This window comes from Silurus aristotelis (genome assembly GCF_946808225.1).
Source record: "Silurus aristotelis genome assembly, chromosome: 28".
Taxonomy (NCBI): domain Eukaryota; kingdom Metazoa; phylum Chordata; class Actinopteri; order Siluriformes; family Siluridae; genus Silurus; species Silurus aristotelis.
In genome coordinates this window covers 10,241,023-10,313,111 of record NC_139601.1, presented here as the reverse complement: position 1 = coordinate 10,313,111, position 72,089 = coordinate 10,241,023, and the positions used below count along the sequence as shown (strand labels likewise).

Here is a 72,089-nt window from a genome sequence, read left to right as displayed (position 1 = left end):
CAGAATTTAAATCAAATTTAAATCAAAATAATATAAAGGCATTCAATGAAGGCAGTCATTAAGCTTTCAAGTGCAACCTCGTTTTAAGAAGTGACTGGTTTATCAGTAAAGCAACTTTCTCTATCCTGTTCTGAAGTAAAATAAGAGAACATTATTGATCTGTGCTGTTGGTGGGGGGCCTTAAACTGTGTGTGTATTTATAAGCTACAGGGGAAGTTTTACTTGATCCTGGTGTTTTCCAAAGGTGCAAGCAGACATGGCCCACACCTGCAGAACATCAGCCTGTTTAGATTTGGTGCTGAGAAGCTGATAGGGCCAGATGGACCCTAGCTCCGTCCACAGCCGTAGACAATCCACAGCCTGATGCAGGCTGGAAAATGGATGGGCAAAGAGCTCATTTGTAACATCTGATGATGAAAGCCCTGTTGAAAATAAGATTCAAGCATTAGTTGAGGAAATTGATGCAGATCACTTACGGAACCTATTCACTGTCTAGCAAAAAGATACTTGTCTGCTGTAAATATTATTTCTGGGGCTTTTTTCAGCTTGTCAAAACAAAGATCTGCAATTGCTATTAGGGTCCTTAATCTTTTGTAGACTGTCTTAAACACATCAACACATTCTTGACTCCTACTCTTGGCAAACATCTGGTAAAATGCCTCTTCCATACCAGGTGCAGTTTTAACAGTACATATATTGTTTTTTTCTTTAAAATATTACTGAGTCCTCTGTTTCGTGTTAAAATTTTTGGTTTCTGACATCTATATTAAAACACCCGCACTGTTCGAATCTTACACTATGGTTGGTACACTTCCTTTTCTAATAATGTGTCCAATTTATCTTACTTTTCCACTGCATTTTGGATTTATGTTTTAGGTGCTATAGCACTTGCCACCATAAAATGTACTATTTCTGTTTATTCAGTTAAGTCTTGCACATTTAAACCACATATTAGCATTTAGCAGGCAGATGGAAAAGGTTTGTTCCATTTTAAATGAGTTGCCATATCATGTTCAACCCCTGCTCATGGTGTGGCCCTGGGGAAAGAGAGTGAATATGAAAGTTGAGGCTTTCCTTATTTGTGACTATACTGTGAAACTGTGCATGTCTCTTCTGCTAAATGAAAGGTTAGGAGGGAAAGACCCCCATCTGGCACTCATGCATTTGACTGGCACATAGTTAAACAATGATGCAGTTTGACAAATTTCAAGCAGGGCTTATGAAAAGCTAACATAAACACAATAGTGGCTTAGAGCAGTGCATCCACCTGTGTGCACGGCGACAAAGTGTGAGGTAAAGACTGCAGCTAATGAGGAAAGCCCTGGCTACACTCTTGGATGAAGGCCTTTGTAATGTAAATTGCTGTCAGATAAAGGGCCTGTGTTTACATGTACCATTAATATTTTGATCAGCTTGTTTAAGAGAGTCAGCTCCTTAATGCACATGCTCTCGTGCTTCAGCAGCAAAGCTTTGGCGTGTCCTGCTCTATCGTCAAATGTGTTAACATGCCATAAATCTCTTGCCAGGTGTTCTCGACAATTCCGGAGACATACTTCTTTATGATGCTTTTGGCACATTTTATGTTATTTCTTTAAGCTTATTCTGGCATATTAATGCTTAATTAGTGATCCCTGAATGAATGGTAATAACTTAATGAGGCACTATATTGTAGACTGGGTGGGCTTTGTAAAAAGCCTTTTAAATGTTTTCCCTTTTCGTCTTGCATGTTTTAGGTGATTTGATATTTGCCTTGTTTTTTTCTACATTCAATAGTGGTTACTTCAAAACATGGAACTTGCTGTAGAGCTCATTTTAATGTGGAGTTGAATATGTAATCTCATTAATTGAAAGAGACTTCTTTTCTGGCAGGTGATAAAATGTTCACTGATTGGGGTCAGTTAAGTACCCCCTTTAGTGGGCTCTGGTTAGCCAAGGACTTTCAGTGAGTGATGCAAAACATGTGTTTATGGGTAAAACAGTTCTTGCTCCCTGCATTTTGTTGTATCAGATAAACTCTTGAGGACACTCTAATGTACACAATGATTGGCTCAAGCACTTAGCCAGGTTTCATATGTCTGTATGAAGTAATGTTTATCATGCTATACAGAATATTTTATAGGTGTCTGAGTGAGAGTGTATATAATAATTTGATCTTAATTTTGCTAATAATTGTGTGACCATAATTGTATATGATATTTTAATGATAAGGATTTTTTTTTTATACATATTTAAAGAAGAAATACCAGGCAAAAATATTAACTTTAGTGCAATGTGTAAAGGTGGTTGGATACTGTGTACAGCTTTGTTAGTTTTATGATTGTTTTTAAATATAAGTTAAGTAAGTTGGTAAATAATGAAGTAATGCTAAAATGATATGCTACATGATAATTTCATGTTTTTTATCACAACTTCAGGAGAATTTTTTTTATCCTATGTCACTAGATCACTGCATTTGTAGTTAAGAACCTTGCTCTTCCTGATGAGTCAAGTTCATTGAATTTGATGACGCAATTTCCCTGATGCATTTGGTCCATATGTGGTACATCTGGATGCTAACTGAGAATGTCTTTCTGCTGCCACAAAATTCTTGCAGTTTTGATCCTGCAATTTTGTTCATTTTCTTCCCTTTGTTTCTATTACATGGCTGAACTTCACTAGCAGTGGTGCAGTGCAAGACTTGAAGCATAAAAAACTCTTAATCAGGCTCTTAAATAATGAAGAACAGTGGTGATACCAGAGAGGTTATAGAATAAAAATACATTTACTGCTATTTTCCAGACCATTACAGTCTAAGCATTGACTGCATAAAAATGTGCGGAAGTTTTGAAGCCATTCCAGGATGTGAGATTGCATCTCAGCAAACAAACAGTGTAGAGACAGAAACAATAGCACATTATTTCACTGCTCAACCTCTAATGACTGGCATTCTGTAGAGTGAAGCCACAGAGACATAAGCTTGACGCAAAGCATCATCATGATCCTGCTGTCTCAACAGGCTGCCACGATCCCATGTATTTTATTTAGAATAAAGCCTGAAAAAACACTTTGCCCTATTACTATTTCTTACTGCATAATGTTTATGTGGTTTTGAGAACCACTAAAGGAACTGGGCTAAAGTAGTATGTTATTTGATCCAGGTCTTTAAAGCCAGCTAGAGGAATAAATCAGGGCTGAGGTTATTGAGGGTATAAACTGAAGAGAGTGAGAAGTGGTGGTGTGGGGATGAGGAATTGTGCCACATTGCATGTTTAGTACATAGAACTTCATTGTTTTGGTTTAGACAGAGCAAATAAATTTCTATGCCGTTTACTTACACTGGTCTAGACTATAAAGCCTACTTGTGGTCGTGGGAATTGTTTACAAAAAATGATCTATAATTGACCATATAAACGTTGTGATAAATGACTTTTCTTATCCTTGAACTTTATTTAGCTGACCACAAATTGCATATGTAACAATTTGGGGTAGATTAAATTAAGTGAAAAGTGCTTTTTGCAGAAATATTATTACACAACATTAAGAGCATCATTGCAGAAAGCAACCATATCATTTTTTTAAATAAAGAACAAGCATATATATTTTTTTAATTATTTGTTTTAATTAGGATTCGTTTGCACCACAGAACTGAAAGGTATATACCAACTTGCTTAAATAAAATGTAAATGCAAACACACATAATTTGACTCAAATACATAAAGGCTGTATTATTTTCTGGCAAAAAAAAGCTTTTACACCAAAATTACTGAGAAAAAATGTTTTTTTTTTTTTTTTACTAGCACTCACTTTCATTAAACGATTGAATCAATCATGAATGAGTTTGTGAACTTAAGGTAACCTTTAGCAAAACTCTTTGAACCCTTGATAAAAATATTTTCAATTCAATTCAATTTATTTTCATTTGTATAGCACTTTAAACAATGAGCATTGTCTAAAAGCAGCTTTACACAGATAATGTGATGGTAAAGAATGAATAAGATGGTTCTTTAGGTGTAAGTTTGTCCCTGATGAGCGAGCCGGTGGCGACTGTGGCAAAGAAAATGGCATAAGGAAGAAACCTTGAGAGGAACCAGACTCAAGAGGGAACCCATCCTCATCTGGGTGGCACCCAATGTCCATTTATTACAGTTAAACGATGTTGAGGTGTGCAGTGATGGTGATCAGATGCAAACTGTAGTCCTGAGTCAGTGTAGCAGACTGTTGACGATTTCACATCATATTTCACATCAAACAAATTGGAATTTAATTACCACAATATTACTACATAAGTACATTATCAAATGTTTCCTATACACAACACTCCCTTTACAAATGTTTCTGTTAATTAAAATGTTTTTCATGTAGTCATCTGTATCACAAGTGACAAGACCTTACCTTGCTTTATTGACCTTCATGCAAATTTACCCACACAGTTTAGTCAGAAGTCTTCCTCATCTTCTTCGTTTCTATTATTTAAATATATAGAACTAATAACTTTGCTCATTTTGCTCATCGAAGGGGATTTTCATCTAGACAATAAACACTACTCAGTATTAGAGTAAATTCCGTATCAAAGCGAAGGTGGCTTGCTTGTTGTTGATGGAAGTTTTATCAGGGAATTACATCATTACATCATTTAATGTTTGACAATAAAGATATAAGACAATTTAAGATTCACTATAGTGAAGACTAAAGAGAAGATTTTTTTCAGATTGAACATAAACCTAAACCTCAAATAATCAATGATTCTTGGACCTGCTAACTCGGGAAATGGAGTGGCCTTCACTATAATTGTGGTGGCTATTGTTCTTGCGGTTGATCCTGCTTTATTTTCATATAGTTTTCTCCCCCACAGTTCTCATCTCTGTTATTCCTACTTGTCATACAAAATTTCAAGAGTAAATTCACACTGAATGGCTTACGTATCAATATTTATAATATGTCTTTCAATTGTGCAAACATTTATTTTATGATAAATTCTATTAGTTTAAGCTTATTTCATGCCACTTTAGCTTAAAGTTATATACATTGTTCATGATGCCATTTAGCTCGACACTGATAAAAGCCAGTAGGATTAATCCTGCATTTGACTTTTGCAAGTGGTAATTTGTAGATTGTAACAATATGTATTTTTTTTCACATTTAACAAGCAAAACGTAAAAACACAGACAATTCTATGTTCATCTGTTGTTAGCAACAAGCTAAAAAGCTGAGTGGTGTGGACAGTATTTACCTTCTCATGTTGATTGAATTAAAGCAAATACAGCATACCTCTAGAGAAGAAGTGCTGTCTTGTTTACTTCGGATGTTGTGCACAGCCATGTTGATTTCATGTCACTCTGGGGAGGAACTTGCAGTTAGTAGAATCATGTTGACGAGTAGGAATTTAAAGTCAAGGAAGCATTCTTTTCGGTTTTTCCTGGTAGGCATTTGGGAATTATGACCTTGAGTTGAACACTGCATTAGCTCTTATCTCTACCTACGTAATGAGAGTAGCAGCTCTGTAGTCCTGTCCTTTATAAAATGTAATGCCATTTTATCCCTTTAAGATCAGCATGGCACACAGCAAAATACACACAAGAAGTTCTTGCAGAAAACAACAACAACACTAATAACAAAATATTAACATTAGAATGAATAAACACATCAGCAATATTTCCCTATAAACATTTTGTTGTACTTTAATGTCACATCATTTTAGCCACAATGTTTCTGTCATGGTGCATGACATTTAAAATCATGACATTTCAAATTACTACAATACATTGTGTAGTGTCATTGTGCAGCAAATGTACCACAAGTAATAGGAAAAATGAATGATGAGCATGATATGCATGTTCAGTGGATACTTGGAAGATGTAGATGTAGAAATCAGTGTGGGCTTAAATGTCTTCAAGTTTTATACTGGAAATTTGCTTTCAATAATGTTCAATGATTTATAAAAATTAGCTCAGCAAGTATTCAGAGCACATCCCAAATGTCTGTATGAGCAACAAAGTAGTTTCTGTTTTTCATCACAGTTGTTGGAGGATACTATGATTCTGCATTTTCATGTCAATTTTTATAACATCTCTTTGTGCCTTTTGTGTGAAAAAGAAATTATCCAATTGTCCTTTAACCTGGACAAAGTTTAAGGGAATTTTCACTTGTTTCCTCCCACCACTTGGAAGAAAGGAAGGGGTTGTGCACCAAAAGTATGGCTGAAATTTGTTAATAAACATACAGAGAAAAACATACAGCATGTTTAATGACTGGACTGTAATTTTATAGGAAAGAAGGATGTCAGGTCTTTTTATGCAGTAGATATTTCTGAAGTGAACTGCATGAGTGTTGCAGTGCCTCCTCACACACACAACACACAAGAAAATTGAAACAAATAACTTGTATTATTTATTTATTAGTTTTTTCACTTTACTCATCTTGTACACCAGTATCTTAGTAAAGTGTTGAACCCTTCCAGTCTATGAATTTAAACTAGAGAAAATGATTTCTCATAACAGCTGCATTGTTTGATTTAAGCATTAAGTAAGGGAAAGATAGACATTTCCTGCAAACTGCGTGCGATAAGATACATGAGATGACAGGAGGTGACTTGCAGTGCAGTGGTTCCCACTCTACTGGCCTATTTTAATCACAATGGAAATTTTTTTTGCCTGATAGATAATTTATTATATGTAATGGGGGGAGGAGGGGTGATTTAAATTGAACTGTACATACAGAGTTTTTAACCGTGACTGAGTTACAAACAGTCTAATCAGGCATCCCTGGAGGTCAGGCCTAAAATAGGAACAGCACATTGACCGCCTAACAGCTGGAATGATGCTCCTGTTTATGTGGTCTAATGCCTTTCCTCCATTAGTTTCGATGCTTTGGAGAAGCCATCTGTTGCACTTTCGGAAAAGACCTTAGAGGCACTTAGATTAGGAACTAAAAAGGAATTATTTATAGGTGAAGAATAAAGCGCATTAAAAATACTGTGGTGAAACCTTTTAATGTTTATTTTTCTTCAAATGATTTCTATTCTGTTCTATTTGATTTCACCTGAAGAGTGTATCTCTTTTGCTTTCATAGGTGGTAACATTTGGAATTAGGATTTCTGAACAAGGGATAACATCTTTTCTTTCACTGAAAAAATAACCATGTTAGCATTTTCATACACTTAGAAATAATGGGCTGAAATGTTACTGCACACACACAGAAGAGAGGCTTTGACTTCACACTAATGCTCTGTTATCTATGAAAGCACATTTTCAACAGCTCTCCGACACAGAATACAAACGCATGTGCTGCCTTAATAAATGAAGTGTGTGCTTTAGCGATCTGACGCAAAAAAAAAAGGTAAATAAATAAATAAATAAAGAACAGGACAACACCTCCGTCATTTCCTAATTCTACATTTCTTTCGTGTAAGATCTGCATACAGTCATAATATTTCACTTGTGATATTGATCAGTAGGAACGTTGTTTTTTTTATTGTTTTATTTTTGTGGTACTCAGATTCAAACAGCCCTGAGATTTAGACAAATTTATCTACAATCGTTTTTATATTATTATGTGAAATTATTATTTTATATAAGCATATACTTATGTACTATATATATATATATATATAAGTATACACACTTGTATACTTTATTTATAAGCATATATTTAAAAAAAACTGATACTGCACACATATACTGCTGTAATTTATTTATTAGAGAGATTTTATTTTGTATTTTAATATCGTTACCATTTAGTGAAAAAGAAGAAAATGTATCCGTGACTTGCATACATTCTTTATCAAGCCATAATTTGTATATGGTTATGGTATGAACATATTTCCATAGTACCATTACATTTACAAAACAAAACAAGAACATTTGCATAGCAAACTGTCTAAACTAGACAGCTTTGTAATATTATAGACTGAAACTCAAACCTTTTTTTTTATTCTGAATGCTAACAATCTCAATGTCAATAACAAAAGAATGAAGTAAGTTTACATTTTCCTTTATTCTATAAGTCTGCAGACATTTTTGGAAATACCCGCATCATGACACTGACATGCCCAAGTGTGTTTGTTGATACCCAGTCCACACCCCCTGCCTGGCATCCAAAAGACTGATGACCACCTGTTTTTAATACAAAATATGAAACAATATTTGATAGGTAAGGGCTGGTTAAAAATTATCTTTATGAGTTAACCTTTTTATAAATCTTTTTAAAAATCTACACAAAATACTATTCATTATCAACGATAAATAAATATCGTATTGCAAATCTTTTTTATTTATATATTAAACCCAGAGACTCTCAAGTTTGTAAGAATCGGCTTTAACGCATGCGCATTTCCACGCAAAATAATAGCCAAGCAAAATAATGATAAATACCATACTATTACCTTCACATGTACATAAATTTAACATTAAGAACAATGCGAGAAAAAAAAATCACAAAAATGTGGTTATATTTCATGGACTGCGCTCATTTATTTTATTGTGCGTCTAAACTTTGAAACTCAAAGTTTGTATTTTTTGTGCGTCGGAGAGCGAAAACAAGCATTTAGAACAGCAGTACTGACGAGCAGATTAACAGACTGACGGCTTTATTTCATATCTTGTAAGACAGTGCGCTTAAACCCTGCGCCCTTATAAAAATATCAACAAGTTGTCAAAAAAAAGGATCTCATGAGACATGTGAAGTTGCCTGATATGACAGTGTAAAATAAAGCATTGTAAAAGTTATTATCATTATTGTCAACGTCCTCTACTCTAACATGTTTATGAATGAACAGGACTTCTATTAGGAAAAACGCATCCATGCTGCAAACCATTAGCGCGAAATGCAGCCGTAATAGCCGCCGCATCCTCCTTTTTAAAGCGTGTGCCATACGTTTGACATTATCACTTGTAATTTATTTCTGAACCCAGTGACTAAAAAGCGTGTTATCAAAGACAGGCCAATGAAAACAAGAGAGGAACGCATGGCCGGATGAATGTGGAGCAGCGCTTTGGCCGAATTGAGTTTCAGTCTAATTGGGATCATACGCCGCATGTGCAGTCTTGGCACATTCGTTATATTAATCAGAGCTCCTTTAATCGTGTCCAGTTCCCTCCACTGTGTGCGTGTGTGTGTGTGTGTGCGCGTGTGTGTGGGGCTGGACATTATGGCTGAGGCCTCCCAAAAGTCGAGCTCAATTTAACGACCGCTCTTCTTGATTCCACAAATACACAAGGTAAATTAGTAGGAAATCATACAAACCAGCCCGTAATGGAGATGGGTGAAATTGATTTTTTTGTAACTTTTCTTACCACATAATTCATTTAAAAGAAAAAAAGACCCTATTTCTCATTGGAAAAATGAAAAAAAAAAAGAAAAAAAAAAAAAAAAAAAAAAAAAATATATATATATATATATTTAAATAAAACATGGCACCAATGTGTTTGGACCGATTGGCACCAAATCTTTCACATCGTAAATTTTATGAACATTATCCACAAGAATGTTCACGTTTATAGTTTTCTCGAATTATATAAAAAAATGTAAAAACCGTGTAAACAGTGAACTAGGAAATTAATTGGTCCCTGGCCATGACTACAAAACAATTTCCAATTCTCAAAAAACTACAATAAAGAGGAACTTCGTCATGTTTTGGGAAGATATTCTAAACCTTATTTAAGTCGAACGGAATCCGGTCACACAGCCCTTGCGCGTTCTTTTGCGCAAACTTTTTTATTAAATGAGTCTTTCTTTGGGATGCTTTTTGGGAACTGGGCCCATACTAAAAGACTTTTATGGACTATGATATTCGTCAGTAGCTTGTGTCTGCAACACGGAATCTGTCATGGCCTTTGCTTTCCACTAGGGAAGTGTCTCTGCACCTGTCTTTAATCTGCATAATGATCACGAGCGAACACTGACGAATGGCTCAGACGTTGCATTGAGACATAGGAAGGCGGTGAAGAGAGCAGATGTTCATGCTACCCCAATCCCCCCCCCCCCTTCCTCATTCCACAAACACACACCTTCAACCCTCCCTTGACACTGCTGCAAAAGACCACCAAGAGAAAAACTGCACTGGCAGTATGTATGCATGTGTCCATTTCTCTCTACAAAATGCGCAATAGTTCAAGCAGAAACTGTCTCTGTATAAGTCCAACTACACTGCGGTAAAGCAATGCAAAAATGAATGACCTGCGTGTTAGCTTTAGCTTTTCAAAAAAGATTTTATTTACATTTGTAGAGTTTTCCCTCAATATTGAAATCTTGAACGTTGTTTTTTCCAGCTCCGGATTCATTTATGCGCATGCATTAACGCGTTCCTGTCCATTAGGCTTCTATTTCATCCCTGATGATTTTTCCTTCAATGAAACGGCCAACGTGTTCGTTGATTTTCTGCAAACCCTTTATCGAGTTCAGAGATGAACATTTCACCACCTGCACTGTCAGCTCATCTCTTTTGTGCGGCAGGGATCTGCGCTGTTGACGCTGGACGGACTACAAAAATATAATGTGCCATTAGCTGAGCAGCGCTAATTCACTGGGATGAAAAAGCAAACGAAACTGGCGCTATTTCGGGGATCTTAAACCGCTGTTATTGTGCACTCAGGGTATTAAGTGTCTTCAAGAACAAACACTTTGACTGAAAGGAGCACATCGTGCCCTATAAACTCTTAAAGCTCCCAGTCTGCTCTTTAACACAGATATCAGCAAGAGCTCAGTGCAGCTGGACTGGGACTTTTCATAGTCACTCTATTAAGAGATAATAACATCTCTGAACAAACACTCCACACAATCTGTTCACAGTGAATCTGTGATTGCATTTCTCTGAGTAGGACATTTACACAGTGAACGGAACCATAACTGCATAAACAGGCCTCACTAAAAGATTCTTACAGGTGCAAACATGTCATTTATTTATATACATGCATGTGCATAATTTATAAAACATTGAATGTTTGGTTATGAATGTATGTATTTAATTCATAATCAAATTATTATGATTATTCCCTTTTCTTTCTGCAGAGAATTAAGGTGGCCTCAGAAATACTCGGAAGAAGTCATTATGGACTGCTACAGTGAGAGAGACTGGATCACTGGCCAGGTGGAAAAGCACCAAATTACCACAGCAATTAACACAGCACTACATGATAACATTGGTACCTGGCCAATTATAAATACTGGCACGATTATAAATATGTAAACTATTATATATTATGTGCAAAATGAGTGCACACAATTCCCTTCATATTAATTTTTTATTTCGATAATAACTTGGGATCGTAGCGAGTGACTGCCAGCGTAGTGTTTTTATGGTTTATTTTGGATTGTAAAAATATGTGTGTGTGTGTGTGTGTGTGTGTGTGTGTGTGTGTGTGTGTGTATGTGTGTGTGTGTGTGTGTGTGTGTGTGTGTGTGTGTGTGTTCGATCTATATTATGTTTTTATGTGTGAATACTGTGTGAATAAGTGAATACTCATTTTCTCCCAAATGAAATCTCAGTGTAATTATTTAATACAACCTCCAGCAGGTCGATTTAGTTGAATCTTTAAAGCCAGAATCCCCAATCTAACTATAGCTATCTATGTATAACAATACTAAAATAAACCTAAAACATTTTTTCTATTATAATTTATTTTAATATTTAGTTCCAGTAAGGCAGTTTATATTGTGATGCACAGTTTATTTGTTTAGAATATTTGTATTTACATTTTTATTTATTAAATAATGCTGCCGAAATGTATGCTCTTATTACTTTTAATTTATAATCATACCTATTTTTTCAAAGACTTGTTTTTCTTCCCTCTTTTTCTCCTTCTCTTCGGCCTGCTTTTTCCTCTGCTTCTTTTTCTTTTACTTCTTCTTCTTACACATGGCTAAGCTTTCTGAGCAAAACTGCTTCTGGTGAAAACTTTGGTGAGGCTTCATGCAGAGGCTGCATAGCTGAACATAATTTAGGACATAAAGCGATCAGTGCAACAGCCACAGCATTAATAACCTACACAAGTAAGTCTCTAGCACATATTGTCTTCAAATAATATATCTTTCTTAATTGCTGTAACTTTATTACCTTTACTAATCAGTTTCAAATCAGTTCTTAGTCTTAGTTAATACATCTTTAAAAGCCACTGGTCGTTTTCTTTAGCACAAATCTATTTAACTTTAGATCAAATTTGTAGATAATATCTGGTAATGATTTGACTGTGTTTTTCTGTATTTGGCTGTATTAGCTATATTTGTTTCACAAAGTGTTAAGTAAGTCTTAACAGTTTAACATTAACATACATAACACATCAATGCTGTTCTATATTATCGGAAATCTATCTTTATGTGCAGGTAGACCATGCGCCACACAATTTTCTTTTCTCCAGAAGTGTCCCATTATAATAAAATTATAAGTTTATTTTATGCAGGTGCTGTAAAACGCATAATCGTTTTTCCTCTGCAACATTGAAACGTGCAGTAAGGTATGAGAAAGTGAGTTAAAGTAAACTGTTTTAGTCCTGTATACGTGAACCCCAACTACATTTCAGGTTAATCCATTATCCTGGAAACACGCGCATATGCATAGAAAGTAAATAAAAAAATATATATAAATCCACTTGGCTACAGCTCAACTTTGCCTCCTTATCTTCGACAGGGAAGTTTCAAGTGAACAATATCGAGCGCTCGGTGTTTATAAAACTTTATGTTGGTCTACCACAGAGCCCGAACACAATTATTTCCACATGTAGTCAATTCTTTTAAAAAGAAAATAAAGCAGCGTAAATGAAAATGCGGTGCGTAAACATTTCAAGGCCAGAGGCAGCGTTTAAACTTGGGCGATAAACAATACTGCAGTAAATTACAGAGCGCGTTTTTTTCTTGGATGTGATGCGAGATACATAAACGCCTTTCAACTCTCCTGCACTCATAAACAGCTTACAGTCAAATGAAATGCGTGGAGCCTGCCATCTCCAGTGCCATCCCCAATTTCATCTACTAGCAAAGATCTGTTCAATTGTCCTTAAACTCTAATTCTTGACCAGACTGGTGCGGCATAGCAAAAAAAAATTTAAATCACTTTTGTAGCTATTTAGATGCATTCAGAATACATAAAAACAGAGACCAAATTAATATGAGACACGATCAAAACGATATTCCAATCGTTTTGAGGCCTATATGTATATGGTATACTTACTATATTATATGACTGTTGTATAGTATCATTATTTAAGCAAATATTGAAATAAATATCCATTGTATTTGTACGAAATCAAAACGCACTCTCAGTGCATGTGAAGAATTCACTGCAAAATATTATGCAGAACTTCGCAATAATTGGTTGCTAATTCATTAAATAAGAAAATATCATAATCATCTGTCTCTGTAAAAAGAACATTTAATGTTGTTTGATCATATTCATACATAGTTAAACCACGGAGCACAGGAAAAAAAAACGTCCCTGCGACTTCTCCAACTTAAAGTGTTTACAAAAAGGTGAAAAACCCATTTCAGCTCAGCTCTGCTCAGAATTTTTTATAAAGAGAAAAAAAATAGCAGCAGTCCATAATTTTTTGAGCAAAATGGAAACATCACATCGGTCCACTTTATTTGACTTGTCTGGGTCAGTTTTTAAGTGCCAACACGTCGATTACGACAAAAAAAAATAGAGGACAATCCATGAAACGCTGGTAGCCTGCGCATCCTTAAAGCGTAAACTGGATTCACATGGCCGAAGGGTGGGCACGTTTATTCCTCTTGACTGGGTTCAGACTGGCCTGAACAGGATGACGCGGATGACGATGATGAGGAAGATGACGACGATGAAGATGCGCTCTCGGTCTCCCGCGTTCTCTCTCTCTCCTGCTCAGAAAGCTGCTCACCGGAAGGTATGGAGTTCTTTTTTGGGCGTCCTTTCGGTTTGGTGGGGGACTCCAGTCCTCCCCCCTGTAATACCTTAAAAAAAATATATATAAAAATATTAACCTAGTTTTCATATACAGTATACACTTAGGAACTTATGATCAGGTGTAAAACTGCAAACTAGAATAAAATGCGACACTTACGATTTTTTTCCATTTCATTCTTCTGTTTTGATACCACGTTTTGACCTGCAGCTGACTCAGGCCTAAAGATTCAGCCAGATCTATTCTGTAAAAAAAGAATGTAATAACCGTGTTAATAATAATAATAATAATAATAATAATAATAATAATAATAATAATTTATATACACACACATATATATATATATATATATATATATATATATATATATATATATATATATATATATATATATATATATATATATATATATATATGTGTGTAAAACTACATAATTAATCGTGGATCGCATAGTTTGTAAGCGACAAAAAGTGCAGTTATATGTGCAAAACCAATGTCGAACATTAACTTGCAAACGTGAAAACATAATACTATTTTTTTTTTATAAATCTTTTTGGAAACTGTATAATCTCTCATTACCTGTCCGGGGTCGAGAGGTATTTCTGTTTCTCGAATCTTTTCTCCAGGCCCATAAGTTGAAGCTCTGTGAACACAGTTCTGCTCCTTCTGCCTTTCTTAGTCTTGCTGAGCGCCTCGGCTCCGGGTTCGAGTTTCCCGCGCAGGTGCAGGTCGAGCGGGAGATGGTGCGAAGCTGAGACCACGCCGAGCCCCGGGGGCCCGGGGAGCAGAGCAGAGCCGAGCGGCGGTCCGAGGGAACAAGACAGCGGGGACACGGGGAACTTCAGCAGGCCGCTCTGCTCTGCCTTCAGCACTGAGGAAGAAAACAAACAAAGGCAGCTATCAGGACGAGGCTGTTCTTTGTTGACAAAATAGTCGAAACGTATATTATTACATATTTTTATTTTATTGAGAGGTGTCTTCGTGTTCAACGCTTCAGTCTGCACAAATTTATTACTGACAAAAAAATCGGTTCATAGTCTACCTTGTTGCTAGTTTAATTACAGGAATAAAGAAGACGTGTTCAGAGAATCATTTCAGTTCCACAAGAATTTATTTGGCAAAGAGGACTTCTGTAAGTCGCTGTGGTCCACTTTCAACACTGAACAACTCATACATTTAGTAGATTCCCCACAGATATCAACTGTGACAAAAAATGCAGGTCTTTTCAAAGAAAACTTCCTAACCTGCAGTTTTCAAGATTGTTCAGTGTAGAGTTACACATACTCTTTATCTCTAATGATATGTCTAAATAATACTGATACTCAGAACTTCAGAAGGTCCTTCTTGTCTGTCTTCTGCAAAGCATTGACAAAGCAACAGTACATCTGAAAATTAGCTGGGATAATAAAAACAATAAATAACAATAATATTATTAATAGTTATAATAATAATAATAATAATAATAATAATAATAATAATAATAATAATAACTATTATTATTATTATTATTATTATTATTATTATTATTATTATTATTATTATTATTATTATGACTTCTGTGTATTGATTATTGCTTTATAAGTGGCACCTCAGTACTGCATTGTGTGTAGTTAAAACATAGTAGTAGTAAAACATATCTATAGACATTTTATTTCCAAATTAATTATATCTTTTATTAAGTTTCACCAACAAGTTTGTGTTGTGACGATTTGTTTAACATTATGTTCATATTATCTTGCCAAATAACGGCTAATAATAATAATAAATAAATAAATAAAAAATAAATAAATAAATAAATAAATAAAAAAAAAAAAAAAAATAAAAAATAAAAAAATAAATAAATAATAAAAAAGAATAAATATTATTATTATTATTATTATTATTATTATTATTATTATTATTATTATTATTATAATTATTATTGTTGTTGTTTGTCCTGCACCTGGCATGATTTTTAGCAAAAAAAAGAAATATGTTGGCATATTCATGTAGGCATTTAGCCAAATTATATTATTACGGAACATTTCTACGGATTATTAATGGCATTAAGTGCAGAATAATTTTTTTAACTTTATTGCAGTGTTTGCAGTTTATGAACACTCTATCTAGCTGAAATATGAACACTTACCTATGTGATTTGGATATGGCCGTGCCGACAAAAGAGCGTGTACTCCGAATTTGAGTAAATCTCCGGCAGGAGGAGAGGCCTTGTGGTCCGGATGCTCGGTGAGAATCTCTTCGATCATGAAGCTTCTGTACCGGTGAGATCTGTGATCCTGCTGTGCTTCCGCAGGGTAATAATGAGCCCCGATCTCCAGAGGATGCTGCATCATTATTGCGCCTTTCTGGACGCGACACACTTCTTCCGTGCTTCGAGTCCGTGAATTTCGATAGTGCGTAAAAATTCGCATCGAGGTTCTGCGTAAAAATTCACATGTCTGCCCGAAGCGCACGGGGAGAAACATCCATCGCGCTCTTCCGGTTAACTGGAGTCATCCTGGACACTGCTAATGGAGGGTTTAACGCGCAAAACAATGATATCCGATCTCGGTGCTAATAACCGCAATGATTTCACCCCTTTCTTCTGTGGAGATCTAAAACCTGATCGAGTCCTCACGTCTGAAATAGGAAGTTTGATCCTCTCACCATGGGATTGAGTAGTGTGTTAACCTTGGTAACGAAAGTTTTGAGCTCAGAACACACGCTTAAGGAGGTCTTGTCACACAAGGCCCCTCCTCCTCGAAAGCAGGATGACACCCTCGTCCACAGAAGAGGGGGATCCGTGCTTGCAAAAGATTACCTTTTCAGTAGCACTGAATCAACAACACGGGTTGACGTTTCTATTTTAAACAGAATAAATGCGCGATAAAGTTAGCTGTAGTTTTCCACTCCAAAGCTACACATTACTAATGCAATGCTCAGATCGCAAAACATCGTTTTTGGCACAATGTAACTCGACCATGTAAACCTTTCACTAATAATACTGCCTCAGAATAAAACAACTGAGCGCGTGACTCAGTGTCAGGGATGAGTTAAAAGCTCTCAAAGCTTGGAAGGCATGAGTGTTTGTAAATATAGTCTCAGGGTAATTGACAAAACACAAACAGATTGTTCATTCTTTATGAAGAACATTCCCAGCTCACAGCAGGACTGCACGTTTACTGTTATGTCGTTGGGACTGTAGAGCTGTACATTAAAATGACCTAATATTGTTATGAAGAGGGAACAGAATACATTCAGGACACATGCATCATGGCCTTATACCGCCGACTACAGTTTATGCATACCTTTTTCAAATTTAAAATACCAAACAACAACAATGATATAAATATTTCAACAACAACAACAACAACAACAGCTACTACTACTACTACTACTACTACTGATAATAATAATGGCAACCCTGCAAATAATACTCTAAATTATAGCACTATACTTTTCGAAAAAAAGGCTTCTTTAGAGCTACATTTTAGAGTTGATTACTTGATTGAAAAAAAAATCGATGGAAAATAATCAATCAGTTACATACATATAGATTGGATTTTTAATTTTCCCAAGAATGCTAACTAACACGTGAGGGATCTAAACTCCATACCATTTTAAAGCAGACTAAATAGCTTACTAGCTAGCTAGCTAACTAGCTAACTAACTAACTAACTAACTAACTAACTAACTAACGAACTATAAGTATTATCTTATCTCAAATACTCAGACAACATTAATAGCAACAATAATATAAATAAAACAACCAATACTACTACTACTACTACTACTAATAATAATAATACTGCAAACAAATCTTATAGCACTACACTTTTAAGGAAAAATGTTTATTGAGTGTTCTTTAGAGCTACATTTTATTGCTGCTTCATTATTTCTTAAAAAAAATCCTATTTTCAAAGGAATCATTCAGTTAAACTCCTCTACATTGTATGTTTAAGTTTCCATAGAATGCCAAAAGGACTACCACTTAAGATAGATAGATAGATAGATAGATAGATAGATAGATAGATAGATAGATAGATAGATAGATAGATAGATAGATAGATAGGTGTTAAATAATTTAGACTGCTATTAATTATCGTACGGCGACTGATAATACTTTTACAACTACTCTTACTACTATTACTTATAGTTACTCTAATAATATAAAAGTAGTAGTATGCTTGGGTCATCATAATATGTTGTATACACCTTCATATTTATTTTACTTGAAATACAGTGTGTATGTTAAATAGTTTTAATTGCATTTAAATTGCATGGTGCACTGTACACATTACGGTAAGGGATATAGTAGGAGTAATGCCTTATTTTAACCACTAGGCGACAGTATGTGAATAATGAATGCGCGCAGACTTTTAATCAAATATGAAGCATGATTGTGATTCTAAAGCTGAACTTCATGTTTATTTATAGTACTAAAAAAAATACCAACACCTAAACATCAAACAACATAATTCCACTTACACCAAGGTTGATGTTCAAGTTGTTATTAAATAAAAGGTGTTTTTGAGAGATGTCCACCAGATAACTTTGAAATCACTAACCAATCAATTATTTGAACAATGATGATCATTGTTATTATTTATATTTATAATTATTTTCATATTGATTGCATAATTGTTTTCCACTGAAGTTAAAACTACTTATTTCCACCGTGCACGACATGCGTATATTTTGATGAACATTTCAAATGGCCTGCACCTCGTATGTACAAAACAAACCAATATATACAAACATCATCTCAGATGTTTGCTCTAAATGGGACTTTTGTCCACTGGAGAGCTTATCTCATCATTTAAAATGGTTATTATTATTCGCTTTTTGCAATGTCATTTCCAACAGATGTGCATCCAAATGCACCGAGGCCTCTTCCTCTGAAGAATGAAACGAGGTCTATTTTCTATACCGAGCGCTTAGTACCTTTTCCTTTAATTCTTCAAAGCGGAAACGTCATGGGCCTTGGTTTGCTCACGTGATCACCAAAGAGCCAATTGGATCCTTTATTTCTGTCCTCCAACAACCTGTTAAAATGTAACTGTTTGAAAATTTCCAGTGAAGACATGATTGAAACACTGGACATTTGTGCCGCGGTTTAAAAAGGACACCTTCTGTTTTGTGTGTGATTGTGCGCCATGGACCAGGAGCTGATGAAAAAGCATTAAGAAAAGGAACGAGGTATGTAGTCGACAATCAGAAATACAGCCATTAGCTTTAATTGTACCAAATATTTACGTTTGCTTTCTGCCCGAGATAGCGGCTTGATGATAGCTTTGGGCGGTTTGCATTAAGTGTTTAGACCGTGCAATCGATAAGGTAGTTGTTGCAACGGTAATCTGTTGCAGTGACACATACCCTGCTATGTAAACAATGCTCATTCTGTCAGCGGTTATCCGCGAATCCACAATAATATTGCAGTCCGTGTTACGTTTCGCGTTACGGTGGGATACTGGAGGCTGCTTTCTATCATGTCACATTCACATTCACAAACTGATTGTTTGTATGTTATTTGTGATAAGACAAATATCATTAACATTCATTAGCAAAAACAAGCTTATATAATAATACGTGAAATGAAATATGGATGCAACCGTGACTAATATTTAGAGCATCATGCTGGAAGTTACCGTTACGAAATGGGTAAAGTGGGTGTGAAAAGATACACACTCAATACTGTCATTTTGTTACTGAGTGATATTTAGGGGCCTGGTGTGAAGAAGCAGCAGCATTGATCATGATCATAAATCCCTGCAATCCCATTTTAACCTATTTTCTGATATTTTATGTGAACGGTAACAGTAGCACCATGTAGTAAATAAAATATTTGATGTAAGTTGTATCGCTCCTGACTGTAGAGAAATGTAAATAATGTTAACAACCTAACAAATGTGGTTCATTTATTCAGGCATTCAAATGCATACATTTAATGAATATTGCATATAAATATATTAACTGACTACTGTGCTACAAATCTATCATGCCTAAGGTCATCAGGAAGTTGAAGAAACGTACAATCATTTTTAGATTATTATTAATTTTGGCTTTTACACAGGAGTTAAACACAGCTGTGTGACACTTTTTTTTCTGGTGAAGACTAATCTGTTACAATACAAATATAATGGTTTCTACATTGTCAAATTCAAAGAATTAAAACAAAACAAACAAACAAACAAACAAAAAATATATATGTGTATGTGGTCACCTAAATCATATACAGTACTTTAGGCAGGTAGTTTAAAGTAAGAATTCTATCAAAAATAAGTGTTAATAATTTATTATTATCAATTGACAAAATGGAAAGAAAATAAAATAAATAAAAATATTTTGTGTGACCACCCTTTGCCTGCAAAACAGATTCAGTTCTTCTTGATGCACTTGTACATAATTTTTTGAAGAAACTCAGCAGGTAGGTTGTTTCAGACATCTTGGAGATCTGTTCACAGATCTTTTGTGGCTGTAGGTTGCCTTGAGACCTTTTGTCTCTTCATGTAATCCCAGACAGACTCAGTGATGTTAAGATCAGGTTTCTTCTTCTTCTTCTTCTTTCGGCTGCTCCCGTTAGGGGTCACCACAGCGGATCATCCTTCTTCATACCCTCCCTGTCCTCTACATCTGCCCCTTTCAAAGCAACTACCTCCATGTCTTCCCTCACCACATCCATAAACTTCTCCTTGGCCTTCCTCTTTTTCTCCTGCCTGGCAGCTCCATCCTCAGCATCCTTCTACCTATATAACCCATGTCCCTCCTCTGCACATGTCCAAACCATCTTAATCTCACCTCCCTCACCTTGTCTCTAAAACATCCTACATGCGCTGTCCCTCTAATAAACTTATTTGTAATCCTGTCTATCCTCGTCACTCTAAATGAAAATCTCAACATCTTCAGCTCTGCTACCTCCAGCTCCACCTGCTGTCTTTTACTCAATTCCACTGTCTCTAAACCATACAACATCGCAGGTCTCACCACAGTCCTATAAACTTTCCCTTTCACTCTCGCAGATACTCTTCTATCACAAATCACTCCTGCCACTCTTCTCCACCCACTCCACCCTGCCTGCACCCTTTCCTCACTTCTCTAACACACACTCTATTAATTTGCACTGTTGACCCCAGGTACTTAAACTCATTTACCTTCTCCACCTCTTCTCTCTGCAACCGCACCACTCACTCATTCACACATGTACTCTGTCTTACTCTTACTGACTTTCATTCCCCTTCTCTCCAGCGTGTATCTCCATCTCTCCAGGCTCTTCTCAACCTTCTTCCTACTCTTGCCACTAATCGCAATATCATCTGCAAACATCATAGTCCAGGGAGACTCCTGTCTGACGTCGTCCGTCAACCTGTCCATCACCACTGGAAACAGGAAAGGATCAGTTCTGATCCTTGAGGCAGTCCCACCTCTACTTTGAACCAGTCTGTTATCTACTGTGCACGTCACTGCTGTCACATTGTCCTCATACATGTCCTCCACCACCCTTACATACTTCTCTGACCCACCTGACTTCTTTATACAATACCACAACTCCTCTCTCGGCACCCTGTCGTATGCTTTCTCTAAATCCACAAACACACAATGCAACTCCTTCTGACCTTCTCCATACTTCTCCATTAACATTCTCAAACCAAATATTGCATCTCTAATGCTCTTCCTTAAGATGAAACCATACTGTTGCTCACAGATGGTCATCTTTTCTCTCAGCCTGGCTTCCACTGCTCTTTCCCATAACTTCATGGTGTGATTTGACTTTTTTACCTGCTGCCGCATCTCCTTGTACTCCTGCCTACTTTTCTCATCTCTCTGCTGATCCCAATTCTGTTTTGCCACCTCTTTCTACTTATGATTTCCTGCACTTCCTCATTCCACCACAATGTCTTTTTGTCTCTTTCTTTTTCCAGATATCACACCAAGTACCTTCCTATCTTTTTTCCTTATCACTTCTGCAGTAGTTGCCCAATCATCCAGCACCTCTTCACCCCTGTCTGACCTCTTCCCTGAATCTCATACTACAGTCTTCCTCCTTCAGTTTCCACTATCTTATTCTTTTTTCACTCCTCACTTTCCTTCTCGTGTTCTTCACCTCCATTGCCACCTACAGACCACCATCTGATGTTATCTAGCTACTCTGTCCCCTGCCAACTTCCTACAGTCTCCAAAATCTTTCAGGTTGCATCCCCCTGCATAGAATATAGTCCACATGTGTGCACCTTCCTACGTGTCACCTATGATCCTTCTTCTTCTTAAAATAAGTATTCACCACTGCCATTTCCATTGTTTTTTACAAATCTATCACCATCTGCCCTTCCACATTCATCTCATTAAAGCAATACCTACCCATCACCTCCTTATTCAATTCATTCAATTCATTTTTATTTGTATAGCGCTTTTAACAATGAACATTGTCTCAAAGCAGCTTTACACAGATAATGCGGTGATTAAAAATGAATATGTTCTTTATGAGTAAGTTTGTCCCTGATGAGCAAGCCGGTGGCGACTGGCGACTGTGGCAAGGAAAAACTCCCCGAGATGGCATAAGGAAGAAACCTTGAGAGGAACCAGACTCAAGAGGGAACCCATCCTCATCTGGGTTACACCGAATGTCCATTTGTGGCGGGTATACAATGTTGCGGGGTGCAGTGATGATGATCAAAAGCGAAGTGTATTTCTGAGTCAGTGTAGGAGACTGTTGACATCAACTACAGTCCAATCCAGGCAGGCCTGGATGAAGTGGGAAGATCCACGGGGGGGAGAGGGGCAGGAACAGTGGTCACTGGAGCCTCAGGAGCATGTTTAACTTGACCGCGATAGAGAGAGAGAGAGAGAGAGAGAGAGAGAGAGAGAGAAGAGGGTGACAGGAAGAGAAGGATATGGATTATTAAGTGTACCTATTGTTGCATGAGAGTTAAAGTCACTGTGCAGTTTGGACTATCACCTCTGTTCCCTTCACCTACATGCTCATTAAAGTTTGCCCCAATCACCAATCTTTTATTCCTAGGTAAACCATAGAATTTTTCCTTCTCCTCCATCCCACAACCCTTTTGTTGAGCATAGGCACTGATGACATTTATCATCACCCCTTCAACTTCCAGCTTCACGATCATCACCCTATCAGAAACTCTCTTCTCCTCCACTACACTCTTACTGTACTCTTCCTTTAGAATTACCCCTACAACATTTCTCTTTCTATCCACACCATGATAGAACAGTTTAAACACACCTCCAATGTTCCTGGCCTTACTCCCTTTCCACTTGGTCTCCTGAACACATAACATATTTACCTTTCTTCATTCCATCATATCAGCTGCCTCTCTCCCTTTACCAGTCATAGTATCAACATTTCAAGTGTGAACCTTTACCTCCGCTCCCCTACACTTCTCCTTTCCCTGCGGTCTCTGTAGACGTTTTCCTACTCTCCTTCTCCTCCTTTGGCCAACAGTAGCCCAATTTCCACCAGTACCCTGTTGGCTAACAATACCAGTGGCATTTTAGTAAACGAATAAAATGAGCAATTAAATATATAAAAAAATAAGCAATTAAATATATATTTTAAACATTTCTTTACACCTGCCTAAAACCTTCACACAGTACTGTGTGCGCGCGTGTGTGTGTGTGTGTGTGTATGTATGTATGTGTATATATATAATATATATCTCCTCTGTTTCATGACCTCAAGTCAACATATATGATGCACCTATAACAAAATTATAAGCTTTTATATGCTTTTATATGCAGTCATGCCAGAGTACTGTTGAATTTTCAAATCAGATTTGTCAGAAAATCTTGTTTCTTTAATAACATATTGCAATAGCCCGACAGTAAATCATAGTATTATATTAACATAATTTAATTGTATTCTAATACCATTTCATTGTATAATTTCTACAGTATAATTCACAGAAATGCTGCAGGATTTGCTACAACATTAAATGTAACTAAGTTAAATTTGTAAATAGCTGTGGTATGTAAGCAATATTGCACAAACAAGGCTCTACTGTATATTACTGGGATGTACAATTTTACAGTTTTTAAACAATTCAATTTTTTTTTTTTAAAGTGACATTTTCCAATTCCCTACAGTGGTGCTTCTAGTAAAATTTGTTTATTCATTCTGTTTATTTTAAGATAATAGCTTTTCATATTTTAAATCAAAGGTTTTATTTTTGAAAAGTATTGTTTGCCAGATTAGCACAGATGAGCAGAGTAATTTTAAAAGTGAAATGTCCAATTGATATTATAAGAAATGTAGTGGAACGGAACTATATAAGACGAATAAATGCTTTGCTTCATGCAATTATAGGCAAATAATTATCTTTGTTGTGGTAAAAGTAAATTAGAAATTTATGCCAGACTGCACTTTTCTACAACAGCATAGTTCATCCTGTTTTATTCCTTACATACATCATACCACAATTTCATGCCTTTTAATTTATTAATTTATAATTTTGTTTATTTTAATTTAGTTTTCATTGCTTTATTTAAGTCCATCAAAAATATAGTTTTTATGTGCACCTGTTTTTAAAAAAACCTGGTGTGTTAGGAAAATATTTAAACCCAAGAACACTGTTTTAGTTATATTCAGTCTTAATAACCATATAGCTTGTTTTGGCATAACCTGATTGCACTGTATTTTTCTTGTAACCCCCATTACCCTTGACAATGAAATCAAGCAATCAAGTACAGCAAAAATACTGACAGTCAAATTAATTTGCATGGATATTTAATGCATATCAAATATTTCACTTTCCTGACGCACAGTTTTACCCACTGACATAAATCAAAATGTAATAATGTTCACAAACCAGCCTATGTAATTTAAGCCTAGTGTCATTCTTCTGGGTGGTTAACTTCTGCAGTTATACACATGATTTTGGAGTGGAAAGCGATGTAATCTCAAGTAAAAAATCAGGGCTAACAAAACACATTTTACATGAATGTGCATGTTATTGGATCACAGCTTTAACCGAGAACACGGTGCCATTATTACTGCAGTGTTTTAGTCTTCCAGTTGCTATGACGTTACCAGGGAGCACAACTCTGCCATTTAAACCACAAGTAAACAAACAGAATGAATACAAAAATGACTGGATTTGGTTCAGCACTAATACCTAACAACAAAAAAGCTTTACTGACATGTCAGTGTTTTGCAACATTTCACTGAGGGTGTATCAGAGCAAAATGAATGGCGGGATGTACTTTGCCTTGGCAGTAGATTTGTGTATCTAATTAGGATTTCCACGGGCAAAAAAAGCTCGGCTGAATTATTAGATTGATTTGATCAAAAGGATTTGCTAGTAGGAGTTGCTGACAGTAGTGCTAGTGGTAATCACAGGATCAAAATAATGTGCTTTTGAAATGTTTGGAGTTGTTTCTAAAGTCCAGCTGCAAATTCACAGGGAACTGGATGTTGTACAAAATGTAGGGCTAATAATAACTTAATTACAAATGCTTTCTTTAACAACAAAAAAGTGATGTTTACTGTAAGAAGTCTTGGGAAAAGTGCTCAATACCTACCACCTTGCGTCACATTCAGGTCGCTTTGTTGTAATTGTTTTTTTTTTTTTAAGCTAGATTAATATATTAATTCTGTATGGTGTAACAGTATATTGAATCACGTCATATTTTCAGTGTACCAAATAATACATTCAATAGCAGTGGCGGGTGGTCAGGGTCTAGCAAAGCCTTCTCTACTGGCCTAAACACTATCAGAAGCAATGACCTACATTTACAACCTAAATTCTAATATTTGTTCCATGAAATTGTATTCATTTATTCACAACAGGCTATTATCTTCCTTTCGTGGTGTTTCTCTTGACTGCACTGCTTCCTGTAAGTGTATGTGAATGTTAGATCTTTTGTCCAATAAGATTTCAGCCTCTATGTGCTGCCATGTCAATCTAATCTGCCCAGGGCCTTCAAAGTCTGTTCTGCTGGCCTTTTTCTTTTTCTTTTAACCATAGTCTCATTAAGAAAAAGCTCTATTTCTTTAACCAATCGGATTTCATATTTGCCTCACAGGGCCAGCTCAGGTTGGTCAGAGGGAAACTGTTACAGTAAAGTGTGACTGGCAAAACACGTCTGTAGCGTGCTGAACACATGAATACATTGGAGTTAGGCTTTTTTATGCCTACTGAGGAAGAGAAATTATTATTATTATTATTATTTTTATTATGAGTACTTTCCTAAATGGGACAGGACTAATTTGGGTCTGTGGAAGACAGAATCTTTGCTATTTTGGTATGGGATTAAATACTTATTTCAATCGATCAAATACAAATTAATTTATAACCTTTCTTTAATATTTTTTTTGTATTTTTATATTCTGTCTCTCTGTTAAAATAAACTTACCATAAATATTCTAGACTGTTAATTTCTTGGTAAAGGGTAAAGTCACAAAAGCAGCAGGGGATCAAATTATTATTTCCCCCACTCTGCTCTGGCACATGATCTGAAAAATGTCAGTTTCAGTTAGTGCTCTGTTAGATATACGTAGTAAAGATTTTTCAGTAAAAGTAGGTGATTGAAATGCTACAAACTAAATATATATGAAATAAAAATCTATTTATATATTTTTAAATAATACAGCTGAACGGTTAATAAGAAAAAAATAGATTAATAGTGTCTAAATAATTGTTCATTTTTGCCCTAAATACCATATACTGTATATTGTGTACAGTGTAAATGTATTGAAATATTGCTATATAAAATATTTGTTAAATCAGATACCTAATGTAGGATAGATGTTATTTGTCTATTAGCCTTTTATGATATTTTTTTAAAACGCATATAGTGTCACTACAATAAAGAATCTGCAAAACGCAATGCTGGTTTGTTCGGAGTGAGAATCAGAAAAGGGAAGAAGCATGGTTGGTGCACACTGTTCCTGTGGGTTGTTGGGATTAGTTTAGAAACTGCTTTGAAAAATCACTTCAAAGTTCAGATAAAAGTGAGCACCCCTCTTTGAATTAGTGCAGCGTTGTTGTGCGGCAACACAACCAAAGCATAAGCTGACAAAATTGACTTATAAAGTCTAATGTGTCTGATCTAGCTGTTTCTGAGTTAATATTGGTATTCAAATCAAATTAAATTTTATTTGTCACATTCACACATACATACAGAGAACGACATGCAGTGAAATGCTTTGTACGACTGTCCAACATTTAAGCATAAAAAATTAATATAATTTAAGAATAAAAAAATTAAGTAGATAAATAAAAAGTAGAAACTATAGAAAATATATGTATATACATTAATTTGTACTTCCAATATCTGCCATAATAATTTAAGTGATTTAGTGATTGTCCTTAAAGTGTCCATTTGCAGTATGGTGTGGTATAAAGTAGCACTGTGCTGTTCAAGTCCAGAGTTGAAGTGACAGTTAAGAGTTAAGGTGTCATAATAGTGCAAAAAAAGTTGTGCAGAAATGAATGACTGTGGAGAGAGAGGTCCAGTACTAGATCCTGGGTGTTTCCTGGTTTAAACTCCGAATGGCCTGTGGGGAAAAAGCTTCTCCTCATTCTCCCTGTGTTCGCTTTCAAAGAGCGAAAGCACTTTCCTGAATGCAACAAAGAAAATAGTCCATTGTTGGGATTGCTTCACAATTTTCCTGGCCCTGGTCCGGCACCGTGTGCTGTAGATGTCCTGCAGGTCAGGGAGCTCAGTGCAGATGGTACGTTTAGCTGACCGCAACACCCGCTGGATGGCTCGTCTGTCCTGCATGATGCTGTTCCCAAACAAGGAAGTGATGCTACTCTTCAGGACGCTCTCAATGGTGCAAGTGTTAAAGGTCCTTAGCACCTGAGAGGGTAGTTTAAGGTCCCTTAAGCGTCTCAGATGGTACAGATGCTGCAGGGCCTTCTTCACCAGGGTGTTGATGTGACAAGACCAAGGCAGGTCCTGTGTGATGTGAAAACCTAGGTACCAGAAACTGTCCACTCTCTTCACTGGGGTCCCGTTGATGTTTAGCGGTGGGTATGACCGCTCCTGCTTCATGCTGAAGTCCACTATCAACTCCTTAGTCTTGCTGACATTCAGACATTCTTTTCATAGTGTTTGGCTGCACTGCTTCCACTACATGTATGTGGATGTAAATTTTTTGTCCAATAAGATTTCAGCCTCTATGTGCCACCATGCCAATCTAATCTGCCCAGGGCCTTCAAAGTCATTACTGCTGGCCTTTTTACCTTTTGTCTCTATTATCAATGGGTTTGTTTCTTTAACCAATCAGATTTCAGATTCAGCTAGCTGGCCCAGAGTAGCGTCAGCATTTTTCTGTCCTCTGATAGGTTGGTCAGAGTAAAACTGTTACAGCCAAGTTTGAATGGCAAAAACGATGCACTGCTTTAGTAAAAACGATAAAGTTTTAGTAAAGTTTTAGTAAAAACTGGTACTGTGTACCACTGTGTATAGTAGAAATGACAATAAAAGCCTCTTGACTTGACATCTGTAGCGATCTGCACACAGTAATACATCTGAGTTAGACTTTTTAAGCCTACAGAGGAAGAGAAATTGATTTGGTCTCGGACATTCTTAAAAAGACATTTTCAAGAAAAGCTAGACATTGTGAGAAGAGGTCGGCCAACCCCGAAGCTAGCTAGCTTGTCTCAAAATGGTTTGTTCACCACTTCCAGACCAGTGAATACGAGCGGTACCACTGGCTTACAGCCTCTGAGAAGCGGTGCAAATTATGAGTCTGCATCTCTGGTGAGTAGGTTGTATTTTATTTACATTTTAATGTTTTTGTCATGTTATTAGACAAATATTGATTCTGAACTGCTCCAGATGATGTTGGTGGCACAATTGTGGTTGTAGTGTAGAGGTTTGGAGCTTGCTTTAGTAAAATGGGATTCACCCTCCATATGTGAAATTCCTCTCTCTCTCTCTCTCTCTCTCTCTCTCTCTCTCTCTCTCTCTCTCTCTCTCTCTCTCTCTCTCTCTGTGTAATGCCACGCGCTGTTATATTGCGTTTTTGCATAGTATTGATGGTTTCTATAATTGTGATTTGTGAATTGTGATTGTGGTGGTATTAAGAAGTGGATTAAGTCGGGTAAGTCCCAGGTACCAAACGCATGGCCCACCACTTACATTTAGCTCTCATTTGCTGCTCCAGTCTTCTGGGAAGACGTTTCACTACATTTTGGAGTTAAGTTGTTAAGTTAGATCATCATCATTCCTATGTGTCATTTAGCCACAAGGTCATTATTAAAGTCAGGTAGGGTGAGGAGGCCTGGGGTGCAGTCAGCATTTCAATACATTCAAATGTGTTCAATAGGTTTGAGGTCCGAGCTCTATAGCAGGCCCTCAAGAGCTTCACCAACCCATGTAAACCATATCTTCATGGAGCTGGCTTTGTGCACAGGTGCACTGTTGTGCTGAAACAGGTTTTTGTTTGCGAATTGAATTGAAGGGAAAATTCAATGTGATTACATGCAAAGACTTCCTCTAGAATTGTGTGCTGAAAGTTTGTGGAAGAACCACATATGGCTGGAAAAGTCAAGTGTCCCAGTTGTCCATATAGTTACTTAAGTGGCCTGCAAAGCGCCCAGACCTCAATGTCTTTTTCTCTTTTTCTCTCTCTCTTGCGCACGCACAATCACACACTCACACACACAAAAAATATTTTGTTACTTTATACAGTTTATTTAAATCCATTTGCTGATTTATGCATAATCACAATACTCTTCTATTTTTAAAATGTGTATTTGTTTGTTTTTTTAATGGTAAAGTGAATATCTACATCAGGAACAGGACCTGTTTAAAAGGCAATAAAGGGGTACCTCTTGAACTGTGCAGAACATTGAAATTAGTCCCATATAAAGAGGCAGAAATGCCAACACAGCATAGCCTACATCAGAGGTAGAGAAACAGGCAGGCAGCATAAATAAAGGATAATTTATAAACAGGTGGATTCGGAATTGGGATGAACACAAAGGGGCAGAGACAGGATAATTTAAAATAAACAAATATAACTATAATAAAATAATAAAAAAGAATAATCCATAATCAGAAATTGGAGAAATGGACAACTGATTAAAGTAGGTTAAAGTTAAGAGCAAGAAATGGGGGAAATGAAATGTGGGAATACAGGGCCCAGTAATGCACATTGACATGAACCAAAACTGTGCAAAGAGACTCCGAAACAGAGGGTATAATTTGAGAAAGTGATTAGGGATTTAAACAGGAAACAGGTGGAAACAATTGGCAGAGGGAGGACAAGGAAGTAAAAGAAGTAAATGTCACAATAAGAGCATGATCTTTTGAGGAGGGGGGGTGGGGGCTTCAGACATGCTTCTTTAATAATTTTGTTAAGATACATAATTAAAATTAATTATCACTGTTTTATCCCATCCTCTCTACAAATACAAACAAACAAATGTTATTTTATGTATGTATTAACTTTATTTATGAGAGAATAATTTTTGCATTGTGTTTTGATATTTATTTTAGATATCTCCCTCTGGGACCGTAAGGGACGGTGCTGTGAGGATTGGGCAGCAGTCGAAGGCGGGGGCCTGCTTAGACTGCTGCCCCCACGACCCGAATTACGGATAAGCGGGGGAAATGAATGAATTAATGAATATCTCCCTCTTGAACTTGGCTAATATCGACCAAAAACTGAATAATGTTTCCCTTGGAATGCTGAAAATTGCAGCGTGTCCTGTGGTGCTATTTCAATCACGTCACTGTTTTAGGAACCAAAGAAGTGTACATTACAATGTAAATGAGGCTTGAATTGCTCCATTGCTTCCTCTGCTCACTTTACACCATGAATTAAACACAGCATATCACATGATTGTCCTAATATTTCTTGAACCTAAAATAAACTGAACCTAAGCAGGCTGCTCAAAATTATTTATGTTACCTGAAGAAAGAGTAGCATACACTTTGCTTAATTTCTTGAGTAATGTAAAATAAAAAATAAAAACTGCTGCTTGATAACAGAGCAGGTTTCAAGCAAGTAACAGAGCAAGTCAGTGTACTGGTGGTTACATTGGAATTTTGAAATTGAGCTTTTATGGAAAAATGTGGATATGTGGATTTCTGGGAGTTCTGCATATCGGAGAAATGCAGGAGGATCTTTTTTAGCACATTAAAAGCACACCACTTGCAAGGTGAAAACAATGGTTCTTAAAGAAACTGAGGAAGAGGACATACCACATGTAAAAGAAGTAAAACTTGTACGTCGCACTGGATAAGGGCTGTATGATACAGCTGAGAACACCTGAGAAAGTCCATGTTAATATTTGGTAAAGGAGTCTTTGTTTGCAATTACAGAGGTCAAACGTTTCCTGTAGTTTTTCACCAGGTTTGCACACACTGCAGGAGGGATTTTGGCCCACTCCTCCACACAGATCTTCTCTAGATCAGTCAGGTTTCTGGTCTGTCGCTGAGAAACACAGAGTTTGAGCTCCCTCCAAAGATTCTCTATTGGGTTTAGGTCTGGAGACTGGCTAGGCCACGCCAGAACCTTGATATACTTCTTACAGAGCCACTCCTTGGTTATCCTGGCTGTGTGCTTCGGGTCATTGTCATGTTGGAAGACCCAGCCTCGACCCATCTTCAATGCTCTAACTGAGGGAAGGAGGTTGTTCCTCAAAATCTCGCAATACATGGCCCCTGTCATCCTCTCCTTAATACAGTGCAGTCGCCCTGTCCCATGTGCAGAAAAACACCCCCGAAGCATGATGCTACCACCCCCATGCTTCACAGTAGGGATGGTGTTCTTGGGATGGTATTCATCATTCTTCTTCCTCCAAACACGTTTAGTGGAATTATGACCCAAAAGTTCTATTTTGGTCTCATCTGACCACATGACTTTCTCCCATGACTCCTCTGGATCATCCAAATGGTCATTGGCAAACTTAAGACATGCCTGGACATGTGCTGGTTTAAGCAGGGGAACCTTCCGTGCCATGCATGATTTCAAACCATGACGTCTTAGTGTATTACCAACAGTAACCTTGGAAACGGTGGTCCCAGCTCTTTTCAGGTCATTGACCAACTCCTCCTGTGTAGTTCTGGGCTGATTTCTCACCTTCCTTAGGATCATTGAGACCCCACGAGGTGAGATCTTGCATGGAGCCCCAGTCCGAGGGAGATTGACAGTCATGTTTAGCTTCTTCCATTTTCTAATGACTGCTCCAACAGTGGACCATTTTTCACCAAGCTGCTTGGCAATTTCCCCGTAGCCCTTTCCAGCCTTGTGGAGGTGTACAATTTTGTCTCTAGTGTCTTTGGACAGCTCTTTGGTCTTGGCCATGTTAGTAGTTGGATTCTTACTGATTGTATGGGGTGGACAGGTGTCTTTATGCAGCTAACAACCTCAAACAGGTGCATCTAATTTAGGATAATAAATGTAGTGGAGGTGGACATTTTAAAGGCAGACTAACAGGTCTTTGAGGGTCAGAATTCTAGCTGATAGACAGGTGTTTAAATACTTATTTGCAGCTGTATCATACAAATAAATAGTTAAAAAATCATATATTGTGATTTCTGGATTTTTTTTTTTTTAGATTATGTCTCTCACAGTGGACATGCACCTACGATGACAATTTCAGACCCCTCCATGATTTCTAAGTGGGAGAACTTACAAAATAGCAGCGTGTTCAAATACTTATTTTCCTCACTGTGTATATGTGTGTATGTGTGTATGTGTGTATATATATATATATATATATATATATATATATATATATATATATATATATATATATATATATATATATATATATATATATATATACATATAATTTCATAAGTAAAAAAAAAAAGGAAATAATATTATTATGTTGACTTGTGTGCATTGCAATACATACATAAGGACAGGGTGGAAGGCAAAGCGGCACATTGATTACAGATGCAATGCTTATGATGTTCAACAGAGATTGGTTTAATAGCAGACATGTTTTATCTTAGCCTTCCCAACTCTTGCCACTTTGAAAAAAAAATTCAGACAGTGGTCATGCCTGATATGTCTCCTAATGGCATTTCAATAATTTTAAAGCCTCAGATGTGTGAAAGGTACACAGGAGAGTAATAATATTTAGCTGTTGCATCAGCCCATGTTTTCATTGTCACATGTAAAATTAACCTCATCATTAGGGATTTCTTTCTTACTCTTTTTACCTTTGGTATTGCGGATATAATCATTAGGATCTACAGCTTTTACAAAGCTGATTTGAATGTGAGAACAGTATGTTAGTTACCAAATATACAATAGTAAAATATATTTTTGGGATGGCTAATTGACTAAGTTCCTCTTCAACTAGCTACTCATGCTTTAGACCTTGTCTTGCAAATGCCATGCCTTTGCTTTAGTGTACTGTGGGCTTACATTACCAAACAACAAAGTGTAATTTTAGACTCATTATTATGTTATGGTGTAAAATGAATCTCCTCCCAACCTTATGGAAAGGTGTGGCTTCCAGCCCCATGGGCCTTTTGGAGCCAGCATGTGATATGACAGCCTGCTTAACACCCTTCTCTTGTAAAGGCTGCATCACCTCGGGCAACTGTATGATTATATGCTCGCTAAGTTGTTTGCCCTATGTGTAGTCCTGCCTTTTATCCTCAGTCTTTTGATGCCACATTTGCCTCCACATTCTTACAGGCTCTGCCATGGCAGCAGGTGTCAGTCTGCTGAGTGACATGGCCTACTCAAGCAGCAGCAGTGCAGGAAACAGTGCAGCGCACACCACTGACATGGAACCAGGTAGGTCACCGCACACACACACACACACACACACACACACACACACACATACATATATATATATATATATATATATATATATTTCTGGAATTAGTGTTAGTTTGTAGGCTAACCTGTGTACTGTGTAAAGTTTGTCTCTTAAAAAACATTTGTCCTGTTTATCACAATGTAAACGGATATTAACTCTAAAAATAGAATAATATCAATGTTTGTTTAAAACATTAATCTGTTTTTAATTCAGACATTTTCCCCTTCATGTTGATCTGAAGACAATAAGATGTTGCAACACTGCTTTTTATTCAACCCACTCAGTTCTTACTACCAGTAGTAAAAACTCTTATGTTTAGCATCTATTGTGAAAATGGATTGCTGTGGTTTTGTTATACAAACAGTAAAATTCAAGTAACCACTATTGTGTGTCCGGGTACTGCGGACACATGTCAAGGCATTGTTTTTGCATTCAATGTTTGTCAAAAAGATTTGCTGCTAATGCATTCAGCCTAAAATAATTAGTTATTATAACATTAACAAACTAAAATTGGAAAAGCTTGGCCTGAGTCTGTTCCCATTAAGGGGTGTACACACCAAATGTTTTTCTTAGTATGCATTTTTTGGATAGTCAGTAAGAAATAGACTAGTGGTTTTCGAAAAGATCTCATGTTGAGTATTTTAGTGTAGTTTTTGCACATCAGTAATTTGATTAGTTTATTATATGGTATGACCAGCATAAGTTTAAAGCATGTTTGCTGTTTGATGGACAAGGCGGATAATTTTTTCTCTCAAAAAACATCTTACATGTAGTTCAAATGCTTGCTTTAATATTCCACACTTTAAAAGTGGAATACATTAGAAGCAGAGACTCATTTCTGCATCAGTGCACCTCTGCATTATGCAGTCCTTGCAGAAAATGAGTCATCCGTCTTTCCAACACATCAAGCAATCTGCTTTCTACCTGAGATGTGCTCATGGTGAAACCTCTGCTCCATCTCCTACCGACTTGGACACTGATCACCATGGAGACTGCCTTAAGTGCAACCGCGGTAGTTGCGTTGCTTCTTTTGCGCTTATTTCACCCTCCTGATTCTGAGGAGGAACATGCAGAAAGTCCAAAAGAAGAGGCAGAGGTGTAGCCCAGCTGTTCTCTTGTTGTCCTCTCAGAAGGTTGTGTTAGCAGTCAGCATGGCTGAGGAGCAGGCAGCACTGAATGGATGCGAATGTAATTATGTTTTCCAAAATTAGTATTTCTTTGATACCTTCTCTGTAGAACTTCTAGAAGACAATTTTCTGTCATCCACCGGCAATGGGGCATTTGCATCTGTTCTATGGTTTGATTGTTCACCATCATTAGTCTGGGTTAATGTGCTGAAAATAACAACAGAGAGTCTTTTGATCTTTTCATGTACTATTTAAAGGTTTTAACATTGCTGGTACATTGAGATGTAGATGACACACATAGAACATATTATGGATGTAAAAAGACTCTCATTTCAGATTTCAGAACCAGTGTCAGGGTCCCCACAGCAAAGTACACCAAGGTGGGTGAGACACTGAGGCATGTAATCCCAGGCCACATGCAGTGCTCCATGGCATGTGGAGGACGAGCTTGCAAGTATGAAAATCCATCTCGCTGGAGTGATAAAGAACAGGTCATCAAAGGACTTTACTCCTCTTGGTAAGCCATTTTTAATTTATTTTGGATCGCAAAGCAATCATGAGTTTCATACAGGGCTGAACTAGCTGATAGAGCAGGAGAAGCATTGACAATCTTATCTTAAGAGTCTGCTTACAATGCCATGAGAAAATTGTGTTCTGGAATGATTTGAAAATCTGTATTTCTACTAATTTTCTCTACTCTGATTACACAGGATTACAGACAATTTATTAGCCATGGCAAGGCCTTCCACTGAGATTATTGAAAAATACAACATCATCAACCAGTTCTTGGGGTAGGATTTGCTCTGCTTGCTAATTCTAATAAGTAGGTAACACCAAGGAGACGTTGTGTTTACACTTGGTTCTTCCTAGATGCGGATTAAAGACCATAATTAACCTGCAGCACCCAGGAGAGCATGCCAGCTGTGGCTATCCCCTAGAGCCAGAGAGTGGATTCACCTACCGCCCAGAGGTCTTCATGGAGGCAGGGAGTGAGTCACACACAAAACTTAATCAGGCTAATAGATTCAGGTTTATGTTCCTTGATCGAGTTTATCTAACAAAAGGACTAATTGTTTTTGGCTTATAAAACATAAATGGTTTTAGTCCAGGGATTTAGCTGCTGGAAGGAGCCTATTTCTAATGTGTTTTGTATTTTGTAATAATGTGTGTATAATAACATTTGATTCCATGTTTGTTCTGAACCTAAAGAGATAAGTGGAGGATTGGCATCTCCTAACAAGCTCTCCTGAGATAGTTTCATTGCTTAAAGCCAACCACTTCTAGGAAAGCACATTAGGGAAAAGGTTCTACAGGCCTCAGCTTGTCATTAAATGCTCAAAGTACCACCCAAACTTTTCAAATGGGTTTTTCTCACATTAATGTAGAAACATAGTATTGCTTTGTTTGTTTACATGATTTTCATTTAATATATTACCATAATTATTAATGAATTTATCACACAGTATTGTTGTAGTCAAGAACAGAATAGACGTTTTGTCTGACTGTTGAAATGTATTAACTTTTTAACAAAAATTTACCTTTAAGTCTATTTCTACAACTTTGGATGGAAAGACTATGGGGTAGCCTCCCTTACAACAATTTTAGACATGGTGAAGGTCATGTCTTTTGCTGTGCAAGAGGGGAAGATGGCCATTCACTGTCATGCTGGTCTTGGAAGAACAGGTTAGAATTCAACTGTGCTTGCATGCAGTAATATAATGCATTTCATATATTATCTATCTATCTATCTATCTATCTATCTATCTATCTATCTATCTATCTATCTATCTATCTATCTATCTATCTATCTATCTATCTATCTATCTATCTATCTATCTATCTATCTATCCATTTCATATATTAATATATTATTTTATGCAAAAGACATGTGCATTTGTACTACATTTGCTGATTAGTCATAATCACAGATGCGATTATAACACACATTTAAATACTAAATATTAACATTCCCGTAAAACAGCAGCAACGCATGGCTTTTTTTGCTGACATGAAATCCAGTTGATATCTTTGGTTGGTAAAAACAGATCTGTATTTCTGCTGTCCGTTTTTGACTCAACCATGAATTATTATTTATTATTATTATAATTTATTAATAATATAATAATAATATTATTATATTATTTGAAATGCCAGTTTTTATTAGAACTATGCAATTTAATTAATTTTGCTCTTGAACACAGAATCTGATATTGAAAAAGTAAACCTCTGATCAGCTGATCTTTTGTTTAAAGCTTTCAATAAGAAAACTTTGTCTAGAGATGCCCTTGTCCACACCACAGAAATATCTGTATTGATGCAACAGGTTTTTAACACAACAAATTACACTTATTTCATGGATCTATCTATGCCTAATTTATGCCAAGTATGCAAACACACTCATGTCTAACAAACTTTGGTTTTTCATTTATCATAATATTTAGCTTGAATTTACATTCCATGAGTCAGCCAAGATTCACCCCTGTGCAAACTAAGCCATTTTGCTTCATTTTAAGAATATCTATTACTAATGATCACCACCTATTACTAATGATCACTACCTGTACTAGTACTAATCCCAACCTTTTGGGATTAACCCATAGAAAAACAGTGACTCCTGCTGGCAGGCAAACAAATATAATATGCATATCATTAAAAAAGTGATTACACTCATACTTCTTGAACGTCAATCAAAACATTGACACACTTGGCTTTATTTAAGTTGCTTGCTGTCATTAATGCAGACCATTAACTCCTTGTGTCTTATGCTTAATAAAAGCTCCTAAGTGTGATGAGTGATTGCATCATGTTGTATATTCCCATTTAATACAATTAAATTAGGTTTAATTTTTTCATTAGATTTTTTAAAGGCAGCTGAAGAAACTAAATTTGTGCATTTTTAGGTATATGAGGTGTTCACAAGTACTTGAATAGTTATTAAAGAACAATTTTTCTGTATTTAGTGAACTGCTATAGTAATGTTTTACTGTTTATACAAATCCTATTCATCATACAAACTAATTGTCTGTCTGCTGGTAATTTATGTTTCTAGGTGTTCTTTTGGCCTGCTATTTAGTTTTCACATCTCGAATGAGTGCAGACCAGGCCATCTTGTTTGTGCGGGCAAAGCGTCCAAGCTCAATACAGACACGCGGCCAGTTACTGTGTGTACGAGAGTTTGCACGCTTTGTAGCCCCGCTGCACTGCGTGTTCTCGAGTGTTGAACCAAGAGCACATGCCGTCACACTGTCTCAGTACCTGGCACGTCAGCGACACCTGCTGCATGGCTACGATGCTCGACACATGAAGCACGTGCCAAAGATAGTCTACCTGGTCTGCAGGCTCCTGCTAGATATTGCTGAGAACAGACACATGGCAGAAGAAAGTTACCTGCCTCAGATCCCTGACCTGTCTGCTGAGGTAGAGAAGACCATATCGCAGCAGGCCTTGCAGCAGCTAGGAAAAGAGATGAGGGGGAAGGGCATCCTTTTGAACATGCCACACTCCTTGCAATCCTCCACTCCCCCTCCTGAACAATTTGACAATGTAAACGATGTTAATAACAAAGCTCAGATTTTGCGCAGCCTTAGCGACACTGCTCTACACACTCTGGACTCCAGGTCCAAGGAATTTGGATGGCACCCAGGTCTGTCAAACCTCTTGAGTGAGCACTGTGTATCTCCGAGCAAGTTAGGAAAATCTTCAGATGATCAGGTCTGCAGACCACTGTTGACTCCTGAAAACTGTATCCCTTCCAAACCTGACTCTCTAGTCGCTTCCTCAGCCTCCCTTGATGAACCCAAGAAAGAGGTAGAACACTTACCTTCATCACCAGTTTGCAGGAAGCGGATACCATTGAGAGAGACAAAGCGCAGCAGGTCTTTTGGATTTTCAAGGAGCAGTGCAGCCATAATTCCCAGGCTGTTGAAAGAAGAAACATTAATCAAGGATAATATAAATCCTACGATATGTCATGGCATTTGTACAGGAAGCAGCAATGTTTCTTTCCTCTTGCTCCAAACTGAGATTTCTCCAGAGGTTCGCCATGAGCTGGTGGCTAGGGCACTCATGATGGATGTAGAAGAAGAGAATCTAAGGAATGCCATTTCAATGTGGCAGGTAAAGAAATGTCATTGGGTTGGATTTTATTTCATTGAACATTCTAGAGGTTTTTTGTTAAATTTGTTAAGTTGAGAATTCCTTATTTAAAACTGGAATATATAAATATGCTACCCATTTGAGTATAGCTCATTTCAGCAAAGTTGCATTGTTTGATCCTATCTCCACAATGCCTGAATATGTTGCCATTCTAATGTTAAAAATGAGGTTAATTGTTAATTATTGCACATTATTGTGGCACATTTACAGAGCATGTCACATCAATCACATAATTCACATCACAAGATCTGAGGCTTAGCAATTTCTAACACAAATGTACCCACATGTACATCTGCAACATCTGTTAATTTTCCTCTGGAATATAGATCTGTCTATCTATTTACAGCTGTACAAATTCTGACCCCTTTCTATATAAAATACATTTAAGAACTATGCTAAAATGTGGTCATTTAATGCAGGATCAGACTGAATGGTAATAAAATTCACTGATGTGGCATCCTTTGCCTGTGAGGTGATGTGACATGCAAGGTCATTTACGATTGCAATTACTTTTGATTTGCATTGACATTTTGGTAAGCTTTTTTCTCTTTTTTTTTTTAGTTTGCAGGTCTTATATGTGTGACATTTGACATAAATTCAAACATATCTGCATATTTTAGTTGGATATCAGTTTGTTATTTGTTAACAGTGTTTGCACCTCTGGTCATAAATGTCATTTTGGTAATTAATGTCATTTTTGCTTAAAATCACTACTCAGAATTTTTACTCAGACCCTTTTTGTTTTTTTTTAGACAGAGTTAAATTGCAAAGAAGGGGCGTGGGAGAGGCTTTGCATAGAGTGCAATCCACTGCTCCTGTCTGCTCTCATGTGGTCGTGGTTGGAGCAGCTGAAGGAGCCAGTCATCACTAAAGAGGGTGTGGAGGCACTTATTCAGAACAGCCACAGTCCTTTGCAAGCCCTCAGCATCATGGACAAGGTAAAAGATGAATAAACACTTAAAAGGACTAAATAAACAGTAGCCTTATAAATAGGATTCAGAATTAGTTGGCAAAAAGAGACATTTTCTGACAACGTAAATGTCTACAACTGAGAGCTTACAATTCAGTGTATGAGTCCTACAGCTTTTGAAGGTGATTTGTTGAATATGCTGAATAAGATCTTTCACAGGTGCATTGTAGCATTTGGTGTATTTTTATTTTTATATATATATTTTTTTCTCTTCTCTCTATATGCTTTTATGAAAATGCAGTTTTTGGTTGTGTGTTTAGTGTAATGTTATTAATTAGAGTCAATTTATTTATCATATTAATATACAATAAATTAATTTTACATTTACATTATAATGTATGATGTTATTTTCTTCTAGTTTAAGACATTATTGATTATATGTATACATAATAAAATATTTGCTTTATTCTAGGTTGTTGTTAATCTGAATAGTGTGAAAAGTCAGGCTGCAGCTATTGATTATTTTATTAATTAAGTATTCTACGATTATTCCATTGATTAATCGATTAATCAGATCAGAAGTCTTTTTTTCTTTAATAAAGAGCAATACTAAATATACAATAGAAAATAAGATAGGTCTCTTAAAATGAACAAGTAATTTGTTTCCTTTTTAGAAACATTTGCATTTTTATTGCAGAAATTGCATACAAAATTATCTGTGAAAACTAAACCCATTTAGTGCATTTAATTAGCATGTCATCAAAATGCTTTGGAAACTTTATTTTCTTTGGCCTGAATCTTCTCCTAGCCCCTTGTTGTTTTCTCCTTGTTCCTCAATCTTTCAATTTGCAGCATCTTCTGTGTTACTTGTCCATAGTGTCCATAGTGAGTTTAGCAGGCGGTGCATCAATATTAATGGTCCGTGGGGAAACACAGTGCCCCGTGTGTAGCTTTAAAATGTCAAAATGAAAGATTATAATAAGCAAAACACTAATCTATAATCATTCATCTAATAAAAAAATGATTGTTTAAAAAAAATTCAATTGATCAATTAATCGGAAAATAAAATATAATCGTCAAATTCATTGATTATCTAATAATTTAAAACAAATCGCACAGCCCAAAAAAAACTTTCTTTTGAGAGTCTGCTCCATGTTTGCATGATTGCATCACATTCCTGATGTGAATCTCTGTTTTACCATATATCAAAGTAGCTTTATTGAAATCAAATCTTTTAAATGCAGATGAGAACAGTCTGTGCTTAATTTCTGGACTGTGCAAATAATTCTCAGTGGTTATTAATGCAACCTAATTAAACTGTTGAGGATAAATTCAATGATTGTCATTCCTATTAATTTATGAGTGGATCAAAATGTAACTGGTCAAGGACACAGCAAGCCACCAGAGTAGAGTACACGCTTTGTTTTGAACTTTTTGATTACCGCTTATTGGAATGTCCTCAGCACAAACCTCCAGGTCGATGGGCTGCAGTTCAGTAGCAAGCTGACATTTTGAGAGTAATAAATGATGGGAGAAACTTTTGATTCTAACCTGAAACAACACCTGTGGCCTTATTTGCACGGTTTTTCTGTGGTTGAAAATAAGTTTTTGGGTTCATGATCATCTTAATAGATATCCATCAGTGTTTGATTAATAATATTAGATCAATTATATTATTAGATTGGTATTCTAAGAGTAACATTAGTGTTTTCACAAAAACTGAGTTGATTAAGCATGTGATTTGTGACTAAAATTACAGCCATAATAAATCATGAACATAAATCAAGTACATTTGAAGAAAAATACTTAAGTGAATGTTTAAAGGGAACATTTTTTACTTTTACTGGAGTAATATTTTACCTAGTGTATCTCTACTTAAGCTCAAGTATATGCCCACCATGGTACCACCAAAACAGCCCTGACTAGTCAAGTTACTGGTTCCACAAGAATGTGTTCTGTGGTATTTTGCACCAATTTGTTGCTTTAAGTTAAATTGATTCAACTTAAATTGTCAGGTGCGGCCTCCATGGATCATACATGTTTGTCCAGCACAACTCATAGAGTTGTGATTGGATTGAGTCATTAATCCCATAAAGCATTTCTGAACAGTTTTTGTGCTGTGGCAGGGCTCAATATTAGTATCTCTTTTGTGGTATTAGACCAGATAGGCTGGCCTTCGCTTTCAATATGCATCATTGAGCTTTGAGCACCCATGACCCAGCCATCTGTTTTGTGCTACCCACTGCATACAAGAACACCCCACAAGATTTGCCGTTTTGGGAAACCACTAACCAAATTGTATAGCCATCACAGTTTTGCCCCTTGTCAAAGTCATTTAGATCTTTACGGTTGTTAATCTTCTGTGCTGCCAGTCGTCTGCATGCACCAGTTGGCAGCTATACTTCAACCTGACATGCACCAAGAAAAGAAAAAATTCTACGCTAACCCACTTTTTGTCTTGCATGGTCTTTTTTAATATTACTAAGTTTGCCAGTAAAATCTTTCTTTTTAGAAATGTTTCAGATCGATGTTGTTTCATTAGTCTAATGATGGCTACCTTGACTTGCATTGGCACCTCATTAGACTACAAAATAATATTTCTCATGAACAGCTGCAAAAAGCAAATTTGAACGCTTGAATCAACTACAAATGTTTAGCTGCAAATTTTCCATGTAATTTTCATTTTTTTCAATTGAATATTATATTTTATAATTGGTTCCAATTACATTATGGTTGAAAAAAATCTCAGCTTTACCTTGGTTATTATGTTACAAAAACATTTTAATAGAAGTATGTAGACTTTTTTATATTTACTATAAGTATATTTAAGAATGACACACCACTTCCACTGACTTTTTAATGGCCAAAACTGTCAATCCTTCAGACATTCGCATTCCTATACTGTTTTCTGTCTTCCTTAATGGCACAGGAAAATTTAAGACGGCAGATTTAAACTTATAAAGTATAAACAAATTTTTTGATTGTTAGGTTTTTATACTTCTTTAAATCGATGCTTATACAGAGCTTTTACACATATATCCGGGTAAAGTAACTGGTTTCTTAGGAATAATAAATGACAAAAGCTCAATAATATTTACATAGTGTAATTTATCAGACCCAGGTACAATTTGGACTTTTATATGCCATAGTATTACATATTGTTGGCTTTTGGGCTGAAAATGGCTCATTAAATGGTTTAATGATGTAGCTTATTTAGATATATTGTTTAATTTTGTTAATTTAAGGCTCTGTTAGAAATAAGATTTGAAGATTTCTTGATTGTGTTGTTTTGAGGATTCAGGAACACTTACAGTCTCTGTTCTGTGTGTCATGTAGGGCCACAGACAAACCCTTCTGTGTATCCTGGACTGTGCTGCACATTTAATGAAATTACCAGAAGAAGTTGAAATGGCTGTTCTCTATCGTACAATCAAAGCATTCACTAGGGTGAGTTCTTGTTGTTTGGCAAGCATTCATGCTTGAGAAACTGCATGGGAGTAACAACCAACAATGGAATTCTTTAAATATACCCACCTTCCAGCTTGTATCTTGTACTGAATTTAAAGTTCTTGCACTAATTCTGGATATGTTTTCCATAACTTTTAGGTTACCAATGATTCAGAGAATGGACAGCAGATGTATAAATCTCTTATGGAAATTCTAGTTCCAGTTCTGAGTGATATGAGAAGAAAAGCGACAGAATTAATACAGAGCTGACTATCTGTCACTAATAATAATCACTCTGGTCATTGTGGCTATACACCTACTGCACTAATACACTGCTAAAAAAACTTAAGGAAACACATATCACATATTGAAGCTTTATGAATGAAATATTTAAGAAAACAATCTTCATTTATTGGCGTTGTTTAATTTATTGAAACAAAATGATGTGACAGTGATCAATGGAACAATGAATTGAAAATCCCACCAAAAATGTAAGTTAAAATAAAAAATTATAGGCTGGTCTAACTTTTATTAATTTCATTATGGAAATTCATAATGTAAGTATGTAGTGTTAATTCCCCCACATGACTGTATGCACTCCTGACAACATTTGGGCATGATCCTGGTGAGATGATATCCTGGGGGTGAGCTCCTTGACAGTCAGTCTGTTCAGTTTTATTTGTATAGCGCTTTTAACAGTGGACATTGTCCAGTTTTAGAGGTTCACAATTGGATTGAGGTTTGGGAAATGTGAGGGCCAGTCAATGGCATAAATGCCTTCATCATCCAGAAGCTGCCTGCATACTCTGGCCACAAGAGGCCAGGCATTGTTCTGTACTAGGAGGAATCTAGGGCCCACTGCACCCATGTAAGGTGTGACAGTGGCTGTGAGGATTTTATTCTGGTACCTAACAGCAGTAAGGGTACTATTGGCTAGCACATTGCGGTCTGTGTGATGATTTAAGTGTTCTCTTAATTTTTTGAACAGTTTATTTTTAAGGGAAGTATGTTATGTTTATCTACGAACAGCTGGTTTCGGCAAGCTTGATATTCTTAAATGGTGCTTTGTTGTCTTTTTTATTTAATTTTATTTTTTTTACTAATTTAATGTCTCATAACGCACACATCAGATTTGATGATTTTTCTTTTTAAATACTGCCATATTTATGTATGTGCCACGTACATTGTTGTCATTGTTTTTTCACTATGGTTGAGCATTTTTGCTCTATTTATTATCAAACTAACAGCACTATTTATTAGGAAATATGTAATTGTTAAGGTAGGAATATTGTTTCTCATTCTCACTCTGTGTTGTAATATTGTTTGCTTTTTTTATTATGTACCTTCACATTTTAACATAAAAACCATATACACTGACTGTGCAACATATTTTATTGCATATTTGTATATGTATAGTTGAGCAATTTTGTTACAACAAAACGAAGAAAACTAAGACCAATTCAAGGTTTGCGCTGTTAGATGTGGCAACTTGTAGCAAATGTAAGGCGTTTAATTAATGCAATTCCCGATACACTGTATTACCAAAAGTATGTATAAACCTGAACATCACACTTAAGATCTTGTTAGACAGCCTTGCAACCAAACCAATATGTATATATTAATCTGAATTAATATGAACCATAGATTTGTTCCCCTTTCAGTCAAAATGGCACTTGTGCATGCTAATATTGATACAATGTTGGAGGAATACAATTATACAATATACTGTACCTCCTGTATCAAAAAATTTGCTATTGCCACAATGCATATGTTAGATAGGGTTCTCTTGTCATCTCTCAAGGCCAGATTCTTAGAACAGACTGCTGGATAATGATGCATGATTCATCATTCTACAGATCAGGTCTCTAATACTGCAGATTCTAGTGGCAGTGTGCTTTACACCACTCGAGGTAAAGGCCTGTTTTAGTAATTTTTGTACTGTCTTGTGATGTTTGTGAAAATATGCATTTTATATAGTCCTGTGTAGTCTTTGTTTAGTATTTTGGTAGTCTCATATAGTTCTGTGCTGGTTTATTTAGCTTCATGGTTCTAGAATAATTTTTTTTTCACTGTGTACTGTATATGGTCGAAATGACAATAAGGCCACGTGACGTTACTTAGCTTTGCATTTTGCATTGTGAGCTTAGGTGTGTGCAGCTACTTGGTCATGAAAACATTTTATGTAGTTCCTGATGCACAGTTTTTGTGTTGATGTTGCTTGCAGAGGCAGTTCGAACTCTGATGAAACAACATATACAACACTGTCACCCTGCTTTATTAGTGCACATAGTTTCCCACTTCGTGGTTCAGCTAGTGTTGCTCCTTTAAAGATTTCTTTCACTAATAGCCCTTACAGTTGATCTGGGAAGATCTAGCAGAAAATAAATTAAACAAACTAGCAAAGGTGGCACCATATGACAAGGCCATGTATAAACACATTTAGCTTTTCAGGATGACCTATACTACTGCCAACATTAACCATGCAACCTTAGTAGCCAAAGTGTTTAATTTTATGCACTTTTTGGAAGAGGTGTCAGTAATTAGGGGGATTTTTCACATACTTTTGGTTATACTGTATATTTCAGCATTGCCTTCACAACAAAACTGACATATAACATGGTATTTAAAAATGTTTGTATGTTGTTACAGAACTGCCCTGCCTGTGTCCAAGCTTTTGCAGAATGTCCTCTGCCTCAAATTAATGGCATTAATTTTCTACTAAGCTGCTGTTTTGTAAATGGTCGATTTTGTCTGTTGACAAAAAGCACTGTAGGTAACTAGAGTTTAAACTTCAACCTTATTCCCTTACTGAATGTATATGAATTGATTGAAGTGAATATTAACCTGAAATAGTGGAAAACTGTAAAATGCATCTGATTTCAGATGTCTAAATTACAGAATATTAAGGATTTGAAAGCACGTATTGTTCTTATCTGCATACCAATAAAATAAGCTTGAATAAAATAAGCTGGTTGTGTTGATTTACAGAACATTAATTGTATTGATGATTTTTTTTTTTCTTTCTTTCAGACCATGTCAACATTAAGTGCTATATTCATTCATTTAAGCATTGTTATATGTCACAATTTGACCAGTCCTCAGGGTGGGCAGCAGAACGTGGTGGGAAAAAACTAGAAAGTATGCTTAATTGGTAGTATACTAAAAGCCAGTTTCTGGTACTCATTGAGGTTTTGCTGGCTTCATTATTTAACCTATGTAAAAAAAATAGAAAAGGTCCTACATGCTCCCGAAAGTAAATTACAGTACTTAAGGTGCAGGGGTATGTTTGTCTGCCAGAGCCACACATTATATTTCCTTAATGTAATTGACATCAGACTAATTTACTGTATTGACTATGTATCTAAATTAGTATTTTTATATGTCTAAAAGACATTCTTAAAAACTTTATTTGTTATCACCTTGTGTGTACAACTATGGCTCATAGCAATTTTAGGTAAGCATGTATGTAAAATCAAAATTAATAATGACTGACTTCACAAAGATTTTATTTATGCATAGCTGTATTTGTTTGATGGCCTACATATTTTTCTCCTTGTATCAAAGATCGTCAACATAAAGACTGACCAATGTATTACACCCAGTCACTTTCACAGTACTGTTGATTTTAATACTTTAAAGCATTCTTCCAGTTATTCTGTGTAAAGGAAGTTCCAGTTCTTCTATTTCCTTAAAAAATATATAATATAATAAATATATCTATTTTTTATCAAAATGATTGAATTAAAACATACTTTTATGTTGTTTATGTCTAAATCCAGAAAGAAAACTTAACTCATATGCTAATGAGAGTATCAGTAAACCACTTTATTAAATCGGGATAAATTTAGGAACATAAACATCTGTTGGCACAGGGACAAAACATTTTTTTCATCTATCAAGATTATAATCTAGAGGAAGTGACTGTACTCACACAGGTTGTTTCAGACATGCCATGAGAAATCAATCAATAATTTAGGTTCACATATGGTTGAATTGAGTGCAGAGTATATAACCATGTACTGGGTGCAGATCGTTGAGTTGTCATTTAACAAAAGGAAATCCTTCAACATTACTTGGTCTGGCTTTGACCTTGTGTGGACTTCACTATGGATGCAAATGATCTTACTATTCTAAATGAGGGAAGGCCTACAATCAATTTGCGTACTCTCTTGTTTTTTAACCCAGTGTAGGTTTTTTTTTTTTTTTTTTTTAACTTGAGGGGGCATTAAACCTACCCAGTTAACGTTTTTGGTTACTTTTAATGACATGCAGGAAAAGACTTAAACTTTCTTTTATATATATATATATATATATATATATATATATATATATATATATATATATATATATATATATATATATATATATATCATAAAACTATATTAACCATGCTTGATTTAAGAGCTTGTAGGTTTTGAATCGTGAGCAGATCCCAAACTTGGGAAATACAAATACTTTGTCACTGTAGATTTTTCTGGTATCAGTACTTTACTTCACTTTTTTTTTTTTTCTCTATTTTTCTTTACAACTTTTTATTTTCACACATTAAATTTTTTACACAAATACCTGTACTTCCTATTTGTTACATTTTTAAACCAGACTTGTTACTTTTTTTACAATCTATTTGTTGACTATCAATATTTTTTCTTCTCATTGAAATAGGCCCATCAACCTATTTCTTGTCATTGACCAGCTTTTTCAATCTACCACTGGTGTATAATTTCCTGGCTTCCTAGGCTAGTTTACTAAGCTAACAACGAGCAAGGCAGAAAGCAACCAGAAGTATGGGGCTAATGTGGATGAGACAGAGGGAGTCAGCGATGTAAACATGACTGAGAACTGGATTGTTATAAACCAGCAATGTGGACAAGATAAAGCTGGTTTAAATGAAATCCCAATGTGATAAAAAAAAAAAAAAAAGCAGGTGCTTAGCAAAGTCCATAAATAATCTACCTTTGTAAAAATGGATAAAAAAAAAAACTTTTAATAGTTTTACTATAGAACTTGCTATTAGGTTTTGTCTCAAAATATCCATTGTCTACTGTGTTTTCTCACATTATCAAAATGTAAACGAGCCTTGAGGTTGTGGACTTTTACTTTTAAAAGTAAAACCAACGTGTCGTTCACGCCCTCTAGCGGCTGACTGCAATATCGTTTAATCACAGTCCTGTCTAAACATTATTAGACTAACTGGTCGCTGGAATTTAATGTGTTGAATCGAATCTTCACAAATAATAACAACTTGGGTCTGTATTCTGGCAATGAAAAAAACTCAAGGGTCTCATAAATATCTACTTGTATATCGAGAAAACCTGCACACTTTTGAATAATGAGCCTAATATTTATATAGCTTATATAGACGTCTATAAATCTGTTTTTGAGGTGGTACGTAAATGTTCCTGGCCCACTCATGAACTGCCTCCCTGAGATTGTTACTGTTAAGAAACTTAGAATTTCGGTGCCTCATGGTGTCCCAGAAAGAAAAATTGACATGGCGTCAGTACGGATTTCTCTCGTATGTAGATATTTCGTATGTTGAAGAAAAGAATAATGCTTAGCGTCTTTTTTATTATTATTATTATTATTATTATTATTATTATTAACCAAACTATATGATTTATCATATACAAGATAAGAGAGCAATTAATTTCTTCGATATCACTCCCCAGTAAGAAGATCTGAGCATAAAGGAAATCAGACCGAATCGCCACACTTCCGGGTCACAGTTCCGGCGTTGGACCAATCAGATCGCTTTACATTCACTAGCCGATGCTAAAGCAGACACTAACCTGCTCCGTTGCGACCAGCGGCTGAGCATGGTCTCGCTGGAGGTATGTGTGACGCGAAACAATATGAACTCTATCGAATGTAGCGTATTAAGTGCGTGTTCGCGCGAGTGAATTTGATAAAAGTAGACTGCTTGTCTAGTCATTGTGTTCACTTGATTCTGTGATACGCGCTAGCGTGCTAACGTGGGTGTGAGTTTTATGTGATGCTGTTAGCGAGGCTGGAATGTAACACACTTCCTCCTTACACGATCCTCTCAACTCCGTGTTCTGGATTAATTCATGTAGCTCATTTTAGCCAGATGTTTCGTGTCGTAATCCGTTGTTGTATCCTAAACGACAGCTAATGGATTCAGGGTTGTTCACGTTTCCTAGCGCGCTAACTGCACTGCATGCATTTGCAAACCGCCATTTTTTTCTTCTCAGACGAGGAGGGAATTTTGAGTCACGGAGTTGGGAGACTTTCACCCGCCAGAATGACCTCGTTTCTGTTCGCGTGTTCACAAGACGTGACGCGACTTTTTCACATTAATGAAACGTGATGTAACTGAAAATGAAACATTCTGTATGTGTGATATGGTTACGTGTATCGAGTCCTCAGCTTGTTAGAGCAGCTAAAAGAAAAGTGGGAATTATACAGATAACCACAATAACACACACACACACACACACACACTGCTTTTACTGCTGCTTCTAATTTCAGCATCCTACCTGGATGTAGTTTAATTAACTTTTGTCTCCCAGCTTCTAGGAATTACTGCTTATTAGATTTTTTTCTGGATCTTATTTTTTCCTAATCTATAAAATATGCAACTTTTAATGCAGTCCAACCTGAAGAGTGTTAGAAAATATTAGTAAAAAGGAAACCGTTTTAGAAACCATCTATTTGTCTGTCCAAAAAAATGAAATGACAGCCTTATATATTTCCCCAATTTTCTACCCTAACATGTTTTATGGTCAGCTTTATAAGATGATTGCTCATACATCAAATTGGTGGTCTGAGAATATCCTTAAAGAATATTAGGAATTTTGTAGTTTTCTAAATGACTGAAAAAAAACCCCCAGCTGTTTTCTTCTTGTGAAATATATTCAATATGCATTATTTTGAATGGTACAATCTGTTTTTAATGGCTTGATTTAATCAATAGGAAAAGAGGTAAAAACTAAATTTCTCTTGAAATGTTGACGTCAGTTAAACAATGCATCACTTTTATTAAGGAAGAAAAGGGCAGTGAACTAATCCAGTGATGCACTCTGAGGCATTGGATGCATCAGCAGGTCTCTTTTTGGCAAGCTTTTTTAGAAAGACTTCGGATCAGTGGCCTTTCGTTGGCCTTTTAAAGATGAATACCCTGCAAGAACAGAGGAGATTCAGGACAGCCAGGAGTTGGACACATCTTACCGTGGCAACTAGCTTTCCTCTGTGCCAAGTGATGTCATTTATTGGTTACTTAAGCTAGTGCTTTAATATTTATGGAGAGATTTCTAAACAGAAAGTCTTTGGATTTCATCCTTGGTGAATTAATTGTTTTATATTATACAGCAGTGAAATAGCCAAAGTCACATTCGTGGTTATTTCTGGCTTTTTTTTTTTTTTCAGCCAGCATTACTTTTTTTTAACAAAGAAACTGCTGTTAGTGACTCTTGCATTCTGTATTTGAAGTTTTTTTATTTGAATAAACGCTTAATACATTTTAGTCAACAACGGTCTATTAACGCTCTCAAAAATTATTATTAAGAAAACCAAAAAAATTTAAAATGATTGTGTTTAACAAGGACATGCCTATCAAATATTGATGCATATTCACTAATGCATCACAAATGGAAAAAGTGGGAAGAATCAGCAATTAACCTTAACATTTAATTTGTAATTTGTCCATCTAAGAAAGATAACACTGCTTCCTTGTGCTGAAAGGCAGTCAGCAGTCTTTGCCAGATTCTATGTTTTGCTTAATCACTCAGGCTATTGGATTAGATCATGCAAACCTTTGGATAAAACATTTGGGTGTCTGCCTAGTTTTACCTTATTTTATTGGTTTTATCTTTTTTTTTTTTTTCGTTCTCTCCTTTGTTTTCAAAGAAGATAAACATTTTCTTGGCTAATAGAGCCTGCATAGCTAGTATATTCCTTATTGTGGGCTCTATAAATCAAACAACTTTTACTTCCTTCTCCTTCTGTCTTCTCTAGGTACAGTCTTTTGGATATCCATGTACAGAAAAAAAGTACTTCTCCTGAACAAACTTCATAGAAGCTGATGAATGTTTTCCGAAGATGGTGTTTGCACTGTGGGATGAGGTAGTAGGTTGTGTAGTTTTAGGGTGACACCCACACTGGGAGATAACTATACAGCCTACTGTCTTTCTCAGGGTGAAAATAAAGCAGCTTCAATGTCTACCAGCATGTGTTGGGGCTGTTTGGAATATGCAGTATCATAAGATAATAGGGCAAAATAAGGCCTAATTCACTGACAAACTTGGATTGTGATGTTCTTGGATGTTAAAAGATTCTGCTTCCACAGTGTGAGGTAGTAGTTTGTATAGTTGTGGGATAGTGATTTTATCCTGTCTGGAAGATAACTATACAATCTATTGCCTTCCCTGAGGGGCAGAGTTACAGTCACACTATATCTTAAAATTGTTTAATACCAAGTCCTAAATGTATTTTTAAGAGATTATTCTATTATTGTGATTGTGTAAGTGCTAGCTTTTGTGAATTATTCAATAAATCAGTCAAATAGTCAAGAACCTGTAATGTTTTCATTTATTTTATTAAATTTGTTTTTGGTGAATCATGCTTTAATAAAAAATTATTGGAGCACACAAATATAACAAACATTTATCAGATAATGGTGTAAATATGTAATTCCTTTTTAAAAGATAAATCTGTGATGTACAATATGTAGCTTTTATTTTTTCTTAAGATTTCAGTACGTGTTTAAAAATATTAGTGCAGTGTTGGTGCTGTAGTGTTCAGAAATCCTCCTGTTTTATCTTGCTCTGTTATAGCCAATGTGTATATGATTAAATGATTTTGTAATTATCATGTACTCGCTAGTGCATTTTTTGTTTCCAGCTTTCAACCGATAGATGGCGCTCTTTAATTTTTAATCCCAACGACAGAACCAGTTTGTCATTTAAAGACTTAATTTATACAATATTGCAATGGACTAGTTAGTGTTTGAGTGTCCCGTGTCATCATCTGCCACACTTGTTTATTTGTTAAAATATTTATAAACCAAGCGACGTGTCAAGTGTGATACTGATAACGTTTATTACCACAAATATGAGATTTCACCCGTGAGATCCTTTGGGTTACTTGGATTTCCCCTAACAAATATTGGTTTATTAACAATTACACATTTATGAGAAGAAAAGTAATTGGTGGATCCACCACCACATTTACAGATGTCAAGTCATTTTATCCAGACAGAAGCTTAAATAAAACTGAGCCAGATGATGAGTTGCAGATAAAAATCTAAAATTTCAACACCTTAAATCGTTGTGCTGACAAAGTACTGTTAGTGTGAAAGCAATCATGTTACCGGCATTTAGTGCTTTATTGCAGAAAGCTTCTTTTCACATCCAGTGCTCTTGTCATTTGTGTTGCGTTTGGCAGGAAACTAGAACTTGGTCGTCATATGCAAAAGGTAGAATGAGAATGTTTTTCACTGCACGGTTGGTGCCTTGAAAAGTAAAATAAAATAAAATCATTTATTTGAAACTAAATTGTGTTAAATTAATAATAAGGCATAGTTGGATGGGCAGAAAGTTGTCACAAGAAATCCCTCAATAGTTTAATCCCAAATGATGCGCCTGACATTTCAGCACTTTATAAGAAATTATTAAAACTACTTACTAAAATGATTATAAATACTTTCTGACCTATAATTCTTATGATGTTTTTTTTTTTTTATTCAACTATTTTTGTAAAAGTTTTAGAATAGTATGATTTTCCTTTAGAGCCTTTACGTAGGCTAAAGAAGCATCTTTAATAAAAGGATGAGTGGTGCAGGGGGTGCAGAGGGGCACCGAGGAGAGAATCAAAACCCTCTCTCATGGGAGGAGCGAACGGGTGCAGTCAAAAGAGATAAAAAGCTCTGTTAAAGAAGCTCGAGCTACTGCTCGGATTAACCCCCCATCAGGCGAGGCAAACACCGCACACTGGAAAAAGAAATCTCCGACCTATTCACGCGTTTCCGCACCTGCTGAAATCGATGCTTGTAAATGACAGCTAAATTAGACTGCGTCCCGAACACAGCGCCAGGTAAGGGCAGGTCCGCGAAAGCTCACTCGGGACGGAGCTCCACATTCCCAGGCAGTTGAGCAAAACCCAAGTGTTTCAGCCTCGCGGCGCTTTGCGTACCGGAACGCAGCGGATAAAGCAGTTCCTCTGGAGATGAGCTCCGTGTAAATTCCGCCTTGACATGCCTTACGTGATCGAAGGACCTCCGGAAACAACTACGAGAAATGATTTAGTCTTATTATTTTCAACTTTTTTCTTTTTTTTTCTAAAGTAGCTCTCGGAGATCAGAAGGATCTCAGCTCAGGTGCGCGACGGAGCATTGCATCCCCGCTAAAGCAGGGACCTTACACACACGCGAGCGCGCGCGCACACACACACACACACACACACACACACACACACACACACACACACACACACACACACACACACACACACACACACACACAGAGTCAGTACCTAACTAAAGCAAAGGGCACAATGAGCAGGAAAACGCGCCGCTGGATTTTTCACATTTTCCTCTGTCTGGGGATTATTTATCTGAAAATCGGGTAAGTAATACGTTTACAGCGCGTTTACCAACTTGCGTTTGCCTTGTTAAATCCAAAATAAGCACTATTTATTAAATACACATTCATTGCAATGAAGCCGAATGACAAAACGGTGAACTTCTGTGCTTTAATTTGTTTCTGATGGATTGGTTCGATCTCACGGTTCATTATAGGCCAAATGAAATCTCCCTATCCAAATAATATTAAAGTATTTATAGACTATGTGTGTTGATGTAATTTCTTGGCGTGTTTTACACCACCGATTATTACTCGTGAGTTATTTGGGTAATAACACTGACTGATAATAAACATCTAAATCCATGATGCATACTTCAGATTCCACGTTGCGCCCATGCTGCACTAATTCTCTTAGTGTTATTGTTAGTGAAAGAACCTCACCCAGGAGGGAAAGAGAATCACGCAACATATCGAACGCATCCTTGATGGTCTTTTCTAAATGTCCCGGTTTGCACTTTGCACTGGCGAGTGCGTCCAAAAAAAGTCCAACGATTGGCGTGGTATTTCATTAAACATGACTTGGTAGCGTGCCTTTATTTGTTGAACTGATTCATTCTTTTGTACCCTCACAGCGGTTTCTCCTCCGTGGTGGCGCTGGGAGCGAGCATCATCTGCAATAAAATCCCAGGTCTTGCCCCCCGTCAGCGGACAATCTGTCAGAGCCGACCAGACGCGATCATTGTGATCGGAGAAGGAGCTCAGATGGGGATCAACGAGTGTCAATTCCAGTTCCGCCATGGTCGCTGGAACTGCTCTGCTCTCGGAGAGAGGACCGTCTTTGGAAAAGAATTGAAAGTGGGTATGTTAAACAGCCATTTACTGAATCCGTAAAAAAGTAGAAGAAATATCCTATATCTCTAAGCAATTGTCGTGCAGGATTCTGAACACAGAGCTAGGATTAACAAATTTCATCTCAAAGTTGTGTCAATTAAGTTTTAAGAGATGACGTAATAAATAAAATAGAAATTAATAGTTACTATCCAGAATTGCAGCGTTTCAGTTCATTAAATACAGTGATGAATTAGCTCAAAGGCCTGTTTATAAAGTTTCCTTTTTGTAACACTGCACCCATTTTAAATTCTGCACATAAATTGTTATACACCTTAAGAGATAAAGATTATGGGATTTTTTTCTACGCTCTCTAAACTGTTTTCAGTAGTTCAGAACTCTGAAAGGAAAACATAACATTTATTTAGTTCTTAATGAATTACTGGCGTAGAATTTTCCTCATTTAGCTTTCCAAATAACACTGTTTAACTGGAAGTGGTTTGTCAGTGGGTGCATTTCTGTGGATTCGCTTGTAGTATTTTGTATTTAGTGCCCTCCTGTAATGTTATGTCAAACATGCTTCCGTTCCATTCACACAGCAAGTATCAACGTGGGTGAATTTACTGCTTCTCTAACGACCCTGCTTCTCAAAAGAAGTCTTTTTTAAGTCATCCTGCCTTATCTGGAGATTTTAATGATTTGCTGGTTGGGTTTTCACTTTTTCCACGGGTATAAGTTACAAAGTGTAAACGAACAGACAAAAAGTACAGTATTGAGGAATATAAGGAAATTTAATCACATGTCAGCACAGATAAACAAAACAAAACTAGCCGGTAGAAAGTTTTTTTTATCTTGGGGTAACACAATATATTTTCTAGGGGCAAACCCAAGCCTATTTAGGGCTTCTTTAGTGCTATTGAACCTCTGACACTTGATGAATGGTTATGTGAAGGACATTGCTTTAGTGTCATACCCTTTTTTTGCTGGTGGGAAAAAGGAGGCAGATTAGTGGCCCATTTGTCTGTTAAAAATGGCCGTAGGGAATCCTGATGCTCAAATGTCTGACCTACCCTGGAAATAAATCCAGAGATCACATTTAATGTAATTTCTTCTATTTCCTCTCACCTTGCAGCATTAAAATTGGGTTGTTGAGACTGTGCAATGATGTGTAGAGACTTGTATCCATCGCTGAAGGTGAAGCTGTATTTCTTCCCTTGGCATCAAAGATGAGTGACTTGAGAAAAAAGTGAAGAAAAAAAGATAGGTTTGCTGCAAGCTCATGCATTACCCAAAAATTTCCCTCAATCCTTCTCAATCTTGAGCGGCACACGTTCATGGCTGACAGGTTCTTTGTTTTGGTTGCTGATTATATCATTTGATATAGAAGGCATGGATTTGCTTTATCTGAGCACCATTTTTGGCTGTAAATGATACAGAGTGACCAGGCATTATCTTAATTTCAATAGTGGTTGTATTCCCAGTTGTTAATTTTGCCCACACTTATTTTGTTCAACATTTCAATAGCCAAGATAAAAGAAAGAAGAAAAATGTTCTAAGAAGACTGGTTTTAGTGGCCAGGCCTGCAGCAGCACTTGCAGTAGCCAAACTCCAATAGATGTAGAGCGGTGGTTAATCCTCATAAGACAGTTCAGAAGGAGGTGAAGTAATGCTTGCTCATGTTCAGGGCCTGGTACCATATGCTCTGGTCTTGGCATCAAAATGGAGGATTCCACTTTTATGAGTGTGTCACAGCATTACTTTATAAAACTCGATTACTTTACATTTTTAAAAGGGGTCCCGTTACCAAACATACCGATGGGAATAGAGCAGATTTCTGGAACACAAAACTGCATAATTTATATTTGTTTTATCTTGTGTTTTTCAAGTGGAACCCTCACCATCCCCCTTTCTCACACTTAAGTACCCTCCGGCATGTTTGAAAAATAGTTTTCCCCCACCAGCATTGTCTCAAGCCCAGACAAGTACATTGTGTGAGGTTTAGAAATTAACCTCTTGCATTTACAGTTTTGGCAAGAGACATCTCACACAGGATCATTCTGAGCCACTGATTCAGACTGCTGTAATGAAATGAAACCCATGTCATAACACACATGTTTTATGGCTTTCTTATCAGTTGAGTTTGTGTGCAGATTATCGTGATTTAAGTAAACACAGCCCAAGTAATATACTTAATAAAAAAGACTATTTCACTATGGACAAGTGGTTTAAGAACTTTGCTTTTGTGAAATCTTCAGTATGTGCTAATCTTTCTATTGAATTCGTCTCTTTTTCTCTTGGCATTAAGCCCAAGCAACTCATAAAAATCTCCATATAATTGATGCTCCAAACAAGTCTTTCTTAAATTGTTTGGGCACTGCTCCAAGATGTTTATCAACTGCAGGTCAACACATACCAATGTAAGTGTTAGTCTGGAGGCCCTGAGAAAGTACTGAGAATGTTCTGCACTCATTCGTAGATGAATAAGACTGTTATTGGCCAACAGTAACTTTTAAATAAATATAAAAAAATTCCATATCAATAAGGTATGCTTACTAGTACAGAATATAAAATGTGAGACATTTTTAAACATTCAGCCTACTTGAAGGGAACAGATTTCTTAGCTAAAGGTGTGTAAATGATTTCTAGAAGAGTCAACAGTTGATGATTCATTAATCCAAATGATGATTTGTACGTTTCAGGTAACTCAGTACTGATCGATAGATCTTAAAAGAATGGCAAGTGGTTATTTGCTTATGAATTTCTCAAGAATCTTATTGTTGTGTATAGTCATGTTTAAACTGAAACTGTATCTGAATTTCTTCTGCTTCTAGAACAGACCTGGAAAGATTTAAACTCAGTCATAATGTCATAATGAAACTTTAAGACTTTAATTTAAGTTACTGTTATGCATAACAAAAAAGACTGTCATTGCAAACTTCCATTGATTCGAATGAACACAACCCTGAAAGAGACTGTTGGAATTCACCATGATGAGTGGAGGTTGGCTCATAGGTCACATGTCAGTCTTCCTGTTAGACGCATTGTTAGCCAGTCTTAAGAAATGAAATGAAAGGTTTAAGAGAAATCTTTAAGCGTTTGAGTCAAAACAACTAGTCATGGTGTATTGCAACACATACCTAATAGTGCTTTGATTTGTGCCTTTTCAAAGTTCTTTGTTACATTTCTGTGGCTTCATAAGTGAATAATACTCTTAACCTGGAAGTGCCCTGCTTAGCAGTGGCAATCAATTATCTGAGTCTTCTTGCCAGAAAAGATTCTGCATGCCTGGGGGACTCACCTCCGCTGGGTGGATCCCTTTTTCTGACGGAAGCTGGGAAAGAGTCCAAACGTACTGTGTGCCCCCAATCTCTACTACTCTATTGTCTCTTAAATAAACCCTGTTCATGAAAAAGGCAGGCTATTCCTTCCTTTACTGGAGTGGTCATCATAGCACAATCATACAGTTATTTGTCTTAATGTTTTTTTTTTTCACCCTGACAACAGAAGGATAATTATTTCATGTCAAATAAAACCCTGAATTGCCTGTGTTGCCTACCATTCATTATAATACTATTGTTAACTTGCATAATCACAAGTTATGTGTCATCCACCTATTAGCTATTTTCGGCACGTCTGATATTTGTCCAGAGCACCCACCCCATTTAATGAAGTAGAAGTGCAAAGACAGAATGATAGATAAGTAGGACTTGGCAAAACCTGTACATATTACTGTTGAAGGTTGAACTATTTCAAACATGTGCATAGGCTTGATCTGGCCTGACACTGCAGATCCCATTGGCGGTGATTCTTATTTGTAAATGTTCTCTTTTTGCAGGGAGCAAAGAGGCAGCTTTCACCTATGCTATTATTGCTGCTGGGGTTGCCCATGCTATCACTGCCGCCTGCACCCAGGGAACCCTGAATGGCTGTGGTTGCGATAAAGAGAAGCAAGGTTTCTACAACCAGGAAGAGGGCTGGAAGTGGGGTGGCTGCTCAGCTGACATCCACTATGGCCTGAGCTTTTCCAAGATGTTTGTGGATGCACGGGAAATAAAACAAAATGCCAGGACTCTAATGAACCTCCATAACAATGAAGTGGGGCGTAAGGTATGTATAATAGTATAAAAAGCATGCACTCTGGTTTAAAATTATGTATAAACTAGCGGAAAGTACCCGTGCTTCACTACGGAAGATAAGTAATAAGAAACAATGTACTAAGTTTTATTAGGATCTGTAATGTTATTTCGAAGAGTTTACAATGCGTGAGAAATCGCGTTTTTCGCGAGTTAGCCCCGATCCAGGACGAATTTTTCAAAACCCTTTCTTAGTGAGCACCTAAGACCCAAGAGGAAGGTATGTTCGAAATTTCATTGCAATCCGTTCAGTGGTTTTTGAGATTTCGTGATGAGTGAGTGAGTCAGTCAGTGGTATTTGAGCTTTATATATATAGATAAAGGTCAAATAGTGATATAGTGTTTCAATATACTACCATAAATATTGTTTGATAAATTTTCAAACATCTTGCAATATTAACTTTATTGTTGCATACATATGATAAAAAAACACTGATCATGACTTTCACAAAATGTTATCATATCAAATGTATCCAGCAGTTAATATATCACCCCAGAATCATTGACACCGCTCAAAATAATCAAAACTATTGTATCAAATGAACTTTTGATAAATTTCTTTTAAAAATATAAAATTTTAATTTAAATTTAAATGAAAAAATATAATATTTTAAATAAAGGAAATACAGAAATAGTTGCATAAACTCCTAATGAATGATGTGCATGGACTAAATCAGTCTCCTGATTAAAACCCTGTTAAAAGCCAGTGCGAACCTACAGGAAGAAAATTACAAATCTTCTGCAATGGTGGTTCAGAATTCCTCTGCAAGTGACTTTAACCTTATAAGACATTTCTGAAGTTGCCTGGGATGCTTATTTGCACCAGGGAAAACCTCACTAAATGCTAATCTTAAATCTTGAATTTAATTGTAGAAGTTCCATTTTTTTTTAATACTATGTAATGCTTAAAAATAAGCATTATTAAAATTGTTTTAAAAAAGTGTTATCATTAAATGAAGGTCTGTCTAACATGTGCATACATAAATATGCATTTATTTTTGCTGATTTTAAAGCACCAGTAGCTGCTGTATTTATTATTCCCAGCATGTATAAAAAAAAAAAAAATAATAAAAAAAAAACTGGTGACAGTCAAAATAAAAAGCTTTTTTTATAAAGAAAAGAAGCAATGGCTTTTAATTGGAAAAGCAGTGATGCACTTTAATGTGAATAATCACTTAATCTCATCACTTGTGTTCCAAGAGATGAAACTAAGCTTTTATTCGAGGCATTTTTGTGGTCTTCACATACAAAGCAATGTTACTAAAAGTTACAAAATTTTTTTTTATATATATATGTATATGAATCATTGGACTAAGCATAATGTCTTACTGAAATAGTCACATGATTAGTCTTGATGAATAAAAGTTCAGACTAAACTATAACTAATTGGAAATACATTAAATACCACAAACAGATTCCTTTAGTTCCCCTGCAATAATGTTGTTATAACAACTTTGTTAATATATTTGTAAAGAGTTTGAGTGTGGACTGTTTCAGCACTCTGGACAGATCATCAAGGCAGGATGAGGTCATAACGTTCTCCAATGTACTCTGTCCTTTATGAATAAAATGTCTTTGGTAATCTCTTTTGCTGATTTCTCGAATTTGATACTGACATAAAATTGTATTAAAAAACCAATGGGAACTCATTTTCAAAATGATGGTGACAGTATGAATATGATTTAAGAACAGTCATCATGCCATGCAAAAGATGGTATCTTCTATTGTAGTCTTGGGAAAGACACTTCACATTGTTGTTAAAAAGATCTCAGCTTCTCAAAGACAGTGATTTCACTTCAATAAACTTTTTGAGTGGGATGTTTATCAGGAATCAGCAGTACGACCACACTAAGCCTGATACACATCCCAAAGAGCAGACAATTGTCAGGAAGACTCCACAAAGTCTATGAGGTAGACAGGCATTGAGAATGGAATAATAATTAAAACGCTAGGGGAGGCTTTTGCCAGAAATGGGAAAACAGCATCATTACTTAGAGGAACGAGAGAGGTAGCATTTGCTAACCACACCAAAGACTACACTGCCTTGAAAAAGCTATTCACTGATGCCAATCATTAACAGATTCTTCCATAACTAAACAGGCTCTCTTTTACACACATATACATTTTTTCTGGATTTGCAATCCTCATTTGCAGTTGAAGTAAAACCATTACTATGTTTCAGCACATAAAAGACATATTGTTATTCCTGGCTCCCCACCCTCACCTGTTAAACTCACCTGTTGGGCTCAGGATACAAGGCCAGTTAGAATGAAGTGAAACTCCCAGGCAAACCTGAAACTTGACTCTTGAGCTTTATCTGTGTACACTACACACAGGCAGACAGTTGTAGAAGTTACAGATTGTCGTTCAGGCTGTGTTTATATCATATGCACCCCTGATTCCACCCTACTGCTTATACAAGAGAGAGATTTTACAGACGGCATCTCCTACTTAGCTTGGTGAAACAATTTGTGTCAGATGTTTTGTACACAAATGAAAAGACTTGTTAAAATTTGACAGAGGGAACCTGTCGACACACAGGCTGTTTTCCAGCCTTGCTGTGCAGGCGGGCAGGCATGAGGTGGATCAGGCTCTGGCACAGCAAGTTTAACAATCCTCGCATTCTTGAATTGGAATGTTTTAAAAAAAAAAAAACCTTTGTCTCAACCTGTTTAACTATTCCAGAAATATGCTCTAAAACCATCACTGTAGGCACAAATGCTACATGTAAGAAATTCAACAATCTTGTTTCAGTTTAAAGATTTTTTTTTTACTAAAAATATAAGAAATCTTTAATAGAGAGAAAATGAGAAAAAGTTGCATTCGAAATTCTAACAATTATTTTAGATACAGTTTTTAAACCTCAGCTTAGGAAATTGTAATGTTTGTATTAAATCACTTCAGGCATCAATCTGTCACCAGATAGACTAACCGGATCAGTCTATGAATCATCAAAGCACTTACTCTCATAATTATCTTAGACTAAAATTATAGACCTCTGAATAAAAACTCAGGGTCCTGTAAAATCCCTCAGGGTACTGAACAATCTTTGTTTTTCCACTCCAGATCCTAGAAAAGAACATGCGCTTAGAGTGCAAGTGTCATGGAGTTTCTGGCTCATGTACAACCAAGACTTGCTGGACAACACTTCCCAAGTTCCGTCAGCTTGGCTACATCCTCAAGGATAAGTACTATCAAGCCGTGCACGTGGAGCCGGTTCGAGCTAGCCGAAATAAACAACCCACATTCCTGAAGATCAAAAAGCCCTATTCGTACCGCAAGCCTATGGACACTGACTTGGTGTACATTGAGAAGTCGCCCAATTACTGTGAGCCAGACCCAGTGACAGGCAGTGTGGGCACTCAGGGCAGGATCTGCAATAAAACAGCACTGCAGCCCAACAGCTGCGACTTGATGTGCTGTGGACGAGGCTATAATACACACCAATACTCACGTGTATGGCAATGCAACTGCAAGTTCCTGTGGTGCTGTTATGTCAAATGCAACACATGCAGTGAAAGGACAGAGGTATACACATGCAAATAAAACATTGCTTATTTATCTGTATGTAACAGAGGACCTCTGAACGTGAATTACTAAACGTCTATGAATACCTCTAATTGCAGTTAGAGGCTTCCTGTGTAGGGTGATATGGATCCAGAGTATTTAGAATGGATAAACTTTGGAACAAGGTGCTCCAAGGGGTCTCTATGGTCAACATGATCATATTATTCACCTGGAGGAGAGGATGTGTGGGCGACTTATTCCGCTTTGTTTCAAAGCTCAGTGGAATGATTTGGTGGTTGGTACCAGTGGATGCCTAGAGCTTTCTAAACAGTGGAGTAAAATGCTCCTGAAGCCCAGGATAGAAGGAATATATGAATGGTGTCTTTGATTATTCTGTTCTACAGGTTGGAAAAACTGGAAAAAAACTTTTCAGTGAGCTTATATTAAACTGGATATTTGATTTTGCTGGACATCATGAAAGCATACTGTATATGGACATGATAAGAATGATATTTAACATTTTATTTAGAGAAAGAAAAGCTAATATTAATTTATTTAATAATAAAACTACTGATTTTCATGTGATTTTAATTTCTTTTTTTTTACTGTGTAACAATGTGTTACTGTGGTGGAAGCAACTTAACCAGCTTTAACACTTTGATCCCACTTTGTTCTCAACTGTCATTTTTTACAGTACCCAATGTGAGCATCATGTTGTTAGTGATATTACCTGTGCTAAAATATTTGTATATTTGTAGTACAATTCCATCCAATACATTCCATATATATATATATATATATATATATATATATATATATATATATATATATATATATATATATATATATATATATATATATATATATAGCAATTTACACTGGAAATGTGCATCTCACTTGAAAGCTAACTTCTCCTAAAATGAATTAAGTATTTCAATACTGTTAACTCTCAGAAACATTTTTGAACAATGCTTGCTAAACAGTGCCTAAATTTAAAGTTTCACTATAAATAAATTAGGCTTTGAGTAACCGTTTTTTCACAAATATTAATAATATTGAGCTGAAATAATAAAGAACCTGTACATGCTACCTGACACATAGCCTTCCCATGAGCTCACACACATTTCTCCCTTGGCTCTTGTCTTTTTAGTTGGCACTGAAGCCAAGATAACGATTAATTCATTTTGGAACAGGATAGCTTGCACCCAGGAGATGCCTCCACTTGCTACTGATACGGAATGCTGAGGTCACTGAAACTGTTCTTGCTATATATATATATGTATACTAAATTATATGTTATGTCTTTATTATGTCTTTCAAATTTTGCTGCTAGTTCCCCCCCAAGGCCTCATCTTGGAATCTGTATAATTTCTGTTGAAACTAGTGCTTTTGAATACCATGTGTGAATGTGGTTACCTAAATATGTTGTTCATGTGCTGAGTTAACAGCAGTTAACAGAATATATTTTGCAAGAGATTATTTTTATATGAGTGTTTTATTTATTTTGTTATAAACTGTCCTGCTTCACAATTTCCCTGACCTCCACAGTTAAGGAAATCTTAGATAGAAACTGAATAGAGTTCATGATGATGTCATGGTACATTGACCACTGCTTTGGTGTTAACTGTTTAAGAGTCAAAAACAAATGGCATAATTAGATAATTAAAATAAGTAATTACAAAACATTATTTGATTGAATAAAGACAACATTCCTGTTTTCCTGTTTTTGTATAAACATTTAATAGCAGCAACTTGTTAACAGCATTCCTGTAAGTAAAGTCAATAATATAAACTAAAAATGGGCAACACTGGTACTTAATAAAAAAAATGGAATGAGTTTTAACCAGATATCAGCTGAATTGGAGATAATGCTACATGGAATGCATTTGGTCCTCTTTCTAATAATGGGCAATAAATTCAAGCAGTGTTTTGCCAAGCGGGTCATTCTGCATGCTTATACTGTTATAACTGATTTAACAAAAAAAATAAATAAAATGTTGTGCTTTGAACAGGCTTAATAAAAGTCACCTCAGCAATTTCAAGAGCTTCTACTAGTTTTCTTTTACCCTACTCAGAAACAGAACAAATCAAAATAGTTTATGTATAATTTGACAATAAAACAATATAATCATAATATTTTTTTAAATGTCTATTTCTGTTTGTTATTTGAGGCTCCATAAGAAATTAAATAAATTATAATCTTGAATTTTTCTAAACCAGAAAAAAACGACTTAAAAAAAAAAAAAAAAAAAAAAAAAAAAAAGAGTCATCAATGGCATGACAATCCCTCAAATTACCTAGGCGGTAACAAGTCATCAGCCACAGAACATTTGTTGCTGCTAAGTTATGGTTGGCCACTGACTTTGACGGCTTTAACACTGAGGATGATTGCGGGGCAGGGAAGGAACTGAGGAAAGTGTTGGCGTGTTAATGGTAGGGCTTGTGCAGAAGCTTTAATTGATGAGCAGCAGTGTGGAGGGTGTCCCAGCACTGGGTAAAAAGGGGAGGTGGATAAAAAGGGGGGGGGTGATGGGGGGTAATGGGGTGATGGATTACACTGACATCTGCTTCATTCATTCCTCAGTGCCGTCGTCACAACAACGCTCCTGGCCCCCCAAAAATGCTGCCCAGTCTCCCTGAGAAGTGCTCCTGCACGTTAGCGAAATGTTAAGCAAAATCCAGCTAACTTTGGGATGCTATTTATTTTGTCCATTCCAAACCTCCTTTCTCTTCCCTAGGAGCAGACAGGAGGGTGAAGGAGAGAGAGCTTTTCAATTTTGAAAGATGATGTCAAGAGGAATTTTAAACTGAGAGTTCGAACAGATCTTAGCATTGCCCTTGAATAATTGGTGCAAAACACTTTCTTTAAGAATCAGCCAAAGCATCTCAATAGATGACCGGTCTGAAAAGGCAGCTGGCCAAACAACCTCGGCATCAGCTCTTGCACACCATGAGCTGAATCACAATATCTTGTTTTGAAAAAGCTACTTGGGGCCCTCTCATTTTGGCTTTGACTGATCTTGTTTGTGACATTCTGAATGGCAAACCTTTTGGAGACCTTAACACTTGTAGCTGGAAGTGTTAGAAAAACAATTATGTGGAGACAGACTCCACGTCCAGCCCCATCCATCTCACATGCCTTACACAATGAATAACCGGTCCCACCGGTGGATTTATGCATTAATTAAGGCATTTGTTTATTAGGTCTTCATCCAAATGCTGTTTCTTTCTAATCTGGACTGTCTAAAGGTAAAATGTAATCTTTGCTTATATATGTTTGAAAGGATTGTAGAATCTAACTTTTTTGGAAGAACTTGGATCACTGATCACCATAACTGAAGAGAGTTTCAGGAGTTTCTGGACAGGTTATAAACACAAAATAGATGTTTCCTCCTGTCTATACAATACATCTTGTGCCAACAATACTCAAATTGTATATATAAATGTTCTTGCCATATTTTCTCATATACAACAATCATAGAATTGTCAAACATTTAACAATCACATTGGGAGTTCTTTTTCTCCTAACATGACCAATGTCACATTTTATCCCACATGTACACACCTGGAATCCCACAGGCACATTTAATTTATGCTTGTTTACCTGTCTCAGTTTGTGGAACTGCTGCAGGAGTCACGTTTGGATTGGGCTGCTTGCTGCTATCATCGCTGATTTCAAAGAGCCTTCAAATATATTCTTTTGGAATTGAATCTTGGAGTACAAGGGTATTTAAATAATTTTAAGGATGTACTGTTTAAGAATTATTACACATACAGTATTTTCTAGAATTTTTGCACAAGAGCTTTGCACTAAATCTACAAGTGGGTCTCATTTTCTGTCTGACTGTCTCAATTGTTTTGTCTGTTTGTCAAGAGAGAACATGTTTTATGACAGTAGGAAACATTATAACTGCTTGGTTATTATAAAAATTAATTAAGTCATAAACAAGAGCAATAGACAAAGAAATTATGTTACTGTATAAACATGGTCTGAAAGTCTAACAGAGGATATATTGGAGTGATTTTTACTGGCTTAATGTTTGAGTCAGATTTTATTTTCTTGCAATTGTTAGACGTTAATCAAAACTTTATGGCTCCTATTTCATCTGGCATCTTAGATGGAATGTTAAACAATGTCTGTGTCTTTACTAATAATATTGTTTGTGTTAAATAGTTTACCTGCTGTCATGTCAATTACAAAAATGTTATTGAAAATGTTTTTAAAAGGCTTTTGTAATTACATAAAGAAAATGCAGTAAAGTGTGCCAATGCACTGCAATTCCTTATAAAAATAAATTACATTCTATAATTATTAAAGTGAACTTAACAAACATCTGTGCTCATGATGTTCTATTAGATCATAAACTGTATTGAAAGTCTAAATAAGATTTAACGTAGGTTCACTTTGGAATGTAAGATTTGGTGCTCATTAGTCTTCAAGATAATCCAGATAGTATTTAAAGATAATACAGTTTAGTTTGGGTTAGTCATCAGAGTGTTCACTACTGATATCTATGGTAAAACAGAACAGTTTCTGTCAGGTCTTAGATTTTTGGAGTTTAGCAGTGATATGAACTTATTCATGCTATATTAAAGAAATAAGAAAAAATAGAAACATTTTACTTTACTGCCCAAATGTACATGCATTGGACAGAGTAATAAAACACCCATTTAACTGTTCATTCTTGCCAATTCAACCAGCTAATCAAGTGGCAGCAAAAAACTTGCAGGTAAAGGTCAAGAGATTCAGTTATTAACACATTAAACACCAGAATGAGAAATTCGACTTTGAGCATAGTACAGTATGGTCATTGCTGTGAGGCAAGCTTGATTGAATGTTTCAAAGGCTGCTAGTCTCTTGAGATTTTTACTTACAACAATCTCTACAGTTCACACAGAATGGTGAGAAAAAAGTGGGTAGCAGGAAACACCTTGTTGAAAGTGGTCAGATGCCAGACTTATTCCAGCTGACAAGAAGGCCACATTTACTCAAATAACCACTTTATAACCATGTTTTTATAGCCATTTTATAAAAAAGCATACCATAATGCACAATATGTTGAACCCTGAAGCAGATGAATTCCATTAGCAGAAGCCCACATTTTTTAGCAAAGAACAGTGGGCACAAACTCCCCTAAAGTCGACAGCTGGAGACTGAAAGAACATCACCTGGACTGATAAGTATAGATATCTGCTGTTACATACTGTATAGATAGGCGAATATTACAAGTAGTCCAGTATTATTTAGTGGTCGCTCGGTAAACCGAAAAAATCGGCCCAAATTATCTAATTAAATCATATCAACATAGTCCAGAATCTCAAAGAAAAGTTTCCAACACCTTATGCATGGAATGCAGACTTTATCCTGCTATAATGGCAAAGATGGTCCAAATCAGTTTCAGTATGGTGTTACTAATTACGTAGCTAGTGAGTATTCTTACGGAGTTACCATTTGCATCGCATTTTTAAATAAATGCTGTTCTCTGTAAAGCAATGTGAAAATCTTTTCATATATGGTAAATATTGTATAAAAGTTGTATAAACATAATTTATTCTAAATATCCACTCTATTATATAATTATTTTGATCAATATTATGCCAACAGTTTAGATTTACTTTTTCATAAATGTTTTACCCTTGGAGCTCAGGTCCCCACCGTTTGCATAAATAAAAGATCCCCCATCCAAATTATCTTCTGGTTATCACGAAACCTCTCCTTGATAGGTCGAGACACATATCAGTTACTGCCTCACAGTGTTTGAGCAATGGAATGCAAACTTGTGTATATTGGAGTGTGTGCCTTCTGAGTAATATGGCTATTTATCTTGTATCAGAGAGAGTATAGAGGTCCCTCATACTAATGCCATCTTCTCAATCTACTAAAACGAAGATTATTCTAATCCTTCTTATCTATTTTGTATAGCTAGACAAATTGTTTCCATAAATAACAGAAATTCTTCATTATAGAAATAGAAGTGTAAGATGGAAAAACATAAGATGCAAAGCTCTTTAGTAAACAACATTATTCACATGACTGTAAAGAGCAGATAAATACATAACATAGTTTTTATTTCAACAGGCAATTGTTATCTTTGTGTCTTTAATATCTTTGGACAGAGATCACCTTTATTCATTATATTTTTAGAGAGCCTGTCAAAAACATTGCCAGGATTCTGCAGGATGCAAAAAAGTCACATGAGTAGGAGGTATTTACTTTCATGTGGGTCTGAGCGAGTGACCAGATATAAAGAATGGCCCCACAGAGATAGCCTGAAGATTGGATAGTACCACATGGATAACTTAAAGATTGGTCCCACTTGGTTAACCTAAAGGTTTAACTTATTTTAAACAGTTTATGCTTCATTCTCAGTAGTTGCTTTTCCATGAATAACTTAGATGCTGACATTTGACATATAGATTTGATAATAAAATCCAAATTGACTGATCCTTCTTAAAGATTCTTGTACTGATTCTTTCAACATGCTTTTGTTTTGTTTAAGATATATGTGTTGATGCTTATCAATACATATTTTTTGTTTATATTACTAAAAATATATATATTTTTTGTGTAGATTTGAATTGGATACATGCACTGGAAACATATTTAAATACCAAAATCCCAATACTTATTTCGCCTTAATGTAGCAAGTTAAAAAATTTACCACAAAATACCACAAAAAAACATCTCATCTAAGGAAAGAATAGCTGTAAATTTGAAAAAGTGCACACAAAGTAGCACATGTAATTTATTAAAAAGCTCAATGGTATATAAACCCTTTCATTTTCTTACATGGGATGCACTTTGGGCTGCTAAATAATCTTCACAAGGCCATGACTTTAAAGTCTTTTTTTTTTAACTTAGGGTATCACATAGCATGCATTCCAGAAGTTGTATTGTACAGTAATGACAGCTATAGCCTTTGTGAAACAGTGCAACTCTGGAGGTCCACACACCCTTTTTGTGTTTGCCCACCATGACTGACAATGAAGCGGATCCATTTTGTAACTAAAGGAAATATCATCAAACTGCTTTTAATTACAGATCTCCCTCCCCATTTGCTTTATTTCCTCATATGTGGCATGTGTCTAAAATTACACTCTGTGTAGATTTTTTTTTCCATGACATGCACCAACTTGCAGCCTGCACCCAATTTGTGGAATATGGAAGAACAATATTGCTGGATAATTAAAGCACAGAGCCAAGTAAACATAAATGGTTCCTGCACAAGCCTGATATTAGTGGCCAATGTACTTTCTCTCTTCATCCTTTTAGACGTGAAAGGAATGTAGTAATTGACACTCAATCAAAAAACATCCTTAGGACCAGCAAGCACATGATGAATATGTAAATACTTTAGCTTTTCCACGTAAATGCAGAGAAAACTGTAATTTTCTGAAAAAAGAGCAAAATAATAGGAGGATTACTGTGGTAAAACAGGCATGTCCATAGCTTATAGAGCAGGTATAAGTGTAGATGTAATCTTGCTGTGACCTAAACGAGAAAGTTTTAAAGTTAAAGCAGTTTTCATTAGTTGCTTATTATTTATTATTTAAAGTGACTCTTATGATCATTGGCAGTATATATTTATCCTTAAGGCAGTTTAAGTGATTTGAATTTAAACTCTAATTACATTTATTTAAAAAAAATTATTGACTGCTCGATCTAGTAGTACATGAAAAGGTAAGTTTTTGCACTGATTTAACAATAATACAGTCAACATATGTGAGGGAAGAAATCTGTGACTATACAGTGCAAGTGCAAATAATATAAAAGCAGTATACATAGATGAATGAGAAATGGTTTGAGATGTCAGTACTTTGTCACTTGCAGAATATGCCTACATGAGTCTTGAATTATTAATTCATCTTTTTCATCACCTCCAGCCAAATATATTCAGGAAAAGGAATGTAGTGGATCATCTTTGATGGTCTCCTTGAAAGAAGAAATAAAAACAGTTATGATGTTGTGACAGACCTGAGGAAGGGAAAGCTGAGTCCTGAACCACTTGATGACAGATTAAATCTGCATCACTTGTATTAAACCAATTGAGGTGACTTCAAAAGATACTTGCCAACAAATTCATGAAAATTGGGCTTTAAAAAGGGCTATAAATGGGCTTTTTTTGATCTGTCATTGATCCTGGTCTTGCCGGTTGTAAAACAATTGCATTGAAAACACTGACTAAGAATTGCCATGATAGTCTATACAATTATAAATTATTATTTAATTGTACATATAAGAAAATAGATTATTAATTGCGTGAAATATAACAAATGCACTCTGTATTGGTCTCCAGTTCATCGCAGGGCACTATATACACACACATTCACACACTGAGGCAATTTATTATAACCAATCTATCTATTAGCTTGTTTTAGGGAGGTGGGAAAAAAAACCGGTGTTGGTAGAAATCCCACATAGGCTGGTAAAACATATAGATTTACATACAGTACTTAAACGGATGAAAAACAAAATTAAACAAACGTGCAGGAGAAAACAGGGGACCCTGGAGGCAGTAATGCTTCCTAGTGTGCCATTCCTATTTATATTATCTATATCTATTTATATAATGGATTTTACATATTCTATATGATACATGATTGCAATTCTTGACAATTGACATATGATTTCTTGTTAAAATATATAATAAAATATCCACAAAGAGGTCATGGTCCACATGTACCAATAGCTGACATGACACCATTCCTATCTGGCCTAACATACCCTGGTGATAATTAAAACATTAGCCTGAGACAGAGTTCTTATTTAAGGCCAAGTTTTTGATTCCAGGCATTAGGCCAATCTGAGCAGCCTGTGACAGGTAGTTTTTGGCCCAACTAAGACTTTCACAGAGCCAGAGGGCTTCAGAGGACTTGGGTTGGCCCTGTTCACACCCATGAGATTTAAGATCACACAGGAAATCCGTAGAGTTGTCAACTTTGAACTAGTTGTGTGCCTTTCCTGGGTTTGGCATTATGAATATGAAAGTTTGAAGTCTCGAATGCTATACAGCAATGCGAAGTGAACTAGATTTTTACAGTGATTGATTACCTTTTATTTGTACTTGTAATGTGTAGAGCATAAACTGTTTAGAGGTTTGCACTGCAAACAGACTCTAACTGTCTCATTATGCAAAGACATAAAAAGATAAAAGAACATTGAAGACATTTGGAGGGTGTATAAAAACCACCTCTTAGTAACTTCTGCATCAGTGTCATTCATGTTACATATGATATACCACATATTCCATATCATGTTGGCATGCATGATGGCAGACAAATTCCATATCATGTTGGCATGCATGATGGCAGACACAAGTAGTGACTGTTGCAAATAACACATCAACAATATCCAATGCTAGTTCAGTGTAAGGTCACATCTGTGACACCGCCTGCTGGAAGATCTGAAAGCAAAATAACTTTGCTTACGTGGCTTTGTCTCATAAACTGGCAACACCAGCTGAGGTCTGTTTCAGTGAACTTGGGAATCTGCCAAGCTTCTTTCAAAAACAGGTTCGAACAAGTGACAAGACATGGATTCTTCAGGGAAAGAGACCTCTGTTTGCCTTGGTGCCAAGAAACTCTTATTACGGTGTGTATGTTAGTACTTTAAACAATGCATAAACACATACAGGACATATATATAACATCTGATGACATATCTGAAACACAATTAGAAGGTAAATGTCAGGCAAATGAGAGGCTCTTTCATGATTGGATGAACAATACAACAGTGGATGGCTTGGGTGATGGGCTTAGCACCCAGTGACCTTTTACCATGTGTGTGTGTGTGTGTGTGTGTGTGTGTGTGTGTGTGTGTGTGTGTGTGTGTGTGTGTGTGTGTGTTTGTGCACGTGTGTG

The 72,089-nt window shown here is 36.1% G+C and overlaps 3 protein-coding genes and 3 long non-coding RNA genes across 7 annotated transcripts; 3 read left to right on the top strand and 3 right to left on the bottom strand.

Moving 5' to 3' along the window:
* Positions 1-13,365: 13,365 nt before the first annotated feature.
* On the bottom strand, positions 13,366-16,512 carry barx1 (BARX homeobox 1). The gene is made up of 4 exons (XM_083534605.1): positions 15,976-16,512; positions 14,427-14,718; positions 14,007-14,091; positions 13,366-13,896 (listed from the first exon to the last, which is right to left on the bottom strand). The coding sequence occupies exons 1-4, from the start codon at positions 16,310-16,312 to the stop codon at positions 13,690-13,692; spliced, it is 921 nt and encodes a 306-aa protein (XP_083390731.1). The 5' UTR covers positions 16,313-16,512; the 3' UTR covers positions 13,366-13,689.
* Positions 16,513-18,838: 2,326 nt separating this feature from the next.
* On the top strand, positions 18,839-46,186 carry ptpdc1a (protein tyrosine phosphatase domain containing 1a). Of its 2 annotated transcripts, none has more exons than XM_083534128.1 (10): positions 18,839-19,025; positions 33,454-33,555; positions 35,047-35,227; positions 35,421-35,501; positions 35,581-35,699; positions 36,256-36,393; positions 37,760-38,826; positions 39,618-39,803; positions 43,112-43,222; positions 43,382-46,186. In XM_083534128.1, exons 2-10 carry the CDS (start codon positions 33,462-33,464, stop codon positions 43,490-43,492), a joined length of 2,088 nt encoding a protein of 695 aa, XP_083390254.1. In that variant the 5' UTR covers positions 18,839-19,025; positions 33,454-33,461; the 3' UTR covers positions 43,493-46,186. The 2 variants fall into 2 exon arrangements, with proteins under 2 accessions (XP_083390254.1, XP_083390255.1); XM_083534129.1 differs by lacking the exon at positions 18,839-19,025 and adding an exon at positions 30,428-30,560.
* A 2,715-nt stretch (positions 46,187-48,901) lies between these two features.
* On the top strand, positions 48,902-52,055 carry LOC310722040. The gene is made up of 2 exons (XR_014532269.1): positions 48,902-49,053; positions 51,197-52,055. It is a non-coding gene; the product is annotated as an uncharacterized lncRNA (long non-coding RNA).
* Positions 51,761-53,782, bottom strand: LOC310722051. The gene is made up of 2 exons (XR_014532279.1): positions 53,648-53,782; positions 51,761-53,594 (listed from the first exon to the last, which is right to left on the bottom strand). It is a non-coding gene; the product is annotated as an uncharacterized lncRNA (long non-coding RNA).
* wnt7aa (wingless-type MMTV integration site family, member 7Aa) lies at positions 53,593-62,807 on the top strand. The gene is made up of 4 exons (XM_083534259.1): positions 53,593-53,802; positions 54,393-54,619; positions 58,424-58,695; positions 61,788-62,807. The coding sequence occupies exons 1-4, from the start codon at positions 53,732-53,734 to the stop codon at positions 62,265-62,267; spliced, it is 1,050 nt and encodes a 349-aa protein (XP_083390385.1). The 5' UTR covers positions 53,593-53,731; the 3' UTR covers positions 62,268-62,807.
* A 271-nt stretch (positions 62,808-63,078) lies between these two features.
* LOC310722336 lies at positions 63,079-65,357 on the bottom strand. Its single transcript, XR_014532334.1, has 2 exons — positions 63,270-65,357; positions 63,079-63,231 (listed from the first exon to the last, which is right to left on the bottom strand). It is a non-coding gene; the product is annotated as an uncharacterized lncRNA (long non-coding RNA).
* Between the last annotated feature and the right edge of the window lie 6,732 nt (positions 65,358-72,089).

Coding starts and splice junctions, on each gene's coding strand:
- barx1 (XM_083534605.1), bottom strand. CDS start 16,312: ATGTTTCTCCCCGTGCGCTTCGGGCAGACATGTGAATTTTTACGCAGA. Junction 14,092..14,426: donor TACCTCTCGACCCCGGACAG/GTAATGAGAGAT, acceptor CTTTTTTTACAG/AATAGATCTGGCTGAATCTT. Junction 13,897..14,006: donor GAATGAAATGGAAAAAAATC/GTAAGTGTCGCA, acceptor ATTTTTTTTAAG/GTATTACAGGGGGGAGGACT.
- ptpdc1a (XM_083534128.1), top strand. CDS start 33,462: ATGGCAGCAGGTGTCAGTCTGCTGAGTGACATGGCCTACTCAAGCAGC. Junction 35,502..35,580: donor ATCATCAACCAGTTCTTGGG/GTAGGATTTGCT, acceptor GGTTCTTCCTAG/ATGCGGATTAAAGACCATAA. Junction 35,700..36,255: donor GGTCTTCATGGAGGCAGGGA/GTGAGTCACACA, acceptor TTTACCTTTAAG/TCTATTTCTACAACTTTGGA.
- wnt7aa (XM_083534259.1), top strand. CDS start 53,732: ATGAGCAGGAAAACGCGCCGCTGGATTTTTCACATTTTCCTCTGTCTG. Junction 53,803..54,392: donor ATTATTTATCTGAAAATCGG/GTAAGTAATACG, acceptor GTACCCTCACAG/CGGTTTCTCCTCCGTGGTGG. Junction 58,696..61,787: donor ACAATGAAGTGGGGCGTAAG/GTATGTATAATA, acceptor TTTCCACTCCAG/ATCCTAGAAAAGAACATGCG.